General features: G+C 42.4%; 1 pseudogene; it reads right to left on the bottom strand.

Annotated features, from left to right (window-relative positions):
* Positions 1 to 16121: 16121 nt before the first annotated feature.
* LOC136147888 (large ribosomal subunit protein uL1-like) lies at positions 16122 to 64109 on the bottom strand (annotated as a pseudogene).
* Positions 64110 to 72089: the final 7980 nt, after the last annotated feature.

Below are 72089 nucleotides of genomic sequence, written 5' to 3'. Positions count from 1 at the left end.
AGAATAAAGTTGCAAGACTAGATTATCTCTAAGGATTACCTTCCAAGTTTAATAGTCTAAGAGTGAATTTAACATCTTTTAAGGATTAAAATGGATCTCAGTGTGCTCCAAAGCCATAGGAAGCTCCCTGCAAATCTCTGTCTACCAGTGAAGATAACAGCAAGTTGAAATCCTGTTGAATTCCCAACAATTATAAGGATCAAACCTGAACTCAAGCTACTCCTCTAAATTAAGCATCAGAGTTCTTTACCTTGGTGCCTGGGTAAACTTAGCCCAGAACAGAGAATATTCTACTCAGAAACGTGCAGAAAACCTGAGAGTCTATTTTGGAAGCATATAGTTCAGAATTATATTTAGCTGTGTTACTTTAGCAACTAGACAGAGTCATGACCTCAAAGCATTTAAGGTGAAACAGGCCTCTGCTGCTGTCAGGTGCCTTGGTATCTCAAGATTGTGGAAGGAACAGAGGAGCACACCCCTCGAGAACAATCACTTCTTTGGAAGAATTGTAAGTAAAAAAAAATAATGATAATAAGGGTTGGAGGAAGCATGATCCCAATTCTAAAACTAGCTTGCTTTACTTTAATAGCCTTATCATAAAATGGGCAGACGACATACTTCTCAGGGTCATGTGAAGAGAGACTCGTTCCTTTTATTAAAGTTGTGTATGTGTATGTGTAGTCTTATATTCATCCATCCTTATATCTTATACATGTGGATTTATATATGAATGGATTTATTTTATAAATCCATCCTTATGCTTTACATATAATGTGTATATTTATACATAAAATATCTATATACTGTATGTAATATATATAATACATATACATACCTACAATGTTGCTGTCACGTTCTTAGATATAAAAAGCATTTCAAATGTCACACATGTTACACACATCTAGAGGAACATGTTATGAAATAATCTCAGAAGCATTCTCTCCAGCTCCTTCAAGTCCTCTCAGATCTTGCTTTTGGCTAACCCAGCACAGTCACCCAGATTAAAGTAGGAAGTAAGTTGTCAACGCTCTCTGTCTCGGAGCAGCATTTATCCTTAAATTTTTGTGGACAAAAGATAATATGAGAATACCTCTTAATCCATAGAGTGTTGTGCTTTAATCTCAAGAGTCCCCTTGTCTGAGGATGCCTTCTCCACCTGGAACAAATGCCCACCCCAGTCCCTGCTTGAGAGCAGCCAGGAGCTGAGAATTCAGCTGCTCTGAAAACAGTGCTTTTGGCCTTAATGCATTTAATCCCTGGCTTGGGAAGATGCCCTGGAGGAGGAAATGGCAACCCACTCCAATATTCTTGCTGGAAAATACCATGCCCTAGGGAGACTGGCAGGCTTGCAGTCCATGGGGTCACAACACTGAGCAACTGAGCACCCAGGAGCACAATGCATCTTCACAGAGTCAGCTCCTGTTGATTCCCCGGATTGCATCCTTTGTGATTCCCGAAGTTAGTAAGGAGCTAACCCTCTTCTCTCTTACTGTTTCCACATACACACACAGTAGGCACTCAATAAATGACAGTGAGGGTCCTTCCCCCCGTTTTTAAAATGTACTGATTTATTTGGGGCCGTGCTGGGTCTTTGTTGCTGCCTGGGTTTTCCCTTAGTTGCAGGGCGCAGGGGCTACTCTTTGCTGAGGCGGGCAGCTTCCTCATTGCAGTGGCTTCTCTAGTTGCGGAGCATGGGGGCTCTAGCGCACCGTGGGCTCAGTCGTAGCAGCTCCCCAGCTCTAGAGCACAGGCTCAGTAATTGTGATACACCGACCTAGTTCCTCCCCAACATGTGGGATCTTCCCCCACCGGGGATGGAACCCTGTCTCCAGCATTGGCAGACAAATCTTTACCGCTGCTGGGGAAGCCCCCACCCGCTTCCTCCCTTGCACTTTTCTCTACCCTATGTAATTGCCAACTCAAGTTAGGTCCTGGGTAGCATGCTTTAAGAAACAGTTTTCCCGATGTCCCTGAAGGCGTGCTCTAGACTGACGATGGCCAGGAAGTTCCTCTGGGGATTACCAGAGAAAATTCAGGAGGAAGACAAGTGGGTGAAGCCGCCGCAGGTTGGCGCAGGGATGTGAATTCTATTTGCAACCCAAAGAGGCTCTCTCGCCGTTAGATGGGCAAATGGTCCAAGAACTGCTGAGATTCCCGCCCGGTAGTGAAAGCCTATTGCTCTCCCAGTTCTTACACCGGTGGCACCAAAATGCTGTCCTGAGTTTGATTTAACTTCCTTGCCGATACACGGAAACAAGTTGTTGGAAAACAATTATCTCAGGACCTCCCTCAAAACTGCGCTGTTTTTCAACCCCATTAGGGTTGAGATAGCAGCGCACAATTTCAGGATGATTTATCTCTCAATACTGATCTGCTGCTACATTACTGGACATTTCCTCCACCGCCGATTCCATCAATCAAGCAGTCATCTGAGCGCTTCTGCAGCCCGCGCTCCTCTGACAGGGCCGCGCTTTGCTATTTATCTTAGAGGCCGTCTCCCACTCTTGTCAGTTTTAATTCCGCTCCATCCTCATTCTCTTCTCCTGTCCCCTGAGGGCTCTCTGTCTGGGATATATTATTATTCAGTATTTACAGGGATGTCACTTGAAAAATGTCACCATTGCGAATGACAAAAATTCGGGAATTTGCACAGAATTGTCTGTACCCCAGTCACCATTTTGAAATTTTATACCAGGATGTGAATTCTGCAGCTACCCATGAATCTTTCAAACCACTGACCTGGTTCAAAAGAAGCCTTAGGGCAAGAGTATGACACTTGCTAAAAATCCTTCTAATTTAATTGTAAAGTTTCCATTTTTGAGAAGGACTTATTCAGTTCCCTATATTTAGAAAAAATATAATTTAGAAACTCTTCCACCATTATTGACATCGTCAGGCAAGTCAAGGTGCAAGGTTTATCCTTAAGCCTCTATAATGTATAATTATGGGTTGTCCACACCTTATTATCAAATGTCTATCTCTTTTCATGATGAAATTGAAATGCTTATTTTAGCTAACACCCAAGTAGCATTTCTGATGTTTCACAATCTGTTTTAAGCATATATGTTCACATATGTTAATCCTTAAATCAAACCTACGTTCTTCATTACTGTCAAAGAGGATATTTGGGCAAACTTTTTAAATAGAAGGGGAAATCAGATTTATTCAACACAGATGAGAAAGCTGAAGTGTCCAAAGGTTTGCAGACTCAATGAGGTCAGTAAGTCAGCATTTTAACCCATATCTATCTGATTCCAAGTCAATAGCTGCCTCTGCTTTTAGAAAGAGATCTGAGGCTATTCTAGGTTACTGTCAAAAATTCTTCTTTGAAACTTGTAACATCAGTCATAGGTCAGTCATCTTTTTATATCAGCCTTGGTGGTGATTCACTTGTCCAGATTCATTATGAGAGGCAGAATGTGCTTGCCTTTTCCCCAGACTGGACTAGAATGATCTAAAATTCCAGAGTGACCCGCAAATTGGGCTTGCATTGGTGCCAGGCTACATGAGGTGATCCAGTTTAAGAATAAAGGTAGCCTTCTCGTGGTCCCTGATAGCTCAGTTGGTAAAGAATCCACCTGCAATGCAGGAGACTCCAGTTCAATTCCTGGGTTGGGAATATCCACTGGAGAAGGGATAGTCTTCCCACTCCAGTATTCTTGGGCTTCCCTTGTGGCTCAACTGATAAAGAATCTGCCTGCAGTGTGGGAGACCTGGGTTCAATTCCTGGGTTGGGAAGATCACCTGGAGAAGGGAAAGGCTACCCACTCTGGTATTAAGGCCTGGAAAATTCCATGGCCTGAATAGTCCACAGGGTCACAAAGAGTCAGACACGACTGAGTGGCTTTCACTTTCACTTTCTCATGGTCCAACCAGAGTCACTGGGAGTTGTTCACCTGGATCTGGGACCCAGGGTCCAGCCAGGGAAATAAACTCACTTAACTCGCTTATTCAGTACAACTGTTTCTCCTATAGGGCTTACATGGGGCAGTGACTGGTCGATGAGAGATAACAAGTATTTCTTGGTCTTCCAGCCAATCTAGCATACCACAGATGATCCGGAGGAAGTTCAGGGGCCAGCAGAGCGAGGAATTCAGGGCATGAATTGGCAGATCATAAAGGCAATCCACACGGACGATTCAGCAGCAGGGAGGTCAAGCAAAAAGGATCCGTTGGCTAAAGGAAGACTGGAGGTCAGTGTAAAAGGAAGGTGAAGATCACAGGAGAAATGTGGGCATGCTTACAGGAAGTCCAGGTGTGGTCTACAAAAGCTAATCCCTGGTCTCCTGGATGACTCAAGGGAGATCGCTGGAGCCCTAATCTCTAACAATTCAATCTTCTGGACAAGTTATCAAGACATACTACTACTAATAAGGGCTTACTCAGTGGCAAGCACTTTTGTTTTAGGTGTCATTAACTCTCTTGGTCTTCTCAACAATCATATAAATCAACTGCTATTCCTCTCCCCAATGGTATATAAATTTGTTCAGTATCTTTAGGCCCATATCTGTATGAACCAGACATTCCACAGCTGGTCACATGAACTCTAGAATTTACACTCTCAACCACTCTCTACTCACCACCACCTCTTGGGGTTGAAATGAGGACTAAAGAGCAAGCACTTATTATGGACTGTGATCTGCAATGGAAAGCCCAAGTCCAGGCAGTTATTTTAACCCATAAAACTTTCACAACAATCCTATGAGACAGTGTGATAGCATTTGGTCAGGAAAACAGAAGCTACCTTGAATGTTCCAAGTATCAGTAATTCCAATGCAGGAAATTTCAGGGCCTCCCTTACACGGTCTTTTGGAAAGTCTGGGCGATGGATTTTAGGGAAGCCACCCAGATCTGATGTGTCTATGCAAATGGGCTCAGCACCCATCCTGAGATTAATGCACAACCTCCGAGCCTCTGGGACACTCTCACAGCCTATCTTGGGGGTAGCTCTGAGGCAGAAAATTCTCAATAGGCTCACCTGAAAGTCACTTTGAACCTCTCATCTTCCCACCCACACATCTGCCTGTAACTATCTCCTTTGGGGACATAATGTCCCCTTCTCTTTTGCCAGGAAAATCTCACACCAGTGTCTCTCTTCGTCAGATGACAGCCAAAGCCATATGTGAAAGGATATCCTGGGAAGAGGCTTCTTCACAGTGCACAGGAGATTCAGAAGGTGGTACAGATGCAGCAAGTTAACAACAGATAATCTGGTAGAGTTGGGTATAATTGTTATTCCCATCTGACAGTAGATGCAGCTGGGGCACAGAGAGATTAATCAATGTGTCCCAAATCACAACAGTCAGTGATAGAGTCAAGATTCACATCCAGAGTCTGGCTCTAGAACCCACTCTCGCCAATGCATGAGATTGTGTTCATGACAGACTTAGCCCAGTAAAGCTCAGCACAGATTATACACAGTACATTAAGCAGTGGTTGTTGTTATTGGGCTTCCCAGGTGGCGCAGTGGTAAAGAATTCTCCTGCCACTGCAGGAGATGTGGGTTGGATCCCTGGGTTGGGAAGATCCCCTGGAGTAGGAAACAGCAACCCACTCCAGTGTTCTTACCAGAAGAATCCCATGGACAGAGGAGCCTGGTGTTGCAATGCATGGTGTCACAGAGTCGGACAAGACTGAGCCCTGAGCACTGTTGTTATTATTGCTGTTGTTATTGTTATCTTGTCTTACTATGTCTGCTTTTCTCATAATTATCATAACTGGGGTTGCTCAGCTACTAGCTAAAATATGTTGACTATGCCCATCAACATTCTGTCCCATATTAGCCACCTTCCAAGGCCACCTAGGTGGATTTTCTTGCCCTAATGATTATACCATTATAATTCAGTCCCAGATTTCTAAATAACCTTTTAAAAAACAATATCCTGAGTATCCACAGGTATATATGTATGAATATGACCACACAGGCACACACATGTGCATACATGCATGAATACACACACACACACACACACACACACATGTTTTGTGAACAACAGAAAGGTAACTATTTCAATTGATGCAATTGATGTTGGTGAGCTTCTGAGAGTGGGCAATCCCAGCTGTCCAATTATTGCAGGCAACCTGCCCTCACATATTCACTGCACAAAAATCATGTCAGATGCACTTGGAAACAATCCTAGGCTGCAGCACCCTGAGAAAGAGAAGCTGGGCGTTGGACTTGCTGGCTTTGGGCTGCCCAGCACAGCCTGTAACGCCTGTGTGTGGTCTCTGATTCCACCTCTAGATACTGCAGGGAAGACTCTGTAATTGAAAAAGCCTGCCCAAGCAGAAAGTCTGCCTTGTTTAATAAACAGTGTACTCTGAAGAAGTTCAAAATTTACCAGAGGAAACATACAGTCCATCAGTGTTTTAGAACTAGCTGAAACAGATCTAGGTTCCAGCTGCGTTCTTTCCCTTACAGCTCATTTACCCATGCAATTTGGCAGCTAAGTAGATGCTAAATATCTAGAATTAAACATGCCTGCCATCAATCCAATGGTCAGAACTTTTTTGGCTTCAAGGTAAATGATCGATGTGCTCTTTCTGTATCCCTTTTTCTTCATCACTACCATCTCTAATCATGCTTAGGGGAAAAAAAGGAAGAAAGAAACAGAGGTGCTTATCTTCACTCAGCAATTTCGTGATTTCTATCAGATGGTATAGAAGCAAAAATAATAAGTTGGAAGATTTCAAATGAAAAAGTTATAGAGCAGAGCAAAGGCAAGATCACGTGGTTGCTAATGCTTTTGGTAAATGTTAGGGTGTGGGAATTATGCATGAATACCAAATTTCCATGATAGGAAGGTGAAGAGCTCGTTTAAGGACTGCAGATTCAATGCTGGAAATCACATCACTCTGAACAGGTATACAGTATTATATTCCAATTGAAAAAGGAATAGCATGTGAAAGCACTGGGCAAAAAAGGTAGCAGAAGACTATTGCATCTTTAATAGGATTTTTGATTCAAATGTGCTGAGCCAAACCATTTAAAATTGCATTTGAATAGTAAACAGATAACATCATCATTTAAAAAAAAAAAAACCTGCCTACTTGTGCCAGATCAACAGAGGGCCTACAAAATAAAAAGGGGGAGAAGGAGGTATCAGCTCTGGATAGAAAATAAAATTAGATGTGACTTCTCAGCCATGAGGCTTTCTTCAGGCCTCAAAAAGATAAATCAATGTGAACACCATCCTTTGTTAGCACAACTCCAAGAAGATTTCAGAGCCTGGAGGTCCTTCCTCTTCAAAGTATCATTATCAAAGGTGGACTTAATTTTGGTGATGATTTATCTTACTTCCTCCACAAAATTGTTTTAGTCTTATTCATCAATTTGCATTTTTGGTATTGAATATGTGAAATCAGGAAAAGGGAAGGAGAACATATGATCAGGGGTGGAGAACAATGCAACCAGGGGCAGACCCTCTAGCATTAAAATGCCCATGATTCAAGTGTAGAAGGTGTCTGAGGAAGCCCAATAAACCATAGGAACCACTGCCCCTGCTTGCAAACCCTCTGTTTCCTCCCAAATGAATCCTTCTGTCTGGCCAAGTTGCTGCCTAACTGAAGGCTAGGCAGCTGGTTTAGGTGTGCTGACTTCCCTACAGTCTGTGTTTTCCTAAAGTCATTTTTGAAACAGTATTTCCCCATGTAGAGCATACAGATCCAGTGCTCTGGGACCTTTGTCTACTTTAATTAGCATTCTTCAGGAGGAATTCATACAGAAGAGAAAGAATTCCTTGAGTAAGTGAAAGCATAAATGGCTGTCAACTGAGAAATTCCTCAGATTTTTAGTGGAATTTCTGAGTCTAGGATTTTCTGATCTGCTCATTAGGCAACGTCATTTTTCTCTTCTCTGCTTAGAGTATCTCACTGGCTTGCAGTCAAGGCTTATGTCCTTGAGAAAAGCATCACTATTGAGGGTTGGAAATTTACACCTGGAAAGACTGACATGGAGGTCTCTGGTGTATCTCAGGCAGAAGACACACAGTCAGAAGCTTTGGGAAAACTATAGCTTGCCCATGAAACAGACAGAAGCATGATCAGAATCAGCACAGCAGAGACATGTTTTTCTTACATGATTGTAAGAAAAACAGCAGGTCATGTTTTTCTTACATGATTGTAACAGGGAAGACTAAATCTGACTCCATATTGGAGTTACATGCTTCTTATGCACACTAAGCGTCAAAATATGCTGGTACCAGCTACTGGGTGGTACCAGGTATCCACCTAGTTTAGAAACCTGATGAATTTCCTGCTGGATTAATCTTTCAGGTCCTACAATATATTCTTCAGAGGCTGATACTTGAAATCACAAGAGTTCATCCGGTCCAGTGACTTCTATTCCAATAGATTCTGGATTCACTTGACCCCAGAAACACCTACAAAAGCAGCAAACAAGAATCAGTATTGTTGACAAAAGCCCCTTAGTGGGCATTAGGCATACAACTTGCACTAGTCCTCTGATCTAACCTGTCACCTAATTACCAAATAAACCCAACAATTGAACCCTGCACTTGCTTTCATGAAGTCTAAAGATACTACTTCCTAATGATGGCTCAGTCAGCAAAGAACCCACATGAAATGCAAGAGACCTGGTTTCTATCCCTAGGTCAGGAAGATCCCATGGAGAAGGAAATGGCAACTCCCTCCAGTATTCTTGCCTGCAGAATCCCATGGACAGAGGAGCCTGGCAGGCTACAGTCCATGGGGTCACAGAGTCAGACATGACTTAGCAACTAAACAACAGAAGAGGTATAAAGAGTATTGTATTCCAATTTTGTCATATATATTTTATTTTCAGCCCCACAAAACACATTCAGGCTCTTTGTTGAAGAGCTATAGGGTTTAGATCAGCATGTGTGTTCCATAGAATATCATTCCCAAGGGGGCAAAATTTGATTCTTGAGAACGCAAAATCCTTATATATTACATTGGTTTGTGGTCCTCTAAAGGGCCACAGTACATAAACAGATACATAGCATATCCATGGTATTAAAATTTTATGGAAATGGGGAAGTAATTAGAAGGGGAAAAAAATGTCTCCAAAGGTTTCTTAGAACAAAACAATTAAAATGGTTAGAAATGTCAGGAAGTTGAAGAACTTGGGTATGGAAAAATGCAACCATTTGTAGCTATAACCAAGTTGTGCCTGTGTTAAAATATAGTATGGCCATAATGTTTCAAGACAAAGCATAAATCTAGGTATTTAGAAACAATTTCCCCATTTTTAAATGTTAGTTTGTTTTGAAAGAAAATCAACAAGAGGCCTTTGTACTTTGTAAGCCAAAGAAAATATATCTCCAGGGCCATGTGGCCCACCAGATGTCGGTGTACAGTCCATATCCACAGGGGAAATTTGAAGGAATGGTTATGTCCTTAGAGCATTTGGTGGTTACTAATCAGTTAAATTAGACAAAGAGCAAAAGCATTATTCATGTTGTACTCTTTTAAGAAAAATGTTCAACGTTTACTCCATAAGTGAAACCATTTGTCCACTGGCAAATTTTAAGAAACATTTTTCTGGCTTCTCAATATTTACCAAGGTGTCAATAATCTTTGCAAAGGGGCCTTAGTCATTCCAAAGCTATTTTAAAATGAACAGAACAATTCTCCCATGAGAAGCATGCCGTGATCCATTCAAGCTTTAAAAGTTCTGCTTTTCAAACTAGCAAACCCAGCTCCTGCATAAGAAGAGATTTGTTTATTCTGCTTATCTCAAGCCACAGAGAATACTGTCCCTGTCTTTAAATGGTCAGATTTTTGCATACCATATCTTAATTCTGCATTAGAAAGATAACTCCAAAAAGTTAGAGACTGTTTACTGAAGTTGTTATAGTCACACAAAAGGATGTTAAATATTTGATGATAATCTTCCCACTCTTTGAATTAATATGAGTGCCAATCTAAACAGCACATGTTGAACAAAAATTTTATTTTAATTGCATTTCCCATGTTCCCTTCCCTTCACATATATTCTAAGAAGAAAATTAAAGTCTGCTCTAAAAAGTATGTCTTCCTGCCTCTAAATGACATGAAGACATTAGTTTTGCTTTAATCACTCTTCATTTGAGCAGCTTAGGAAGGCTCAGCATGAATTTTTTATGTATCAGATCTCTTCCTCCACCTCCTCAATCCTTTCCTGCTGTTTTCTGCGTTTCTCCCCCCATTTATCCAAGTCATCCTTGACTTTGGATAATCTATTTCCTCCAAGATATTTGATGGGTTTGTAAAGTATTTTTACTCCCAGTTAGCTGGAACACAATGCTGAGTATATAGGAATATTGGTAAACTCAGCAATTCAACAGGCAAAAATAGAAAGTGTTAAAGTCCTGGAGGATTTCGGAAACTCCCCTGATGCATTCCCACTGGGCTCCAAGAGGCCCCGACGAGTCCAAGGAGCACTTTCATATCCAAGATGAACAAGAACTTTGTTATTTCCGTTGTGTGCTCACCTAGAGGAATTGAATTTGGGAATTAAAATTTAATAAAGAATGAAGTTTGAAATTCTGTACCTTGTCGAATACTTATAAATACACCGCACAGATATTATCTGGGTATTATAAATAATACATGTAATGTTGATTAAAATTTTGATGTAAATTTCTAAAAACTTTATTAAAGTTGTAAAATAACTGACATGGGCTGTTTGCAGTTGGGTGACAACTTAATTAATCAGTTGCTGTCTCCCCTGCAATAAAGATGAGCAGTGCACATTCTCGACTTTATATTTATCCCCGAAGAACGTGCCAGAAAACACAAAATTATCTCCCTTTCAAAACACCAAATTACCTTCCTTTCAAAACAATGTGAGTATTAACTGTGAAGCATGATGGTACATAATCTTTGCCTAGACCAATAATTAGTCTGGAAAATACAACTCTCTGACATTCGACTGGTGAAGAGCTAAGGGGCTAAACAGGGAACACTCATGCACACTCAGTCCAGAAATGATCCTTTATGTCCTGATACAGAGAAAATTTTCAATTTTCAGGTCGCTAAACGATTTAATTCTGTGTTAGAGATAAAAATTAAGAGCACAAAGCATTAACACAGAGGGAAAAAAACTATGTATACAGATACATTGCACACTGCTAGTTGCAAGATTCTTGCTTAATGAGACTTTTGCCTTTTTAAATGAGAAATTCTAGAGCAACACTGAAAATATGATGATGTTAAAACTAATATAGATCGTTGTTTGTTACTTTATTATTGCCTTTTTCCAAGAGTTTTGATACAAATAAAATGCTGTTGACTTAGGAATTATAAAATACTAGTTCTTAAGGGAAAGTGTCATCATTGAAGCAGGATCCATCCATTCATTCATTCATTTATTCAATAAGCTTACTACAATAGTAGGCATCAGGAGAGTTATGAGGGTCAACCAGATGCAATTCCACTGAAAGGAGTTTACAAAGTAACAGGCAAGATGCATCATGGACACAGAAAACTTTGTAGCACAGAGACTGAACCAAACACACCTGAATTGAAATGCCCCCTCCATTTGACCTCTCTGATGCTCAATTTCCTCATCTATAAAGTATGAATAGCAATATAACTTACACTGAAATTTTGTTATGTGGTTTCAGTGAGATAACTCATGATAAATATGGAGCTCAATATCAAATATATATTAAGTTCTCTACAAAAAGTTAATTCTTCTTCATCCTGAAACTGTAGTGCTATTGAGAATGTGGTTGTTGTCCAAAGAAGTAATTGCCACGTCCTGAGTTCTTAGCATATCACAAGGAAAACCTGCTTAATCAATACCCAGATCTACATCCTTTCAAAGCACCATGATTATCCTGGCTTTCCCTCTGGGCTCAGCCATGTATAATAACTATCTCCTTAAACCTTCAAATCTGATTCATGTTGCTGTCTACCAGCATTAAACAAGAGACGTGAATTCACCATTAAACAAAATAAATATGTGCTTAGGGTACAAAGGGAAGGGAAGGGAGGCACCTCGGAGTTTTTCTCCCTAGCTGACGTGTCCTTAACTCTTTCACAGTCAATCTCAGCTTTACTGGGTTTTTTCTTTATCATTGTCTTTGTCATGTTTAACTTTATATTGCTTTAAAAAAAGTTTTGGGGGACATGGTGAGTAAGTAAAGTTTAAAATTTCGGTTTGAAGGTGTGCTTAGACATAGCATTGTTTCCATTTCATGAAATGAGAGTTATCACTCCCCTTTGTTTGTAAACACAGCTGGCTGGGTCTGGCTAGCATTTAACTCATCAGCTGATTGTGTAACTGGTACTTAAGCTTCTTATTGTAAATGAAGGATAAAGGAGAACCCTTGCTGATCTGGTCCTGGGGCATCACTTGACCTTCCTCCAGCTGTGTTGTCAAACATGGGGCTATACAGCCTATCTTGTCTTGACCAGAGATCATTGAAAATCTTGATAAAGATTTTCCCATATACATGTGAGTCTGACTCTTCTTGCCCAGAGGGAGGACTGCATTCACTGTTTTCATGAAGTTCAAATTTTCAAGGACCACTCAACACTATCCAATCCAACCGCCTGTTGGAGGTCTAAATCCCCTTTCTCTTTTTGGTTGCCTTAAAAACTCTCAGCTAATCCTGCTGTGTTCTGCTCTTTACTGTTACTACAGCATTTTGAAGTGCCTTTGAAGTCCCTCTATTGTAGCCCTAAACAGTTTATCTTGTCACTATCGGTTTATGTCTTTATCCCTTCAAGATTACACCACACTCACCTTTCTGTCTTTAACAATTGACTCACACATACATAGTGAAGTGACTCAGTCATGTCCGACTCTTTGCGACCCCATGGACTGTAGCCTACCAGGTTCCTTCATCCATGGGATTTTCCAGGCAAAAATACTGGAGTGGGTTGCCATTTCTGCTTAATAAATATTTTGAACAAGTGAATTAATAATTTAATTCAAAAATCAATCAAAGTAGCTGAAAGCATATTTAATGCTTTTTATCAAGGTTCTAATTAGATTGAGCCCTAAGAGTCTAGTCAATCACAGAGATATTCTCTTAGCAAAATCCCTTCATCACTGAAGTTTCAAGACCTGAAAGTCCAAGTTTGATGACTGATAAATCTCAGAAGATTCATAGTGTCCAAGATATCCATCCTCTCAGACAACATGAAAAGCAGTTAGAATATCCTGGGTCACTCAGATTGCCACCTTCTCTTGCAGTTGATTCTGATGACATTAGTTAAATATCAATTTACCTTAGATTCTCATCTTCAACTATCCCACCTTCTGCATTTCTTTCCAGCAAAACAGGTCAATGCAACTGTCTATTGTTGCAGATTTTTACCAGTTCTCCACATTTTCATGTCCAAGGGACAGCTCTCAGTTCCTCATATGTATCTAAGTGCAGGATGTGGCATAGTTTATTACTTTCTGCTCCTTGAAACATTTTCTTCATTTAATCACTTCTTTTTAGGCTGATTTCTCTTTATTCCCCCTACCCTCCAAACACAGGAAACTCTTCCCTATCATCATTCACTTTAGACATCTCATTTATTCTCACGGTCTTAAATACCAACTATATATGGAAACTGGAGGAGGAAATGGTAACCCACTGCAGTATTCTTGCCTGAAAAATCCCATGAACAGAGGAGTCTGGTAGGCTACAATCCATGGGGTTGCAAGAGTCGGACACAACTCAGCAATTAAACCACCACATGTAGGTAAAATATCTCCACCTAGACACCTAACAGGCATCTCTAATCCATCATGTCTAAAACTAAACCTAATTCTTCCTGCCTCATCATAGCAACTCTTTCCTTTTTTGTGATTACTCAGTTCAAACTCCTTGGAATCACCCCCTTACTCCTGTCTTCCCCTCATCTACTCTCCTCATCATGTCTATTCTAACTGTAAATCCTATTGATTCTACCTCCAAAATACATCCAGGATTGACCACTTCTCCCTACTTCCACCCTGGTCCAAAAAGCACCACCTCTGGCTTAGATTATTATGATAGTTCCCTAGCTAGGCTTCCTGCATCTGTCTGTCCTCCCTCTAGAGTCTATTCTCAACATATTAACAAACAAAGTGATACAGGGAACTAGATGATGTCACCTTGCTGTTCAAACCTTCTGACAGCCCCACAACTCATCAGAACAAAAGGTGATATTTTTACAACGGCCTGTAAGACCCTGCAAGATCTTGTTCACTGTCACCTCTCCACCTCTATAGCCTCATCTCCTACCATCACCTCCTTACTCTGTCCCAGCCACACTGACATTCTGTTCTTCCCGAAACACACCTGTGTCTAGAGCAAGATTTGCCGACTGTGGGTATTTGATAACTATTTGTGGAAGGAAGGAAATAAGAAAGGGAGGGAGGAAGGAAGGAAGAAAAGAAGTCAAGAAGGAAGGAAGGGGAGAAACGGAAAATTGTTCAAACATAAACACAAAATGCACTCAAAAGCAAAGTGGCTGTTTTTAAAATAATACGCTCCGTTATTTTAATAGTCAATAGAAATGCTCTTTAGAATATGTATTAGCAGAATTTGGATTTTGATACTAGCTTTAAGACTAAATTGTGGGTTTGTAACCATCCTTACTATTCAGGGTTTTCAGAAAATTATCTAAGTGTCCAAAGGCAAATGGAAGGTTCACATTATAGGTCCTCAGAATGATTTCAGAAATAATCAAGGCATTTTATACAACAGGAAAAAATATTCTGAAGGATTATGTAGAGGAGCACAGACCTTTATTTCCTGGACAAATCAAAACTGCAGTGCTGAAGAAATTGATGTATGTCAGGAAGAAGTATACAACTTAAGGGAAAAAAAGAGGTTAAGAGAAGACAAGTGAACAAATTCTGATATCAGATAAAGAATTCAGAATAAGTATCTAGAAATTTGTTGACATAGACTGTGTCAAACCTCGCAGACGAACTTTAAAGGCATTCTCATTGTGCTACAGAAAACTTGTATCTAGATCTGTGAAACTTCAGTTACTGAAATTTTAACAACCTTGATACTATTTTTAAAAAAGCATCATGACCTCAAATTTCATAAACTGGGGAAATAAAGTAAACATGGGGTCTGAACAAGGAACTGAGAGATTCTACAAAGATCCAAGACACTGTGAATAGATCTCTACTGAGAATGAGAAGCAAAAGGCTAATGTCACCTCTTGAGGGACAAAATTAAAAGTGACTTTTCAATATTTGATGTAATTGCTTAGAGTGCACCTAATATGACACAGCATCACAGTGGCTCCTTGTTTCTGTCTGTCTAGTCCACTTAAGCGGTTTATCCAGATAACTAAAGCTTACATGATTAGGTGTCAGCTTTTTGCTTAAATATGCCTAAAGTATATTAGTTCCTTGCCTACATTTTCAAGCAGAATTCACTGAACATAATTTAACTTATTTCTGATGGCTTAGCTGTTGTCAAGGAGACATTTTGATGTGTGTGTACTCACATGCACGCGTGCTCAGTTGCTAAGTCATGTCTGACTCTTTGCGACCCCATGGACTGAGCCTGCCAGCCTCCTCGATCCATGGAATTTCCCAGGCAAGAATACTGCAGTGGGTTGTCATTTCCTTCTCCGGGGGATCTTCCCTACCCAGGGATTGCATCTGCATCTCCTGCATTAGCAGGCAGCTTCTTCACCACTGAGTCACCAGGAAAACCCACAGTTTGACATAGCAATAAAGAATTGGACTTTTTCCAGCTTTATTAACATGTAATTGACAATTAAAACAGTAAGATATTTAAAATATACACCATGGTGACATGATATACATATATGTGATATAAATACACATTGTGAAAGGATTCTACCATCTAATTAATTAACATACGCATGTTGGGGAGGGTGGTTTTGGTGAGAACATCCAAGTTCTACTCTCTTAGAAAGCTTTGATTATATAATACAACTTATATATAACAAAATATCATGTAATAAGTTATATATAGTATGTAACACAAGATATACAATGTTAGATAGATATATAATGTTACCAACTGTAGTCACCATGTAATACGTTAAATCCGCCTCATTATAAGCCAAAAAGTTTGTACCCATTTACCAGTCTTTCTCTATTTCCTCTACTTCTGATGAACCCCAGCCCCTAAGCTTCTGGCAACCGCTTTCTACTCTCTTCTTAAGAGTTAGACTTTTTTTTTCTTTTTTTTCTTTTTTTTTTGGTTTAGTATGGTTTATTAAGCTGTGCCTTAGTACAGACGCTGGGGCTTGCCCATGGTGCTCTTAATGTACAAGGCCCTGACGTTCTGCCAATTTTTCTTGAGCAATGACACCAGGAAGTTGACAGCTAAGTGGATGCTGTACACAAGCTCATCATCTGTCATCTTCACGTGGCCAACAACCACTGCCAGATACAGCACCTTCTTCATCTGGAACTTGATCGTGGACTTCATCAACTTTGGCCACCATGTTCTCGTTGTGGGTCAGGAAGGAAGGGAACTTGCCAGCCTCGTTCAGGCCTGGGCCCAGGATTCAGGGGATCTGCTTGATCAGAGCCTCTGAAGCCAAAAAGGCATCGTATTTCTTGGCCAGCTTCTTGACCAGTTTCTTATTCTTGTTGAGTTTCTTCAGTGCCTCAACGTCCATGTGGGTGATATCCACAGCCTTGGTCTCATCACAATGCTGCTGGTCCCCCAAGACACACATGGAGAACTTGAGGCGGGGAGTAGACTTAATCCTGACGGTGCCCGAGAAGCGTTTGTCCTTCTGAGGGTCAAAAGTTCTTCAGACTGATCTGAAGCTCCAGAGTCTCCAAAAACTTCCTGCGCTTGCGCTGGTTCCCGTGCAGGACTTCCCGCGCCGCCTCGTAGAGGGTGTCGCGGGAGACTTTGCTGCTCGTGGTTCCCTACACTGCGATAACCGGAAAAGAGCTTTTTTTCTTTCTTTTTTCTTTTAAGAGCCCACATATGGGGATTTCCCTGGTGGTCCAGTGGATAAAACTCCATACTTCCAATGCAGGGGGCTGGGTTTCAAACCCTGGTCAGGGAACTAGGTCCCAAAGGCCCCAACTGAGAATTCACATTCCACAGCTAAAATCTGGTGCAGCCAAATAAATAAATAACCTTTTTTTAAAGTCCACGTATGAGTGATATCATGCAGTATTCATCTCTCTCTGTTTAGTTTCTCTTAGCATAATGCCCTCAAGTTTCATCCATGTTGTCATAAATGACAGCATTTCTTTTTTTATGGCTATATAAATTCCACTGTATATATATATATATATATATATATATATATATATATATATATATATACATACATATATCTCTTATCCATTCATCCACTGATAGGTCCTTAGGTTTCCTTATCTTGACTACTGAGAAGATACACATGAAGTAAGGTGGCTCAAGTTGCCAGGATCTGAAAGGATACTTTGCAACAAGTAACAAAACAAAAGTTTCCACTAAAAATAATGTCTCCAGTTATAGAAGGTCCCTGATGGTTTATTGATTCACAGGACATCCAGTCAGAGGCTGGAGATGCCACAAGCAGGTCCCTCAGAGGGAGTGAGGAAGGACGGGCTCATCCTTGATGCTTACGATTCTGTGACCAAAAAATGTCCAGATGCCACCAGGCAGAGAAACTCAAGTTGCTGATACATTTCCAGCCCAGGTCTGAATGAGCTCAGAAATTGACCGAAACTGAGGGTGGAGGAGGGAGACCAACGAATCAACCTAGTCAACTCTCAGGAAGGCACAGGTGAACATAATACTTCTTCCCATGGTCCAGCATCTTGAAAACTGTGGCCCTGCTGATAAAAGGTGGTATCTCCCTGAAAAGGAAATCAATTAGTACATGCAAACAGGGTCTACGCCCCTTCTCAGCCCACTGGAGTGGGCATTTCTCCACTACATGAAGAACGGGAGCATAGCATCCACCTCTCTTTCTACTAAACAAAACCCAACATGTAGTTTGCTTAAAGTCCCTTCAAGACTAGAATCCTCTGGGACTTAATTGGTGGTCCAGTGGTTAAGACACCATCATTCTACTGAAGAGGGTGCAAGTTCCATCCCTGGTCCTGAGGACTAAGGTCCCACATGCCCTGTGGCTTGGCAAAAAGAAAAAAATAAATAAATAAGGGAGAACGAAAGTTTAAAACAGAAAAAGACTGGAGCCTTGTCATGCAGGCACCCTCTTCTCCATCACAGCACTTTCCACTGCCTCTAATTCACATTAATCCATCTTGGCTCCAATGTAAGTCATGAGTCTTAAATCACAGAGCTTTTCACCATACTTTCAGTCTGGCAATCACCCTGTCTCTGTGGATAATTCTACTTTTTGAATTCTGCAGACTTCATCTGTGCAGTCTTTTGCAGGAACCCACACCTCATTTGGTCCTCATTACTGGCAAATATCAAACTGGGAAGATGTGTTGGCAACTCTCGCTGGATTTCTGGCTCCACGCAAAACCACTCATTCCCATAGTGCCTGGATATCGTCCCCAGGTGCCAATCACATTATCACAATGGAACCCATCGTAGACTCGAAGTCTAGTGGGGGAAAGCCCAAGAACTAAGGCAACATTTTGCAGTCTGATGTTTATCTAGCCCATTCTAAGGTATCATCTACCTGCTATTTCCTCCTATCCTGGGTCTCCCCTGGTGGCTCAGTGGTAAAGAATCTGCCTGCCAATGCAGGAGATGTGGGTTCAACCCCTGAGATAGGAAGATTCCCTGGAGAAGGAAATGGCAACCCACGCCAGTGTTCTTGCCTGGGAAATCCTACAGAGAGAGGAGTCTGTCCACAGAATCACCAAAGAGTCGGCATGACTTATTGGCTAAAAAACAACAAAGGTATTACTTGCCAGCTATTCTTCCTATCCCAGGTCTTGGTTTATTTTTAAAAGAAGCATCTCGTCCTCTGAAGTTCTTTATTAATAGCTGAGAATGTCACTCATAAAACTTTTTCCCCACCCCTGCTTTGACCAAATAATGCATCCTCCCAACATCCTCCCTTGGCATTCAATACCATATCAAATTCAAATAAATCACAGTTGACTTTAAAGCCCTCCAGCAATTCATGTCTGCCTATATAACTCCTACACTCCTCAGCTGCTCTTGTCACATAAACCATCTCACAGCCTCTTTCCTCTACTACTTGCAATTCTTTCCTTTCTCCCTTGCTCTCTCACCCACCTGAATCAACCTCCCATCACCAACTACCGAATTACTTATTTTAGAGGAAGCAGGAAAGGTTGAATAAGGTATCTTGGTTCATAGCCTCATCCTGCTAATTCCTACCTGTGTGACTTTGTCAAACTGCAATAATAGTGAAGAGAACAACACAAGTCTTTAACCAACACTTTTAGCTGTTCATCCAATTAACCCTATGAGGGAAAGCCTAGCATTATCCCGATTTTGAGGATGCAGAAAATCACCCAATTTTATTAAATACATGTTTTCTTATGTGAAAACTAGAAATACTAACATTTACTTCTCATGGATAAAAGTAAAGCATGACATGCACAGCACATAATTTATGTTAATTTCCTTTCCCATCACCAAACCCACCTTATTCACCATTTCTGCTCTTTATAAAAGAAATAATAGAGCTCTTCTCCAGCAATTCAAGACGTCCCTTTCTTCTTATCTTCACAAGGCATAAGAGCTAAGTACCGGAAAACAAATGGTATAATCTGCTGTGAACCAGAAAAGTAATGACCTTCAACTCAGCACACTGCTCCATGACCATTGGTTGGAAACAGAAATTGGACTTTACCTTCAGGAAGGGCAGGTAATTCCTACTAAATGTGAATTGAGGCTTTTTACCCTCTGCTTCTCTCTCTGGAGAGAAAAGTTCTTTCCCACCTGTTTTGCTGAAATTCTTCCCTCAGAGGGACAAAGATTTCATTCCACAAAGCCAGGCTTAAAATGCAGATACCATTGGATGAGCTAACACTTTGACGTGCTTCCAAGTTACCAGTTTCAAATCTCTTCTTGCCAACAGGACTTGGCAGATATGATGAGAATCAGAAATGGAAAGAGGGCACCAAGATGACTATGTCCACTTAGCTATTTGACCCAGAATAACAACATTTGTCACCATGCCTAGTATAGGAAAAGGCTATGGTAGTAATCAAGCTAAAAGATACGAGTTTTGATTGACTTCAGAACAAACAGAAGATCGATAAACTGTGATTACAAGCTATCTGTAGCCAACCAAGGAGACTTAACTCAGTTTATAAGGTGGCACATCTGTGCTTCTCCTCCACATCCTTAACATCAAATGATAATTAATTTTCATATATTGACAGTCCTCTAAAGTCACCGCAATTGCCAGTATTTCACATGTTTCAAGGTAGGGCTGGAATTTAACTTCCTTAAGTAAATAGCATCTTGTTGTAAAGATAACTGTTTTCCTCTAGTTAGAGACACAGAAAAATCACTTTCTATATCCTAATTCACTGTCCTGAACTAAACAAACTAGAGGAACATTTGATGTTGTGGGAGACAGCCTCTAAGGTGACCCCAGTGACCCCCATCTTCTGGTTTAACAGCCTTACATAATCCTCTCCCCTTAAGGGCAAATTGAAATTATTGACGTGCTTCTAATTAATGTAGAAGAGTAATGGGATGTCCCTCATGAGATCAGATTATAGGAAAACTGTAGCTGCTGTCCTGGATGTTCATTTTCCTTCATTCACTCACTCACCTTGAGGAATTCAGCTGCCATGTTTTGAACTGCCCTATGAAGCCCTCAAAACGAAGAACTGAGAGAAGAGATTTCTAATCAACAGCCAGCAGGAAACTGAAGCTCTCACTCCAACAGGCTGCAAAGTAGGAAATCTTTCTTACAATCACTTAAGAGGTTCTGGACGTGAACTCTCCCTTAGTTAACTTTCAGATGGGACTGCGACATCATGGCTACAACCACACAACCTTGAACCAGAGACACTCAGATAAGCCTCATTCAGACTCCTGACCCACCCTGGTGGTGGTGATTTAGTTGCTAAGTCATGTCTGACTCTTGAGACCCTATGTACTGTAGCCCATCAGGCTCCTCTGTGCTTGGGATTCTCCAGGCAAGAATACTGGAGTAGGTTGTATTTCCACCTGTAGGGGATCTTCCCGACCACCCCAACTGTGAAATAATCAGTGTTTCTATTTTAGGAATCGAATTCACTTCTCCGGCATCTCCTGCGTTGGCAGGCAGATTCTTTGCCAATGAGCTGCCTAGAAAGTCCCCTGTATCTCAACAGGAGATAGCTCACTGATTGGCCAGTTTGCCAACAGTCCTGATTTCTCAAGATTTCATGGGGCAAGAGTGCTCCTTGGGGTTAACTTGCTCTTCGCCTAGATTAATTTAAATAGCAGTTGAAAATTTAACTTGAAAGGATAATTATAATATTTCACCTTCTTTTATCTCAGGTCATGTAAATGAGGCTTTTGTCTTCTCACAGTTCATATGATATTAATACAGGGAATAAAAAGGTCTCAGTATATTGTGTGCTGTCAATCACTTTAGAAGAATATTCTCCAATAATCATAGTGGGTACAAACTGGACAAATTTCCATCATCATGAGCTGTGTCTATTATCAACAAGGAAACACATAAACTTATAGCTTGGCAGAGTTCTCACCTGAGCAGTGAAAGGTGTCAATTTTATCAGATTGCAAAGTTGGAGGGGCTTTTTTTGACATTTATCAAGTATTAAGAACATTTACTGTGTAGCTAGGAATAGCCCTGAAGAAGTAAATTCAACTTCTACCCCCTTTTAAACTATGATTTTCATATCCTGCTAAAGGCGGTGAAAGCACTAACCCTGAGTGACGGGTCCTGGACCGTAGCTTTATCCTCTGCTTTGCACCACAGCTCTTCTGGGAGACACTGTCATTCACAGTATTCAACAGTGAAATGTGATGGTTGGACAAATGCAGCATCGTCAAGTTTAATAAACATCAGGAGGAAGCTGGCAGATAAGTTTCAACCCCAGGGCATTTTTAAAAAATCAAAATACTGTTCTTTGTCCTCCTAGTGTTAACACAATACCATGTGTTTAAACTAGAGTTTAGAAAGAAAAGAAAAAAAAAAAACTAAAGTTTTTCTATTATACCTAAGGCCAGGCTCAAGGTCTTATTCCTCCAGGAAACCTTCCATGATTATCTCAACTCTAAATAATTACTCCTTCAAGTGTGGGATGAGAGGATATTTCTCATCCCAGTGAAAGGCGGTGTACAATAGTGGTTACAAGAGTAAGTTCCATGAGTAGACCATTTGGCTTCAAATTTCAATGAGCAGGGGCTCACTAGCAATGGATGTTGGAGCGAACAACTTAACCACCATAAGTCGGTTTCATCAATAAAATGGGGAGAGTATCTGTGCCCTAGATTGCCTTAGGTAATCATGCAGAGAGACTGGCGCTGCATGGGCCCTCTAAAAACATTTGCTCTCGAGCAATTACTGTGCGCCAGACAGAAACACTGACCTATTGTATCTCCGTGCCTCTACTGTATGGTAAAACCCCTTGTGGACGGACCTAGGGTCTGTCATACAGAGTGATGTAAGTCATAAAGAGAAAAACAAATATCGTATATTAATGAATGTATGTGGAATCTAGAAAAATGGTACAGATGAACCTGTTTCTGAGGCAAGAATGGAGACACAGACATAGGGAACAGACATGTGGACAAAGGAAGGGAAAGGAAGGATCAAACAAATTGGGAGATTAAGGTTGACATATACACTATGATGTATAAAACAGATAGCTAGCAAGAAGCTGCTGGATAGCACAGGAGTTTCAGTTTGGTGCTCAGTGATGACCTAGAAAGGTGGGAGAAGGAGGTAGATCCAAGAAGGAAGGAATATGTGTATACATAGGACTGATTCACTTCATCATACAGCAGAAACTAACATAGCATTGTAAAGCAACTATGTTTCAATTGAAAAAAAAAAAAAACCCTGAGTTAAATCTGATTACCTCCACTTTGCAAATGGGAAAGTAAGGCTCATAGAGGTACACAGCTGTAGAGGTAATATGTGAAACATGGCATCTGGGGTCCAAAGTCCACCATCACTAAATATCACAACTCTTGCACTTCTGGAAAGTACCATCTTCAGTTTTCAATAATTTATTACACCTGAATACATACATATCTATCTCCCTTACTGCACTGTTGAGTTACCCTGGGGCAAGCATTGTTTCTCATTCTTCTTGGGATTCCCAATGCCTAGCATAAAACACTTAGCCCATAATAGATGCTCATTACATTTTCTTGAAACAAAATAAGTTGGTAAAGTTGCAGCTGCCCCAGAAGAACTGTAACCCTTCTTTAAAGAAAAAGTTTTACCAAAAAGGAAAGGCCACAAATTTCCCTCAGCAAAGAAAATTGTTGAAAAATGAATAAACACAGTTGTGGGCCCTGAGCTGTCAAAATCAAAATGGGACTTAGATTCTACCAGGGGCATCTCCCCTCAAGCCCATCAATCAGTGTATATATACTGATTATCTTCTGGGTGCTAAATAACCTCATGATATCAGTGACTTCCAAACAGCCAGATCAACCTTATTTCTGACATCCGAAGGAAGAGTACAGGTGACTATCTAACCCTAGAGGACCTTGGAAAACCTCTATTTCCAGTTATCCATAAAAGTTTATAGTTCCATAACAAGCTGCTTGTCACATGTTATCCCCTCAGAAAATCAAGTTGCTATTTTCGGGTCCTACTGAGAAAAAGCGGTCCATGGATGCTGCTCCTCTCTAAACGATAAATGTCAAAAATGGAGTTAACTCTTAAAATGTGAAGCAATGAGAAGAGTAATTTTGTCCTATTCTTCTGTGATAGTTGAGATGAATTCTTAAAGTTCTAAAGATATTGACAAGAAAGAAAAACAATATTTGTCAGAGAAGTAAAGAATCAGTGATAGGGATGATCAGATTTCCAAAACGCAAAAGAATTACGTTGAACCCCTACCCAACATCACAGCCTTTTATCCCAACCTATTCAAGTAACATTTAAAGAGAGGAGTTTTTGCTAGTTATTTTATAAACTAAGTCCTAAAGCTATGTTTGAATATATTATTATTTTAACTCCCATCATAATTGAGGTATTCTGTTTATAACAGTTAATTGATGTGTCACTTTCTCAATAAAAAATTTAATCTCATAAAATGACATATCCTTTCTTCTTTCTGTAACTCTCACCAGAAAGAACTTAGCTGTGCCCCAAAGCACACTGGTCCCAGCCAATCACAGGGTGGCTGCTGCCTGAATGCAGGTAACCTTCTTCAGAGAAATGACTCTGAAATTTCAGAGCCTTTTTAATCATCAATATTTCAAAGAACTGAGGCCATTTTCGAAGATACAGACTTGGGTTCAATCACTAGTCAAGGAACTAAGAAGATCCCACAAGCCACACAGGCACCCGGAGAGGGGGAAAAAAAAAAATCACTCCAGGAAAGACTTCTAGAGCTCCAGAAACTGACCACAAACCTGAAGTGGCTTTCGGAAATAGAAGACTTGTGTTGAGTTCTATGGGTTTCCCTGGTGGCTCAGACTGTCAAGAACCTGCCTGCAACGAGAAGACCTGGGTTTGATCCCTGGTTTGGGAAGATTCCTGGAGAAGGGAAGGGCTACCCACTCCAGTATTCTTGCCTGGAGAATTCCATGAACAGAAGAGTCTAGCGGGTTACAGTCCACGGGGTCACAAAGAGTCAGACATAACTGAGTTTTATGGAGCTTTGGGCTTTCAAAATGTCAATCCCTTTGTTTCTATCACTTTCCTTCCAAACGTTAAGGGTTTCATCAGGCCAACATCCATATCCTGCCATGCTTGTAACCTAGACAGGTTCACAGCAAAGCGCATGAGGAAGACTGGTTCTCCATAACATGATTTGGTGTAATTCACAAGAATAAGATGTAAACCAAATTAAATCACAGCACGAGAAAATAAAGATGTAGCAGGAAGATAAGACCAGGAGATAAATTAAATAAAGCCATGAAAGTGATAAGTTCTTAGAGGAAGTAATACTGAGCCAAAAATAGAGTTGTGAAGTTCTGGTGACCAAGAATTTACCTTTTTAGATAAACAAATTTGATTATAATATCCAGGTTTTTTTTGAGAAAAGAAAAAATATATACAATTTCCATCCAAGAAGCAAAGCTTTTTCCTGAAACTTTAATACGTATCAGTGCTGTCCAACAGAAATATAATGTCACAGATGCAATTTTAAATTTTCTAACAAATACATTTAAAATGTAAAGAAAATTACATTAATTTTCATAAAATCTTAATATATTCAAAGTATTATCATTTCAGTATATAATCAACATACAAATCAACCATGCAGGGTTTTTTTTTTTGCATGCTAAGTCTTTAAAATATAATGTACATTTTACACTCACAGCATTTCTCAGAGGCACTAAATTTTCATTGGAAATACTTGATCTATTATGTTGGTGCAAAATTCATTGTGGTTTCAGACCGTGAATTTTATTACAGCTAGGCTCAAACACACCCTTATTAATCAAAATAGGAACCATGATAATCAACACATTTTTGCCAAAGAAAAATAAGTTTGCTTATCTTGTAGCATAAAAATTCATACTTCAGGATTTGAGGAACTCTTGCCTCCTGCTCATTGTGGAAGCATTTTCCCTGCAAAAAATTGTTAAGATGTTGAAGTGGTAGTCAGCTGGCGAGAGGTGAGGTGAATCAGGCAGGTTAAGCAAAACTTTATAGCCCTATTCATTCAACTTTTGAAGCAGTTGTGCCACATGCTGTTGGGCATCGTGGAGAAAAATTGGGCCCTTTCTGTTGACCAATGTCGACTGTAGGCATTGCCGTTTTTGGTGCATTTCACTGACTTGCTGAGTATACTTCTCAGATGTAATGGTTTCACCAGGATTCAGAGAACTGTAGTGGATCAGACCAGCAGCAGACCACCGAAGAGTGACCATGACCCTTTTATTGTGCATATTTGGATTTGCGAAGTGCTTTGGCGCTTCTTCTTGGTCCAACCACTGAGCCAGTCATCAGCAGATGTCCCATAAAATCCACTTTTCATCACACGTCACAATCTAATAAACGATTCATTGTTGTTGCATAGAAAAAGAGACAACATTTCAGACTTTTTTTTATTTTTGGTCAGCTCATGAGGCACCCACTTATTGAGCTTTTTCACATTTCCAATTTACTTTACCTGCTGAATGACCATAGAATGGTCTATGTTGAGTTCTTCGGCAACTTCTCGTGTAGCTGTAAGAGCATCAGCTTCCGTGATTGCTCTCAGTTGGTCATCATCAACTCCTGATGGCTGGCCACTGTGTTGCTTATCTTCAAGTCACTCATCTCCTTTGCAAAAGTTCTGGAACCACCACTGCACTGTATGTTCACTAACAGTTCCTGGGCCAGATTCGTTGTCGATGTTGAGAGTTGTCTGTGCTGCTTTATGACCCATTTTGAACTTGAATAAGAAAATCACTCAAATTTGCTTTTTGTCTAACATCATTTCCTAGTTTAAAATAAATATTAAATGAATAGCAAGTAATAACTCATTAGCAAAAAACATAAAGTGAGAAATGAGTATTAAAATGTTCTATAAAATAACCACACTTAAGAATGTATTCTGATATTAAACAGCAAATTTCAATAATGCAAAAACAGCAATTATGTTTGCACCAACCTAATATATCTCAATTTCACAAACTGTACAGTGGGTTCCCTGGGTTCAGACAGTAAAGAATTTGCCTGCAATGCAGGAGACCAGGGTTCGATCCCTGGGTTAGGAAGATCACCTGGAGGAGGGCATGGCAACCCACTCCATGGACAGAGGAGCCTGGAGAATCCCTATGAACAAAGGAGCCTGGGCTACGATTCATGGGGTCACAAAGAGTTGGACACAACTGAGCAACTAAGCCCAGCACAGTGCAGTGGAAAAAGTAGATTCACATAACCAAATTATTCCAACATATGTAAAACTTTCCAATCGCTGAATATTCATCTTTAAACTTAAATTAATTAAAAATTAAATAAAATTTATTTTCTGAATTGCATGAGCCATATTTCACATGTGGACAGCACAGTTCTAAATGAAAAAGTTGTCTAGGTCTACCTAGAGGATACAGAGTAACACAGAATACAATGTCTTCAGCAATACCCCTACAAAACTTTGATTACATCTGTCAGTGTAAGCTGGGGGCACAAAATCCAACTCAGTGTCAAGCAGAAAGTCAAGGCTTTGAGTTCCACTCACCCCAAACTCTGATGATTTGGAACAAAAGAACCTCTCAGATGCCCCTCACTCTATTTTCTGTCTGCATTACCTCCCTTGAGTGAACTTCTGATTCACAGACTAAAGAAGATAAAATTCTTAGGCAAGAGTCTAAAGTTCAAGTAATGTTTTTCTTTTTTTTTAAGTATCTATTTTTATTTATTTTAATTTTAATTTTTGGTCACTCCCATAGTTTGCAGGACCTTAGTTCCCTGACCAGAGATTGAACTCAGGGCCATGGCAGTGAAAGCATCAAGTCCTAACCATTAGACCACTAGGGAAGTCCCAAGTAATGTTTTTCTTGATTAAGAATAAACCATGTTTTTTTAAATAAATAAATACAATTTTTTAGAAAAGAAAAATCCATATATTTTGAAAGTACTACGGTAGGAAATTGATAAGTACATCCAAGAACAAAATATACAAAGTTCTTTTGAGAATTAAAAAATTACTTTTTAAAAGCTCATGAGTCAAATAGAAATACCTAAATCTAATACTGTTTAAGTACTGTTTAAACAAAAAAATATATATAGAAAGCATCCTTGTTTATTTTTATCAAACCACCAGAACCCTGGGGCTTCCCTGATAGCTCAGTTGGTAAAAAATCCGCCTGCAATGCAGGAAACCCCTGTTTGATTCCTGACTCAGGAAGATCTGCTGGAGAAGGGATAAGCTACCCACTCCAGTACTCTTGGGCTTCCCTTGTGGCTCAGGTGGTAAAGAATCCGCCTGCAATGTGGGAGACCTGGGTTTGATCCCTGGGTTGGGAAGATCCCCTGGAGAAGGGAAAGGCTACCCACTCTAGTATTCTGGTCTAGAGAATTCCATGGACTACAGTCCATGGGGTCGCAAAGAGTCAGACACAACTGGGTGAATTTCACTCACTCACCATAACCCTTATAACAAATCCTTAAAAAATATTTCTTAAATTAAAAAACTACACATACTGAATTAAATTTATAATGCCAATTTCTTTCGAGAATAGGTCCAGGAATTCACTAATGAAATTTGAAAATCCTTTATACTGGTTTACTCTTCTCAATTTCCTCATCTTTCTAATTCAGTTATGGAAATAGATAAATTCAAGTATATTTATGTCAAGGATTAACAATAGAGAAATTACCAAAACATAAGCATAATAGTAAACAAACAAACAAAAAAAGGAGCCTTAATCAGAATTTCCTAAGAGAAAACATAAAGAAAATGTCCCCCATATTTTTCATTTGCCATAAGTTTTTAAATGCCTGTCCTGTGTTAAAATTAGTTTTGTGAGAAACTTTCCGTTTAAATCGACACATCCATCTCTTGAAAAGAATCCCATTGGAAAAGGGTACTCAGGTTCCATATTGACTCTAGCAGGTCTCCTCCTCTGGCAGCCAGAGATGATTATCTACACCACAGGGTGCACAGAATAAATAAAGATTAAATGATTATCAAAATGTGACCAACATCTGAGCAAGCAGCATGCACCTTGGCAGGAGGGATACCAGCATTAAGGCAAATCACATCCAACTGTGGAAATAAACTTGTCAGATACAGGCTCCGGCTGCATCCCAAGCTGCAGACCTTCGAGGACGATTCCAAGATGGTTCAACAGCACCGGGCCACCTCCCACAGCCGCCTTTGGCTTTCCTCCACAGGCTGCCTCTGCCCCCTGTCGGTCAGCTTCACTGCTGTATGTGTCATAGACAGCCTGACGTTTGAACTCACAAGTCCTAATTGGAAGGGATTGGGAAGGACAAACGGCAGTATTTGTGTATCTCAAGTGTGAGGTCTAGGGAAGAAAGAATCTTTGCTCTGCTGGACTCCACAGTCAGGCAGGGTGAGAGCTATTTGGGGCAGGCAACCCTGAAAGGAATGAGATCTGTCTCAAGAGGAGTTCGAGGGGCAGGTTTACTGGGTGCCAAGGCCTGTGTGAAGAGCATCGTCTCATCTAATCCATGTCCCTGTGTGTGATGTGATGTGAAAGTCGTGCCCAACTCTCTGCGACCCCATACTGCAGTGGGTAGCCTTTCCCTTCTCCAGAGGATCTTCCCAAACCAGGAATCAACCCGGGGTCTCCTGCATTGCAGGCGGATTCGCTTGCAATGCAGGAGACAGAGGAGACCCAGGTTGCATCTCTGGGTGGGGAAGAGGGGGAGGAAATGGCCACCCACTCCAGTATTCCTGCTTGGAAAATTCCATGGACAGAGGAGCCTGGTGGGCTACAGTCCATGGGGTCGCAAAGAGTGGGACATGACTGAGCGCAGCACCGCAGCGTAGCCCTATGGAGTAGGTTCTATTATTATCCACGTTTCAAATAAAGAAACTGAGATACAGAGAAAGTAAGGAACTTTCCCAAGGTCACACAGCTAGGAAATGAGGGAGCTGAAATGTTAACCCCAGGTGGTGACTCTAGAAACTTCCCTCTTAATAGCAAGGCCACACTGCCACCCCATGGCCTGCTGGAAAAATCCACTTGCCAAGGGAATCCAGTTAAGTGAGAGTTTCAGCAAATGTTAATCTCAGGGATGGCAGAGGGCCAGCAAGACAGGACTGATGGTGGGTAGGGACTCCTTTTAAAAACAAGCCAAAAAAAACCAAACAAACAAACCAAAAAAACCACTGGACAATTGTTTGAATTACAGGTAATAAAGAAAAAGTAAGCTATGAACACTATAAGAGAAATAACTTTAAAAATCGGGAAAGAGGGAATATGAGAACACTAATCTTTTATGGCAGAAACTCAACTCCAAATGTAATTTTTTCAAGAAATGATAGTAGTCCAACTTGTCAATATCTTGCATAATCTCTATAGTGGAATATTTTAGGAAATAACATCTCTTACAGTAAAAAAAAAAAATCTGTTTAAAATTTCACTTTTTATCTTCATTTTTTTCTTCTGTTCAGTCAAATGAAATTAAACTTAAAACACTCTTAAAAGAGCACTGATAGTTGTATCCTATTTTAATAGAAATATGCATAGATGATTCATTGGAAAAGACCCTGATCCTGGGAAAGATTGAAGGCAAAAGGAGAAGAGCGTGGCAGAGGGTGGTTGGATGGTTGGATGGCATCACTGACTGAATGGACATGTGTTTGAGCAGATTCAGAGAGATAGTGAAGGTCAGGGAAACCTGGAGTGCTTCTGTCCGTGGGGTTGAAAAGAATCAAACACGAATTAGCGACTGAACAACAGCCGAACAGCAGCAAGAGGGCTTCCTTCCCTGGGGCCTCAGATGTGGCTCAAAAAATCTGCCTACAAGGCTGGAGACATGAGTTCGATCCCTGGGTTGGGAAGATCCCCTGGAAAAGGAAATGGCAACCCACTCCAATAATCTTGCCTGGAGAATCCGAAGGACAGAGGAGACTGGCGGGAAAGAGTTGGACACATCTGAGCAACTAACTCTTCCACTTTCATAACAGCAACAATATAGAACAGTATCTGAAATGGGATGGAGCCCTCATATTAATGGTGTTTATTTTCTGGATGAGAGTACTTGGAAAGTTTTTCTTATAATTAATACTGTTTCTTTCGTTAATATTTCATTGATTCAATTGTTGTTTATTTATTGAGCAGTTACAGTATACCAAGAATTGTTCCTGGCTCTGGGGGTATGGCTGTGAACAGAACAAGTCTGGTCCTTCTCCCGCTCCACAGGGAAGACAGATGTTAAACATGTAAACACCTGCTCGAGTGTCAGTACTTTAAAAAGAGATGATAGAGTGATGACAGGTCGAACTATTTTTAACAAGGTGAGGAAAGAATCTCCCCATGGTAGGAACACTGAAATCAAGAATCAAAAAAAGTCCAAGAGGGAATCACTGCAAATACCTAAAGAAAAACATCGATGTAGAAAGAAAAGCAGATATAAGTGTACTGGGGCAGGATATAACAAGGCAAAAAAGGATGTCCGTAAATCACAATGCTGAAGCTTTCCAATTTGAACCAAGTATTTGGTAAATCAGATGGCATGCTTAATTTCATGCTAGGTAATACATGACTAATGTTCAACTTCAGTCTAGCTCTTATTTATTTTCATTTTCCTATATCCTCTCCCAATTTCCCCAGACTCATCGAGCAACCTCTTTACACTTGGATCCAAGTTCTTGTCCCCACGGAACCCTGAATTTAGCAGATAGCCTGCTTCGGTCTTTTCCCAGAGCAGTGAGGGCCCAAGTGGAGTTGTTAAATGCTTACTTAACTAAACTAACAGCTACATTGAAATTTTATTGACATTAAATTCTTTCAAAGGTATCTGACAACCTGGCTAAAAGCAAATATACTGTGTGAATCTCCCTCATTAATGAGGCAATTAATCCTGAGAATTAGCCAACTTCACTGAGGACTAAGTTAGCTGCTATAAAAATGGAATTCTGGCTTCTCCCAAAATGCCCAGTCACTCAGGAAAGGCAGCCCCTCGCAGTTGAGGAAGCCTGGGAAGATTGATAGCTCAGCTTATTGATTTCGGATGTCGAGAACAACTCCCAGGGGGCTGGTATCAGCCAGTCAGAAGCAGAATTTGATGAGGCAGATGGGACCCTGAGGGAAAACATCGCAAGGCGGAACAGCTAAGTGCCCCTTCCCTGACCCTCTCAGGCACGATAAGAGATGGCCTGGTTCTCATTTTTACAGGATTCATTCCCACCAGGCTGCATGTGAAGAAGATGTCACCCCAGAAGAGTCTTGCTCTTTGGAAAAAAAATTAAGCTTCTTAAGTACAAAGTTTTAAACTGCCACCAACTGGCGTGTGCTTCAAGGAAGAAGGTAGGAGCAAAACGTCTCGTGCCCAGAGCCACCCTGCCTCCAGTTTGGATTGTGCTATTTGTATTAAAGCATGTGTGTGTGTGTGTGCATGCGTGTACACACGTGTCTGCCTTCTCCAACCTGAGAACAGATTCTAGCAGCGTTTCTCAGGATACATCCTTGTAAGGGAGGCCCCTCACCTCGCACCCCACGACACCTGCCATCAGAGGCAGGTGGTGGGATTATTCTAAGCAAATGAAACAGCAGGTTGTTCCCGTCTCCTAAACAAACAATTCTCAGACACACTCGGGTGGAGGAGAGTCTGGGAGCTGTCGGGGTTCTGCCATGCGAAATAATGATGTGCTTCATTCCAGCTTACAAGAGAGAAAACGCTTCCTCTGGCAGGACACATAACTGCATGACGTGTATTTGGAGTGAAATCTCAACCAGAAACACATAGGCCCCTGAAATAAAATGTGAACTGTGAGGGTTGTGTGTGGCTAGGAGAGCTTTTCCCATCAGAGCATCCTCTCAATGTGTCAAGTGTTCATTTACTTTCTCATCTCTTCACTTTATTTGCATTTGTTGTTGTTTAGTCATTAAGTTGTGTCCATTTGCAACCCCGTGGACTGAAGCACACCAGTCCTCTGCCCACAGGATTTCCCAGGCAAGAATATTGCAGTGGGTTGCCATTTCCTTTTCCAGGGGATCTTCCTGACCTTAAGCCTTAGCAGATGCCAAAGTTTTCATGCAAAATTACCAGAAGACAATTTTAAGTCATCAGCATTCTAATCTCACTGCTAACTTTGTTGTCTCTACAAATTAAGAAAAATTTCTTTTGATCGTTTGATTCTAGAACAGCTCTGTTCAAGGCGGTCAGCAGGAACATAGTGTAAGCTTCACACCACAGCTCTTGATTCTGTGAAAGATTTTTCCTCTTCTCACTGCTGCACACTTCTCCCTGCTCCCAGCGAGCCCACTGTCACTCGCAGTAAAGTTTCAAACGAGGGAAGGAAGGGTCTTGCCTGGCAGTCCAGTGGTTAATTCACCTTCCAATTCAGGGGGTACCAGATCAGTCCCTGGTCAGAGAGCTAATATCCCACATGTCTCACTGCCAAAAAGCCAAAACATAAAAGAGAAGCAATGGTGTAACAATAAAAACTTTTTTTAAAAGGAATGAAGGAAATCATTGGGATGGCTATAAGGCTGCAGGTTACCCCACATCCACTCTCTCAACCTGCCAAGTTGAATGAAATGGAATCAAGGAAGCATTTGGCAGTCTAGCTAGACTGCACAACCAGCCTCTTTTTGTCCCTTTGACCTAGTTGTGGGGCATGGAATGTGCCTCCTCTGTGTTCCCCATTCCCCTTTCCGATGGCTGGAACCTGAATGTGGCATCAAACCAGCTTCATACATGCAGAAAATGGCAGCGCTCCAGACAACAGTAGACCAGCCCACCTGGACTGTTTACAATAGGACTGTTTCATAAGAGAGAAAAAAAGTAAATCCCTTATTCATTAAGCCACTGTATTGTCAGATCTCTGTTATAGCAGCTTGTGTGGGCTCAGTCACTCAGTCAACCCCATGGATTGTAGCCCACCAGGCTCCTCTGTCCATGGGATTCTCCCAGCAAGAACCTTGCAGTGGGTTGCCATTTCATTCTCCAGGGGATCTTCCCAATCCAGGGGTTGAACCTGTGACTCTTGTATATCCTGCATTGGCAGGCAGATTCTTTACCACTGAGCCGCCTGTTATAGCAGAGTAGTCTTACTCTAATCTATTATAGGAATTAATCACAAGACCTATGCTGTAAATGAGCTTCCCTGATAGCTCAGCTGGCAAAGAATCTGCCTGCAATGCAGGAGACCCTGATTCAATTCCTAGGTCAGGAAGATACCCTGGAGAAGGGAGTGGCTACCCACTCCAGTGTTCTAATCTGGAGAATTCCATAGACTATATTGTACATGGAGTTGCAAAGAGGCAGACATGACTGATCGACTTTAAAAAAAAAAAAAGAAAAAGTGCTGTAAATACACAAGACATGCAATCATTAAGGCTACCTGGTCTTAAGTCCTTGTTTAATATTTCTCTTGGTTTGTTAATCCCTCTTTTCACCTATTTAAATCCCCGTCCTTCCAGGTTAATCTCCAACATCACCTTCTCCAGGATGGGAACCAATCACTCCAGCAATCTGTTCCACTGAATCTCATTATCTCGCCTCGTACAGAGCCTGGCCTGTAGGAAGTATACAGTTGGTTCCCTTTCTGGTAATTGTTTAATATCATCCAATGCAAGACATCAAGTTCTTCTTGTGAATTTGGATATACCTTTGAGAATTTTGGCTTGAATGATCACCTGGCTAGTGTACCAGTTAACTAAGATGAAGAACAAAACTACAGAGAGAAAAAGAAGGTGGGCTGGAGTGGGAAGTTTGGTCACCTAAGCAGTCCTCCAGGAAACTAGCCAATTATAGGAGAGAAATTGAAAGATGCTCTAAAAGAAAAAAACAAAAAGGAAAAAAAAATGTTAAGCCATGTTTCAAAAATAGTAACCAAGACTAGTTGGATCAAACAGCCCAGAACTGGAAAGGAGTGGGAAAGAGAGAGAGGCTACCAACCCCATTGCCCATAATGTAATGAAGCAATTTGCAGACAATTGTTATTGACTCCGAACAAAAGATTTAATTCCAAATATAGTCTCTCTCCCTTGGCCTGAGATCCCCAGTTGATCACCTTTATCTCTATGTATTTGCTTTTTCATCTGAAAAATGGGAATAATTTGTATCTTAAAAAAATAGGAACAATGAGACAACTAAACAGAATAATACACATGAAAGTAACATATAAGAAAGAAAGAGGCATATGTGTGTGAGTTTTTATGCTTTACATTGTATTCAAAATGAGTGGGAATGTGGATAGTATCTCTAGAGATAGGATGGTGCAGGCTGGGGAATGGAATAAAAATAAGTTTAGAATGTTGAATAGGACAGTGTGAGGTGATGAAATAGGAACCTAGAAAAATAGAACAGTAGTGAAAGCAGGTATTTTTTTTACCAAGCACAGCCCTTACTTCTTTTATCCCCCACTGCTGTCCTCCCAGCTCTACCACACACACACACACACACACACACACATACACTTATGTGCATAATCCATTCTCACCTGATGAGTGATGGAGCTTAGAGAGGGACCCCACAAGAAGTAGAAGTCAAGCTGGCAAAGCACACACTTCAAATAGAAGTTGAGCAGAGATGGTTTATGGGATCATACAACTTAGCAGGTGCTATCGATCAAGAATAGATTTTCACAAATGGAGGATATAGACTTTGGAAAAATGAATTGTTCACTGGACATAAGATTTCAGTTACGCTAGATGAATAAGTTCTAGAGATCTGCTCTACAATACCGTGCACTCAAAAAGTAAAGAGAGTAGATCTTGTCTTAAGTATGATTGCAGCAACAATGGGGGGAAAGGACACAGAAAGCTTGGGAGGTGTTAGACTTGTCTATCACTTTGATTGCAGTAATGTGGTTGCCGTTGTTCAGTCGCTCAGTCATGTCTGACTCTCTGCAACCCCATGAACTGCAGCACACCATGTTTCCCTGACTTCACTATCTCCCAGAGTTTGCTCAAACTCATGTCCGTTGAGTCAATGATGCCATCCAACCATCTCACCCTCTGTCGTCCCCTTCTCCTTCTGCCTTCAATCCTTCCAAGCATCAGGGTCTTTTCCAATGAGTCAGCCCTTTGCATCAGGTTGCCAAAGTATTGGAGCTTCATGGCCCCTATAATTACTTACAAATGCTTGCTCTATCTTAATTTCTTTACCGTCTGTTCTCCCACTAGCTTTTTTAAGCTTTCAGGTATTTTATTAATAGCGTGGGCATTTTCTTGGCCAAAGGTGGCTATTCTCTTATCCCCTTTGGTTCCTGGTTCCCTTTAAAATTCCTAAGAAAGAGAAATTATGTAATTTAAGGTAACCAGTATCTAAATAGTTCATTACTTTCTCAAACCATATACAAAATTAAACTCAGAATAGATTAAAGACCTCACTGTAAGACATGAAACCATAAAACATCCAGAAGAAAACATAGGCAATATGCTCTTTGACATTTGTCTTAGTAATATTTTTTTTGAATATGTCTTCTTAGGAAAAGAACACAAAAGCAAGGGAAAAAAAGGACTACACCAAACTAAAAAGCTTTTGCACAGCAAACAGAACTACCACCAAAATGAAAAGGTAACCTACTGAATGGGAGAAGGTATTTGCCAATGATATATTCTGTAAAGAGATAATATCAAAATGTACAAATAACTCTAGGATGCGGACAAAAGGGAATCCTTATGCAGTGTTGGTGGGATTGTAGATTGGTGCAGCCACTATGAAAAATAGAACTACCATATGAATCAACAATTGCACTTCTTAATATTTACCCAAAGAAAATAAAAACACTAGTTCAAAATATATATGCTCTCCAATGTTCATTGCAGCATTACATACAACATGTAAGAAATGGAAGCAATCTAAGTGTGTGTGTGTGTGTGTGTATCCATACATAAAAAATGGAATATTACTCACCTTATAAAAAGGTATCTTGCCGTTTGCAACAATATGAATGGATCTAGAGGATATTATGCTAAGCGAATCAAGTCAGACAGAAAAAGACAAATTCCACATGGTCTCACTTATATATGGAATCTAAAAAACAAAGTAAAGTGAAAACAAACTCAGATACAGAGGAAAACTGGGTGGCTGCCAGAAGGGAAGGATGTAGGGAGTGGACAAAATAGTTAAGTGGGATTAAGAAGGACAAGCCTCCAGTTCTGTAATAAGGAAGGCATGAGCATGGAATACACAGTGTAAGAAATATGATCAGTAATATTGTAATACCTGTGAATGAAGACAGATGGCTATTAGACATGTGGTGGTCATTTCATAATGTATGCAAATATCAAATCATCGTGCAGTATATCTGAAACTAACCTAATATCAGACATCAACTACACTTCAATAAAAGAATAAACAGTAAAAGTTACATCTAGCTGAGTTTTAAAAAAAGAACAACACAAAGAAAAACCATTAAGTCACAAGTCACCAGCAGTACTAATAGGGTATCATAGATTTACTTGAATACAGACCATTTGAAATTTTTACTTAACTTAATCATTTTATTTATTTGCAGAAATGCTATTAACATCTTGCTAAACAGTGCTCCCAAGAGCACCATTTGCAAAATGGAGCTCCAAATAGTGTTTCGTGACCACAGCTATGAACTGTGACGTCAACGGTGGCTCAGGACTTCTGGCAGAGCACAGAAAACCTGAGGGCTGTGAGCTCTTCCCTGTGTGGTCCCCAGACCCCGCTCCCCTCCTGCTCTGTTCCTGGAGGAATCTGTAACTCCTGTGCCCATTCCGTGCAGTCACTTGCTTAGCACAGTGAGCATTATAAAACAAAGCAAGAACTTTTTTCTCTTGCTCCCACGGTGCTTACAGTCCAGCGAGGTCGTGCAAATGCACTCACAACCCCAGTGAAGGGCATGATGGGGTAGTAAACACACAAGGTGCTCTGAAGGCCAGAGGAAGGGTGAAAAGTGAGCTCTTGTATATTCTGTGTGTGCATACACACACACACACACATACCTACACTTCACCTGGGGTGTCTCCATGGTGCTCAGGATAACATTTGAGACACCACTCCACTGCAAGTCAGCAGAATTATGTGATTCTGTTACCAGCATCAGTATTGATTTACTTCCCGCCCTGAGAGAAGCTCTATAACCTCCCAGGGACATAATCCCCCATTTTCTCTGAAGGAAAGGCTCCTCTTGACAGAGGCCTGGGGAGAGTCTATTAGCTCTCTGTCACAAGCCAGGGCTTCAGACCAAACACAGACGGCTTAGTTTTCAGCCTTTAGTTCCCAACTAATGAGTCTGCAGCCTCAACCTCAGGCTTAAGTTCTTCATCCCTGGTTTAACAGGACCCAGATGGCTGAGCCCCTACCCCAGTGCTCAGAGATGACATGCAGTTCGGGCTCTGCAGCTTAGTTAAAGCTAACCCCTGTGAGTTTCTGTACTGTCCTTTTATTGAGTCAGCAAAGTATAGTCATCTGTTATGTATCCCTTTTCTTGTTCCAGAAGGAAACTACTTTGGATCAAGAGACACACCCAGTCTTGAACATCATCTGTTGTGTGTGTGCTCAGGTGCTCTGTCATGTCCAACTCTCTGCAACCCCACGGACAGTAGCCCACCAGGCTCCTCTGTCCATGGGATTTCCCAAGCAAGAATGCTGGATTGGGTTGCCATTTCCTTCTCCAGGGGATCTTCCCACCCCAGGGATCAAACTCGCGTCTCCTCTGTCTCCTGCAGGTGGATTCTTTACCTGCTGAGCCATCAGGGAAGCCAGAGACGCTGATTATCTACTACAATAGTCAAAAATGTTGTCCACTCTCTCTTCTCTCACAGCACTTATATCTAATCTAGAGTTCTCCCTGTCCATGCTCTGCTTTTGACTGAGGCTGTTTGGGAATTCGCTGCCTCCACCACCAGACTATTATTCCTATATTGGTCCAGTGAAGAGTCCTGAATTTCAGGTGGCAATGGGGACCAGGGGGCAGTAATCTGATTAGTGAGGCTCTTTCTAGGGATTACCTAGAAGTTCCATTTGTGTAGCAAGCACACTAGTTCTCCTGCAATTCTATATATTTCTTTGGAGTCGTATGGAGCTGATTACATTTCAAGCTCCCAGTGTTTACTACCACTCTCTGATGGTATTTTTATGTGTCAATTTGGCTGGCCATCAGATGCCCATATAACACATTACTTCTGAATGTGCCTATGAGGGTGTTTCCGGATGAAATTAGCATCGGAATCTGAACTCAATAGACAGCCCTCTCCTATGCAGGTGGGCATCATCCATTTCACTGAGGTCCTGAATAGAATGAAAAGTACAGGATGGAGGAAATTGCCCTTTTTGCTTCCTCCCTGCCTGCTTAGGCTGAAACATCTTGTCTCATCTTCTCAGCCCACAGACTGGGATTTAAAACATTGGCTCCTTCAGTTCTCAGGCCTCTGGACTCAGACTGAATTACACCACTGGCTTTCCTGGATCACCAGCTGGTAGATAGCAAATCATGGGAATTCTTAGCCTCCATAATCTCATCATCCAATGTCTCCTAATACATATATACATATAGTTAGATAAAAAGATTTTTATTCTACCAGTTCTGTTTCTCTAAAGAATTTTGGCTAATACATACCCTATGTTGAGTTTGGATGGATTTGTGAGAATGGTAAGGATGAGGTGGACAATAAAGCGCTTTCCCAAGGTCACCCTTGGAGTTGCCCATGGCCGGAACTAAATCCCATTCATTGTAGTATCCAAAGAATACCTAACAAAGTAGAGGCAGGAGTTGCAACATTTGGCTTCAAAATGACACCTGAGATGAGCTATGATCCAGAGAACCACACAGCAGAACCAAGCTGGAGAAGGCACAGGCCCCCAGAGCTGGGCCTGAGCAGGTGGAGTCCAGCCAATTACAATAAGGCAGTAGCCAAGGCAGCCACGTGGCAGCCTGCAGAAATATCAAACAGTAAAAGAAACTCAGCCCAGCATCAACAACAGTCCCACTGATCCCCAGGAAACACGTGGGTCACCTCAAGGCAAGTGTTCTAAAAATTAAGAGAGAAATGTCAGTGCTACCAAGTGGCGGTCAGACATTAGAGCAAATTTAAGTTCTTTGGCTCCTGAGTGCCAAGCTCTCTCCAAAGGCATCTTGCCCATTAGCCTGCTGGTGTCTTGATCTAATACCCTTGAGGTCTCTAAGTAGCAGTTTTACAAGGATAATTGAAAGGGTATTACTGGTTGTCTATTTATCATCTCTTGATCACCTAATACCATGGTACCTATTCAGATGAACTAAAGGCTCCTCAGCTAGAAGCTTATGCAGCTTCTCCAACAGGAGACAAAACAAGATTGTCCTCAAATCCTCTCATTTTGGACCAATCCTGTGTGCTAATTAATCATGATTACTCTATACAGTAAGCATATTTGAGGAGATTAATCTGCACTAGCCTCGGGTAGTGTCCTAATTAACAATATGCTGAAGCAGCATTCTCCTTGTGAGTGTAAATACAGCTTTAAAACCATTTGCAAAACAACATGACTTTAAAAAACTTTCTGTCTTCTGACTTTTCTGCCTTGTCATCTTGGCTGGATAATCCTATACCACCCAGAGGCAGCAGAATATGTGGCTCAGCATCTTAGAAGATCTTAATCAAAGAAAGAAAGAAAGAAAAGAGTGCAGGCAGGAAAATATCAGAGTGAGGAAATCTTAAAGAGCAACACGGAGCAGAAAACGGCAACCCACTCCAATATTCTTTCCTGGGAAACATGGACAGAGGAGGCTGGCGGCCTACAATCCATGAGGTCACAAAAGAGTCAGACACGACTTAACAACTAAACAAGGCAACGACAAAGCAAAGAGCAACTATTCACCCTTTTCTATCAGGTTGTAAGAGCTGAAATATCTGGAGTTGAATTAGATATGATAGATAATGCAGACAATACATTTCTTCATCCATGTTTAAGAGGAAATGAAGCAGAGGCATTTGTAGGAATAGGTTGACCCCCATCCCATTCATCCAAGCTGCATGGGGCTCTTGGCCTTCCTTTAGAGCCCTCGCAGCTCCCAAGCCTCCCTCTGCATTTCACTTTCCCTGTGCGGTGCTTAGCCACTCAGTCGTGTCCGACTCTTCAGGACCCCATGGGCTATAGCCTGCAGGCTCCTCTGTCCATGGGGATTCTCCAGGCAAGAATACTGGAGTGGGTTGCCATTTCCTTCTTCACACTTTCTCTGTACCCCAGCTGTTTAAGTTGATCTCAGACTCCCATATCATGGAGAAACACCCGGTTACTTTAATAACTCGCTGAGGCTCCATAATATGGATGCCCCATAATCCATTCATCAGCTCCCTTACTGATGAGTATTTAGATGCTTTCAAGCTTTTCCATTGCAAAAATATTGCAATTAACATCTTTGTACACATATGCTTAGCTAGTTTGCTTTTCTTTTTGTAGGATGAATTACCAGGAGATTGGAAGAGATTTCTGGGTCAAAGGATATGTTCATTTTTAAAATACTTTTTCAACAGTATATAAAAATTCATAATCCTATTAGCGATGTATAAGATGTCCTATTTCCCCACATCCTCACCAACACTGATGGCTACCAACTTTATAAATTTCTGCCAATCTTCTGGCCTCTCACTCTTTTTCAGTTGCATATTCTCGATAAACTAGAGACGCTAGGCAGCTTATCATGGTTACTGTCCACATATCATTTCTTTTCTGAGTTGCTCATTCAAGACTTTTACCTAGTTTTCAGTTGAGTGATATGTCATTTCCTTATCAGCTTGTAAATTATGACTATTAACCCTTGCCATTCATATGTGCTGCAAATATTCTCTCAGTCCATTGTTCGACTTTTTATTCTGTTCATGTTGCATTTTTCTGTGCGGAAATTTGAAGTTTTTTAAAGCCTTTTTGTGTATTTATTTATATTACTGGCTATGCTGGATCTTCGTTACTGCATGCAGGTTTTCTCTAGTTTCGGAGAGCAGGGCCTATTCCCTAGTTGTGGTGCGTGGGCTTCTCATTGCAGTGGCTTCTATTATGGAGCATGGGTTCTGGGCGCCCGGGCTTCAGTAATTGAGGCACATGAGCACAGTAGTTGTGGTAGACAGGCTTAATTGCTCCGTGGCCTGGGAACTCCTCCTGAACAAAGGATCAAAGCTGTTTCCCTCTCATTGGAAAATAGGTTCTTATCCACTGCGCCACTAGGGAAGTTTGTAGTTTTAAGTGATCAAGTTCATCAATATTTCTTTTAAAAACTCACAAGGTGAAATTTAGGGGTGGTAAATATAACTATTGTCATCCCTTTATCAACCTCCAAATTGAAGCTCAGCAAATCCTTATTGCCAGAGATTTTGAGGTTGGGAAATTAAGATAATATAACAGAAATCAAGAAACTGAAATCAGAACTGAACCTATGAAAGCTCCTTTAAATATATCTTGCATTTATGAAAATAAAAGAATAATTATATTATTACTAGATTAGTAATATGGATATTATGACATTAATTTCCATTTAACTTTCTTGAAATTTTGAGTTTCTTAAAATTTCAGTGAAGCACTTGTAAATTCTATTTCTTTTTTTTTTTTGCCTGGTTCTCCATTCAAATGATCAATGCCTTCCTGATTACATGACTCAGAAGCTGCTTTCTCCCCCCTCCCTGGATCACATGCCTGTCAAATATTCTCTCTCACATCTCAGCTCTCAGTTCCTCACCTCCTCCTCACAGATGTCACCTGAATATCCTGAGTCTGCTGTGCTTCATTTTCCTTTGTCTTCCCCAAGGATTCACTGCAAAACTCTCCATCCTTCCTCCACCATCTGCTCTACCTCCCCTATCTATTCCAACTCCCAGTTTCCTCTCTTTCTGATTATCCTCAGCAGAAGTGACTCACAATCCATGCAATTCTGTTTTTCTGGAACCAAAATTCCAACAGTTACCAAACAGGTGTACAGAAGTAGATTTCATTCCAATTTAGCATTTTTTGAAGTTGGAGAAAGATTATCGCACTTGAATTAAGTTCGAAAAAATCATAGGCACTAGTGTGGAAGAAGTAATCTAGTTTAATAACTGTTCATGTGAAAATTATCTAGGGGTATTAGTTTTATACAGGTTTGAGCTGACAAAATTACAATAGCAACAGAGATGGAAAAATTAGTATACCTCAAGAGAAATATATGTCCAGATGAGTATTCAGTCCTCAGTGATTACAGTGGAGGGTAGGGAATTATCTTCATCAATCTTCATCTTCATAATCCAAACATAGCCAACTGGAATAGCATTAACAAGATGGGCCCAGACCAAACTGGTTCTTTACAGTGAGTGAGGATTAGGGCTGAGACAGCATTTCCTGAAGTAGCTGGTCATGGAGACTGAAAATCCAAAGTACTGTTTGAAAATATAAAGAATATTTGTTTCCCACTCCTCATGTTTCCCTCCATGTTGTAGGGAGCCCCTTTAATATGAATCTTCTGGGCCTTCTCTACCGCAAGTTCATTCAGTTCAAAACGATGGGAAGAGGAGTGGGATGATATATCTGACTGGTAAGTTTGGAAGGATCAGCTGGCCAGTAGATTTCCATACCACTCCCCTCAAGCCCTTCTTGTTATCTGAGAGGCGTGCAATCTCCTCTGCGCCTTCTGACTCTTCATCTGACAACAGCAGTACTCCACACAGGAAATAATATATTTTGGTGAGGGGTTATGCCTGGTGGCTCAGATGGTAAAGGATCTGTCAATGCAGGACACACAGATTCAGTCCCTGGGTTGAGCAGATCCCCTGGAGAAGGAAATGGCAACTCAACTCCAATATTTTTGTCTGGAGAATCCCATGAACAGAGGAGCCTGGTGGTCTAGAGTCCTTGGGGTCACAAAGAGTCAGATGCATCTGAGCAACTAACATTTATGTTTAATTCAGGTGAGCTTCTGGTGCATGAGTCAGGAACCCTGGGAAATAGAAAAGGTGTAAGATGTGGGGCAGCAAAGTCTTCATGAACCTGTTGAAGCTTATGATGTACAAGGGCTCCCAGTGTGGGGCTGTGGATGTGAACATGTGTTATGGTCTTGTTGGTTCCTAAGTGTTTCCTTTGATCCATCCATACAAGTCTTTTTTACAGATGTGCAGTAGGCATTAACCATCAGGTCAGACCAGAAGCAATAAACATCTGGGCAGTAGTGCAGATTACTTTGCTCAGAGCAGCCTCTTTGTTGTGGCAGTTTCTACACAGAAGTCTTGAGCAAAATCTTCTGAGTCTCATCAAAGACAGGAAGCCAAGGGCCTCAGCAAACACAGAGGCCATCGGTCTCCATCGAGGAGAGGGACCTCAACCAGCACCGACCATTCGGGGTTTAGGAAAAGAGAAGCCCACCCTTCACCCCTGAGCAAATGCCTGCATCATCATCAGGCATAGAGACTGCCTTGGATACAAGTTACTTGCTCTTGACCTTGAACCTTGTCTCAGCTTTTCCTCAGCAGGCATTATCTTAGGTCAGGTTCCCCAAAAGCAAACTCTTAACACAAGGATTCACATGCAAGCAATTTATTAAGAAAGTGCTTCTAGAAGAAACTGATAAGGGCTTAGGAGATTGGAGAAGCCCGGCAAAGATGCTGTTTCAGGTCAAGCCCTAGCCTCAATCTGAACTCTCAGTGTTGTCTGGACTACAAAGTATCCTGCAGAATTTGTCCTGGCTTAAGGTAAGGATGCTGGGCAAGCATACTCTCTAGCACAAGTATGAAAGACAGCACTCTTATAGTCTGTGAGGATGAGATGTCTTATTGAGGATCTGATCTTGATTCTGTGTAACTTCTGAGACCTGAGTTGAAACTCTGCTCTACTCAGTCATTGAAAAATCTTCTAGGTAAAACTGAGCTGAATAACAAGCTGACAATATGAGACAGCATACAGCTGTATCCATACTAGCAGCATCTCCAGCAGCCCTCTGATAACCTTGACAATGAAAGCCACACGCTAAGGATGGCTTGGACAGAAAAAGAGAAAAGGTTTGGGTGCCTGACAACTTCATAATGCTGCTCCAGCTGGTATGAATCCCCTAACTTTGGGTTTTGTTTACAGGAGAAAGCAAACTCCTAATTCATTTAAGCCCCTACAATCGGTCCTCAGTTCCTATCAAACAAAATTCCTACCTTGTACAGTTGATGAACTACTCCAGGAATTATTAAATCCAAAGTTACAAGAATGTTAGAAATAAAGCATTTCTTTTGCATTTTGGTTTTGGTGTTTCGGATGTTCAGAGATTGTCATATTTTTAATTCCCAGAATTATGTTCAATCTTTTATGTGCTTCCCTGGTGGTTCAGATGATAAAGAATTTGTCTGTGATGCAGGAGACCTGAGTTCGATCCCTGGGTCTGGAAGATTCCCTGGAGAAGGGAATGGCAAGCCACTCCATTATTCTTACCTAGAGAATTCCATGGACAAAGAAGCCAGGCAAGCTGTAGTCCACGGGGTTGCACAGAGTCAGACACAACTGAGTGACTATTTTTTTGTTGTTATATGCATGTTAATTATTTTATTCATACACTTATTTACTCATTCCCTCAGCAAATATTTATTGAGCATCTGTAGCCTGCCAAGAACTGTGCTCGGCTCTGGGGATGCTTCACAAACAAGACAGAGTCCCTTCCTCTAAAAAGTGCAGATTTAGTAGGAGAGGCAAAGCAGGGGGAACGATAATACAGTGCAAAGTGCCAAACACTATGATAAATATCTGAACAAAGAGGCTGTGGTGTCCCAGAGGAGATGGTTTGTTTCTCCGGTAGCTGGAGGGAAATGTGCAAATAGCAGCACACTTGGCAAAAAAACCAGCAAGGAAAAGCTTATGTCTGCCCTCACTCAGCTCTGAGGGCCTCCGAGTCATCAGCTGGGTATTGCATCTGCCCCTTCTGTTAGGAAAGAAACTCCTGGAGCCACCACATCTGTAGGCATAAGAACGAATAAACCAGGGGCGGGAGGTGGGTCTGTGGTGTGATAAAGCCACCTGCCACCAGCCACACACATGATCGTTTCTCTTAGCCTCAGCTTCTAGTTCATTAAAGGAACTGCAGACAAAAGTTGTCCTTGAGAAACCTTTGGAGTCTCCTTTTTTCTCAGTCTTGTTTTATGGCATCCTTGTGGTTTGGGCTTTTTATTTTTCCCCATGAAGATGTCCTTGTGAAATTTAGCCCCCAAGATTAAATCTTACCTTCTAGTCACATTTAATGTTTTCAAACCCACAGTGAGTTTATATTTAAATGACAGTACAGTTATGCCCTAAGAAGAAGATTTTTTTCTGAATCACTTAAAGAAGGTTATTTTCTTGCAAGCTTTTCTCTTGAAGTTCTCTGTTACAAGAACCAGTTACAGATGGTAAGGTTGGAGGAATAGACTCTTGGAATAGACTTTCCCAGGACTCAAGGAGGGAAGGGGAGGGAATGAGTCATATGATCTTTCCAACCAGATATTTTCCCCAAGTGGGTCTGTGTGTGTGCATGTATCACTTCAGTCACGTCTGACTCTCTGTGACCCTATGCACAGTAGCCCACCAGTAGCCCTATGTCCATGGAATTTTCCAGGCAAGAATACTGGAGTGGGTTGCCATTTCCTTCTCCAGGGTATCTTCCCAACCCAGGGGTTGAACCCAGGTCTCCCGCATTGTAGGCAGATCATCCACCATGTGACCCACCACAGAAGCCCAAGAATACTGGAGTGGGTAGCCTATCTCTTCTCCAGGGGACCTTCCTGACTCAGAAATCAAACCAGGGTCTCCTGCACTGCAGGCATATTCTTTAACAGCTGAGCTACTGGGAAAGCCCGAGATAGTATGGCAAATATGGTCTAAACACAGTCTCAGAAAGAAGACAAAATGAGTTTGATGGACAGCTAGACAGTTTCTTCCATATGCCTCTTTTAAAAAAGTTACTAGCTTCCCATCCAGGTAACCAAGAAACCAGGAAATCAAAAGAGAGAGATTTATAAATTGAAATTACAAATCTTTCTCCTAGTCAATCCTCTTCCAAAGTGAGATTTCTCATTTAAGGAATTGCAATCAATCAAGAAAAGATCAATGGCTATATTTTGAAACTCTGTCACTATAGCTTACCAAATTGAGGCTAAGAGTGAGAAAGAGAAATGAAAGCCCAAGAAAAACATACACACACACACACACACACACACACACACACACACACACACACACAACATTATCAGATTATCAGCCAGAGAGACAGCAGTTGTGTACCAGAACCTAGGCAAATCCACTCTTGCAAATTAAAATGCTAATAGGTCCTTAACTCTTGATAAAATATTAGCAGTGCTGTAAGTACACTCACTCATCTCCAGGAGATCACGCTTAATGGGCATAACTCCCTGACCTTTAAGGTTTCACATGTATTTTTCAAGATGCCCCTGAGAGTCCTTATTCTGTTGCCATTTAGCCATTGGTCACGGGATAACAATGCTCTTAGATATAAGTAATTGCTTAGAACAGTCAGTGCTCTCCAGGGTTTCTTTCTTCTCTAGAAAGACAGTGTCTCCAGGTTTGGAAGGACTTAGAGAGGTCATTTAGTCTCTTCTGACCGTCAGGCTGAGACGTACTTAAAAGCTGTCCCAAAAAATTAGAAATCTGACCTTCACTCAGTAATCCTTTCAATTTTCATCCACTCTCCCTAGGAAGAATTCTGCTTTCGTTTATGGAAGGATGTCTCACTGCAGTTAATTTACTTTCCTCTTATTTTGTCATCAGGGAGACAAGAGATATTTAGATGCCAGTATTCTGAGTTCAAGAGCCTTTTGAAAACGTGAAGATCCAACATGTAAATTCACTTTATTCAGCACCACTTATATGACTGACACTCAACTTAGACTGGAATCATAAAGGCAGACAAGTCTATTGACTGGAAAGTAGAAAATTACTTGTTAGCAATAATAAAATACCAAAGTTTCCAAATAATATTTCTTGAAAAGAAATACATTCTATAGGTCTTTTTTAATTGATGTATAGTTGATTTTGGCTTCCCTGCTGGCTCAGATGGTAAAGAACCCACCTGCAATGCGGGAGACCTGGGTTCAATCCCTGAGTTGGGAAGATTCCCCCGGAGGAGGGCATGGCAACCCACTCCAGTATTCTTGCCTGGAGAATCCCCATGGGCAGAGGGACTTGATGGGCTACAATATAGTCCATGGGGTCACAAAGAGTCAGACATGACTGAGCAACTAAGCTCAGTTGATTTGCAATGTTATGTCAATCTTTGCTGCACGGCAAAGTGACTCAGTTATATGTATCTTTTTTAAAAACTATTTAAAAAGCTATTCTTTTCCATTATAGTATCACAGAACAGTGTACATAGTTCCCTGTGTGATGCAGTAGGACTTTGCCATTTATCCATCCTACATATGACAGATAGATTACCATCATTCCTTTTTAACAAGGAACCTCAGAATGGTATAGACACAAGGTGCTAACATGAAGCTCTTCCTACTAGCAGTCAACCAAAATGGAACCTCAGGATCTGGAAGGACAGCCTCACAGTTGCCTGTGAACTGGCTGTGCTTGGCCACCTTGGCAATTAGGAAGCCATCCTCAGCCTTCTCCCACCCAGTGCTGTTCCCAACAAATCACTGAGCAACACCTCGGGTTCAGAACTAAGCTAAGTGCTATTGCAAATACAAATAAGGGCAAGACTTGATTTCTGCCTTCTGGAAACTGAAAGAGAGGCCGTCTATTTCAGAAATGGCAATTACATTTCCCTGGCACGTCAAGTCTTATTGACTGATGATGGTTGGGCTAAGTGCTATGTTGAAAATTATAAAGCTTGATCTAAAGTCAATGAGAAAGCACCAAGTCTAATTAGCAATATGTGCCAGAACATGGACTGGCATGCTCTCATGGGGGTGAGAGCATGTTTTCTAGGTGTTTTCTTTCCCCATTTAGTATAATAGACTCAGACTTTTACCCAGATGTAGGAAAATTACTTCCCCAACCTACCACTTGCCATTATCAAAGTTTCCTTCAGGTCCTGCAGACAAAGATAAGATCCCAAAAGGAGGACCCTGAGGCCTCAAGAACTTGGCAGTTGGTCCTTATATTCCTCCTATCACCCACAAGAGGGGCGCAAGTGTTTCTGTTACTTTTCCTTCCTCTCCCAAAAGAACATTTGTATCACATAGAATCTAATCTTCCCTCATATATGTTTGGTGCGATAATGCCTGAAAGCAAAAGCAGGTGCAAGTTGGAATTACAGAAACAAACATTCTCAATAGCCAAAACTGCATTTATTTTCCTTCCAGTTTTCTCACTCTGACTCACCTCCCATAGAAGAGGCCCCCGTGGCCCTCTCTTTAAAATGGTGACCTGAAAATGTACACACATATCATTCCTGAGACGGCCTGACGTTTTCATCAAGAGCTTTATTAAAATCTAACAGAGAAAAAAGAAATAATTACAAAAATGCTAATGTGTTAAGAATAGTTGGGTCTCCAAAGCACGGATCTATGATCCTAAGCATACCAGCAAATCACAACTAAGAAAAAACAATCTTCAAAATTGCTCACCCTCCAGTAATTGCCCCCAGTCCTGTTGCTGTTGTTAAGTCACTAAGTCGTGTCTGACTCTTTGCAACCCCATGGACTGTAGCACGCCAGGCTACCCTATCCTTCACTATCTCCTGGAGTTTGTTCAAATTCCTGTTCATTGAGTTGGTGATGCTATCCAACCATCTCATCCTGTGTGGACTGGCAAAGCCAATAAGGGCCTTTGCTGACTCCCTCCTCAACTCCTAGAAGGTGACTCTAAGTGACTTTTGATATCCTGATCCTACAATTTTGCCCAAGTGCAAATTCCCACTCTTTTCCTAGTTCTGCACTCCCCACTCCTAGGGCCCTCATCCTCAATTTCAAATCTTAGTCACATAGGCTTTTGTTCCTAACTCTGTCTCTGTGAAGTCGTATGAAGTAGGAGAAAACTGTAGTCTTGGTATATTTTAATGCCAGACACAACTACATCAGAAAGACTGTAAAAAAAAAAAAAAAAGGCAAAAGTTATCTCACATGTTGTTAAACACCTTCAGGTAGAAACAGAAACTATGAAAAGTGAATAAAAAAATATGTTTTTCAGTGCATGTAGCATGTATCAATACCTTATTAAGAATCTCAAGGTTTTTAGTATGTAAAAATAAATGCCTATTAAACTACATAGTGGAGGACAGACTAGGAACAGAGTGATGAAGGAAGCAGCTACAAGGTTGAAGAAGTTTCCCTCACTATTGAGGCAGATTCTTGATATATTTAGTATATGAGGTTCTGGTGAGAAATTATCAAGAAATTAGAAATAAGAAAAATAAGATTGGAATTATAACTTTAAGACTAATAAAAAGGGGATCAGAGAAGAGATAAGCAAAGTCAACCTAAAAAAACAGAATAACTCATGCAACTAATTCCCTTTATTCAGGGTCCATGTTGAACAAACAACATTTTGACTGTCATTTGATTTCCCATGTAGTCTCTAGTGTATTGAGTTTTATCTCATAAAAAGTTACTGACATATACACACTACTATATATAAAATAAATAATAACTAGAGTATCTAATAAGGACCTACCAAATAGCACAGGGAACTCTACTCAAAACTCTGTAAAGGCGTCTATGGGAAAAGAAGCTAAAAAAGAGGGAATATAAGTATATATATAACTGATTCATTCTGATGTATACCTTAAATTAACACAACATTGTAAAGCAACTATACTCCAATAATTTTTTTTTTTAAAAAGGTATTTCCAAGTCCTAACAGGGACACTTAACATTAACTGTGACCTTATTTGGAAATAGGAATTTTTGCAGATATAATTCAATTAGAAATCTTGAGATAGAATCATCTTGGATTTAGAGTCATTGGATTTAATGTCTAGAATCCTAGATTCTAGTGACTAATGTCATTGGATTTATAATGAAAAAGAGAAATTTGAGACACTGAAACACACACAAAAAAAGAAGGCTATATAAAGATGGGGACAAAGATTTGAAGTTATGTTGCCATGAACCAAGAGTACCAGAAGTCACCAGAAGCTGAAATAAACAAGTGAAGATCCCCCACAGAGCCTTCAGGGGCAATGGGGTTCAGCCAGGACTTTGCTTTTGGACTTCTGGTCTCCAGAACTGTAAGAGAAGAAATTTCTGCCATTTTAAGCCATCAGTTTTGTGCTAATTTGTTGCAGCAGCCCTAGGAAATGAACACCTGATCTTCTTTAAGGAAATAAACACTGACCTGAGGTCTCAAATGTGCAGCCCTTTAACACTGACATTTATCTTTCCTAACTTTAAAATCTGCAGATATATATATATATATCTGTGTATATATATATATATATATGTATCTGCAGAAAAGCTTCCCTGATGACTCAGACACTGAAGAATCCACCTGGAATACAGGAGACCCAGGTTCAATCCCTGGATCGGGAAGGTCCCCTGGAAGAGGGCATGACTACAGCTCCAGTATTCTTGCCTGGAGAATCCCATGGACAGAGGAGCCTGGCAGGCTACAGTTCATAGGGTCAGAAAGAGTCAGACATGCCTGAAGTTGCTTAGCACATACACACATCTGGAGAAAAACATGGTCTGAAAGGATACACGCACCCCAGTGCTCATTGCAGCCCTCTACAATAGCCAAGACGTGGAAGTAACCTAAATGTCCACTGACTGAGGGATGGATGAAGAAGATGTGGTACACACAATACGGTATTACTCAGCCCTTGAAAAGAAAGAAATAATGCCATTTGCTGCAACATGGATGGACCTAGAGAATGTCACACTGAGTGAAGAAAGTCAGACGGAGGAGAAGCATCCTATGATCATCCACATCCTTGCATGTGGAATCTAAAAAGAAATGATACAAGTGAACTTCCAAAACATAAAGAGACTCACAGACTTAGAGAATGAACTTCTGGCTGCTGGGGGCAAGGACAGTTAGGGAGTTTGGGATGGACATGTACACACTGCTATATTTTAAATGGATAACCAACAAAGACCCCTTGTACCGAACATAGAACTGGGCTCAGTGTTCTGTGGCAGCCTGGATGGGAGGGATTTAAGGGGAGAAGGGATACATGTATACGTAAGGCCGAGTCCCTTCACCGTTCACCTGAAACTATCATTACATTGTTAATCGGCCATGCCCCGATACAAAACAAAAGGTTTTTTTTTAACGAATCAGCACTTGATTTCTATACAACAATCTCATACAGTTAATATATTAGGTGGAATTCTGCTGCAGTGATAAACAAACCCAAAATCTAAGTGCCTTAACTTGCTACAAGTTCACAAGGCAAGGGGTGGGGGGAGGTGGGATGGGGATAGCGCTCTTACTTATTAACTCAAAAGTTGAAAATCCACCCAGTTGAACTGTAGAACACAAGGCCTCCTGTGTGACAACAGCAAAAAAGAGAATGCACAGGAATTTCACACCTACTCGTCTATTGTCAGGAAGCATTTAACAAGAGGCTTTCTGTGTGCTGTTTGGGATCTGTCAGGAACCCTCTAGCCCTTATTAATTCCTGAATATTGAGGAATTAAGAGGAGAGGCATGCCTTCCTTTCCCCGGGGCTGAGGAATCCAGGCATTTCTCATTATGGTGATAAGTACCCTCTTCCTTTTCATGAACCATAAGGTAAAAGGTGATTGTTTGCAACTCTCTCTTTGATAGGGACCGTCTTATGTTTTGTAAGTCTGGAATTTTAATCTTTATCTTTGCTGAGAACAACTACCTTGTAAGACAGTATATATGCACACGCCATGTTGATTAAAACACCTTTGCTCTATCAGACCTTGGGTCCCCATGTCCTTCTTTCTTTCTTTCTCTTCCTCTCTTTCTCTTTATCTCTCTATTTCTGGCTGATTCCCTGGAACGTGAAAGCCAGCTGCGTAACCCAGGGAATATTAGCCTCTTTTCTTCTTTCACTTTCTCATCGTGGACTCCAGACCATCAGGTTCCGGTCCATTAAAGGACCAACAGTCTATGTCTTAAACCAGAAGAGGAAAATACAGAGCCCACCAACAAAAACTGATCCCTCGGCCTTGCCTTCCTGCAAGACCAATGGAAAATGTGGCTGACTACATGAAATATTTTGCGTACATTACTTTTACTGCCGTACTCTTTAAATGTGAATGTTGTTGTTGAGTCACTAAATCGTGTCCAGCTCTTTGCAACCCCGTGGACTGTAGCCCACCAGGCACCTCTGTCCTTGGGATTTTCCAGGCAAGAATATTGGAGTGGGTTACCATGCCTTCAACAGGGTAATCTCCCCAACCCAGGCATCAAACCCACATCTCTTATGTCTCTAGCATTGGCTGGCAGGTTTTTACTACTAGTGCTGCCTGGGAAGCCCTAAAATGTAAATACACATGGGTTAAAAAAAAAAAAAAAAAACTTTTAGTAGATTCAGAAAAGGAAACTACTATGTTTACAAGATTGAAGGTTAGTTATTAAACTGCAGAAAATTTCTCTTATGCTGCTTACGGTGGCTTTCTCTGACCACATGCCATCCACTATTTTAGCACTATGTGCAAAGAAAATATCTTTTTTTAATATTTTTAATTTCATATTACAAAAATACTAAAGGAGATCCTCAAGATTCATCCCAAATCTGATACTCTGAGGCTTTAATTTCTGACATCCTACCACTTCTGGCACCCTGGTACATATGTGCAAGCCATTCCAGCCACCACCACCCCACCAGATACTATACAGCTTGGATTCCCTGGGATCATCAAGAAAGAAGATATGCCGGGATGCTGAAACTCTTGTCAATTGCAGGACCAAGACCAACAAAATTTTTATGCCAAACTTTTACTACAAATTATCTAAGAAGTCTCCATTGACCATTATGACTTGCAACTTACTAAATGGAGTCAACTAAGTACAAAAGAATCTTTGATGTTCTGACTCATATAATACCTAAGGGTCATTCTTAAGATATCCCTCCCAAAGACTTTATTTTGAGGGGCCCAAACTACAGGAACTCTTTCGGATCTGTTCTCTCCTTCCAGAAATCATTTGGAATCACACCTTTCCTATTTCATCAGACCTCCAGAGTCTGAACCCAATCCAAGTTTACTTCCCACCACTTTCAGACAAGAACAACAAAATCCGGATCCCAATAATTACCACTGAGTGTGATTTAGAAGGAAAAAATTAAACATTCTTCAAATTGCGATCTGCTGCAAATTCCAGCTGAGGTAAACAAGCTCCACAAACACAAACGTTTGCAGAAAATTCTTCCTGTGCTGGTAAAAACTCTTTTTAAATTGATGCAGGTGGTCCTGGTGTGAATCCAGTATAGCATTTGGGTATTCCCTTAAGGGCAAACTTCCTTCTTGCTACTTAACTGTTATTTTTGTCTACAAATTAATAGGCACAGTTAACCTGGATTTGGGATTTAACTGGTGAATGGGGAATTAGGACCTCAGAGACTGCTACACAAAGGAGATAAACTAGGTCTTCCCCAGAAGGCACTGTCAGTTCCCTGTAATGACGCCTTAAGGTCAGAAATAAATGTCTTGCCTTGCAAGGGAATTGGCCTAAAGGAAGAGCAAAGGAGATCTCATTTAACTTACAAAAACCATCCCAAAGTGATGGAACATATTAGAAGAAGTGTCAAGTCCTGTCACCAGCCTTGCAGTGTTCTGTTACCTATTTGAAAATGAAGACTCTAGAGACCTCTACATAACTACCCTCATTCAATAGCATTGTTCAACACCACCATGATCCAAGTTCCCAATACAATTGCATAAAGCAAAGGAAACCAGTTTCTGTCCCTCAAAGTTTGGTTAAACAGGTGACACTGGTCTAGATAATTGATTAACTGCACGCATCAGTGAGTAACATTCTTAAGATTAATTTAGACTTGAAAACAAGACTGTTAATACAAAAGTTTTTGAACAATCCTCCATTAGCAGTCATTCTTAGGAATATTGACTTAATGAAAATAAATATGTTGCTTTGTCCTCTTAGCAGTTTCTGATGAGGGTTTGAGAAATCCAAATGACAGTCCAAATTTAAATGATTCAGATTCATCTGTCAGTAAATGATTGCCAACTATCTCTTTTGATAGACTAGCCAGCATCCCTCACTCATATACAGAAATAATAGCCCAATTTTGTTCAGTGAAATACTCCTTTCACTCTCATCTGATGATGCTTAGATTATATCAATAATAATGCCATACCTGGCCTGGCTAATGAGAATATTACATCCTCAGCTACCATGATGGGTCAGGGATGGATAAGCAATTAAAACTAATAACTGTTGCTTGAAACACAGAGAGAGACAGAGACAGAGAAATGTGGAGGAAAGCTCTCTTATCCTCTCATCTTCTGGCCTGGATTAGTTGGAGCCAGGTTGCCACCAAGAGGAGAAGGCTGAGCTGACAACCATAAAAACAAAATGGGAAGTAGAATGAAGGATGGAGAGACCCCAGGACCTGACAATCATTTGTGACATCACTTTGAGCCTGGAACCAGCCACGCACAAAGGAGACAACCCCTTAGCTTTTTGGGTACTTAAGTCAATGAATTCCCTTTTTTATGTTTGTTTAAATATTTTGCTAGGGATTCTTTTACTCAATATTGAAATAATAAGACTTAGACATGGTTCTAACATAGTGAAAGTATTTTTAAAATACAAAACACATAGGCTATTCCCCCAAGAAATTTACATGGCAGATAAAATAGTACATATGGTACCCAGGGGTAGACATTCATTGTTATGAATTAAACAACCTGCCACTCTGATAAGTTTTCATGAAAATGAAGAATATAGAGCCTGACAAGTTCTCATTGTTTCATAGGAAAAAGAACTGGGATTACCCAAGTTCCCACCTTTAATCCTGGCTACTGAGTACAAAAAGGACCCATTTCAATGATGATGTGAGAACCTTGTTAGAGCAGATTTAGAGACACCTTGAAACCTCCACCCACCACCATCATTTCTGGCTTCATTGTTCACAGTGCATGGAACTTTAGATTCTGAATTCTAAATTCTTCAGAGTAAAGACCTAACACTGGAATCTCAGCTACACAAAGCGCAAAGACTGTCAGAGATGCTACATAAATTATACACAGCAGCAGTGATGAGAGGAAGGCATTACAAAGAAATTGTGCTCCTCGGAGTTTTATGAACATAATATTTCAAATCAAAACTAGACAATCTGGGAAACAATTTGTACTACATAAGAATGGTAAAACTGGGGAGTTAAAGTCTGTGTTTCTAATATGTTATGATTAACCTAGGAATGGAAATAGAAATTTTATGATCTGTATCACTGTCCCTCGGTGGAATAATGCCTCGTACTTATTTTTGTAAACTATATGGAAACTAATCTTCAGATTAAAAGCCCAAATCTTTCCATGGAGCCATTTCTTCTATGTTCTATATATTTAGAAAATTGGCATGTAAACTAATAAGATAAAAACTTTACAACATTTTTAAAGGTATTCAGTTTTGATGTTCTAGTTTGGAGAAAAATTGAAATTACAAAGATATGCTATTTTTCAAAGTTAGGCAGAAAACAGTACAAGCAAAACTGGAAGATCATAAAAGATATGTATAAAAGATGAACAAATGGAAGGTATAGACATAAATCAAATGACTTTGCTATCCTCTAAAACAATGGTCCCCAACATTTTTGGCATCAGAGACCGGTTTTGTGGAAGATAATTTTCCACAGATCAGAGGTGGGGAGTATGGTTTTGGGATGATTCAAGTACATTACATTTATTGTGCACTTTATTTCTAATATTATTATACCAGCTCCACCTCAGATCATCAGGCATTAGACCCCAGAGTTTGGGGACCCTACTCGAAAGCTTTCTTCATTTTCTCCCTCTACCTCCCCCTGGCCAAAAAGAAAAAAGAAAAAAACATTGAAATGGCCGATAATTCTTCCCATATGGTCCCATCACTTCATGGCAAATAGATGGGGAGACAATGGAAACAGTGACAGACTGTGGGGGGCTCCAAAATCACTGCAGATGGTGACTACAGCCATGAAATTAAAAGACGCTTGCTTCTTGGATGAAAAGCTATGACCAACCTAGACAGTGTATTAAAAAGCAGAGACATCACTTTGCGACAAAGGTCCATCGAGTCAAAGTTATGGTTTTTCCAGTAGTCATGTACGGATGTGAGAGCTGGACCAGAGAGAAGGCTGAGCACCAAAGAATTGGTGCTGTCAAATTATGGTGCTGGAGAAGACTCTTGAGAGTCCCTTAGACAGCCAGGAGATCAAACCGGTCAATCCTAAAGGAAATCAACCCTGAATATTCACTGGAAGGACTGGTGCTGAAGCTGATGCTCCAATACTTTGGCCACCAGATGTGAGGAGCCAACTCATTGGAAAAATCCCTGATGCTGGGAAGATTGAGGGCAGGAGGGGAAGGGGACGACAGAGGATGAGATGGTTGGATGGCACCATTGACTCAATGGACATGAGTCTGAGCAAGCTCCAGGAGATGATGCTAAAGGACAGGGAAGCCTGGCGAGCTGCAGTCCATGAGGTCTCAAAGAGTGGGACACGACTGAGTGAACAACAAGAACAACAAAGGGCGGTTACTTTTACCCTGTAAATTGTCCAAGTGACACTCACTTTTTGTGGCATTTAATAAAGTGAGATAAAGAGAAAAGACACTCAGAAACAAAGGGGGCAAAGCATGTCAGCAACTTTCCTATCCATTGTCTCATCATAAAGTTTAGCCCATCACAAGCATTAACACTGGTTTGACAAAATTATTTATGTATTAAAATTTTTCAATGACATCCTCCTGAGAAAAGAAGGAGAAATATTATTTTTTATTTCAGTGTGGGGATAAAAAGAACATGATAAGATGACTGCCTATTTGAGGTCAGATAATGCAAATGACTTAAGATGAGTTATCCCCCATCTCCCATTGACAACCTGCACCTTCTCCTGGGTTTGATACCTCCTCTTAATATCACACCCACATGGCCCCTCTTGCTGAAATTGTCAGAGTTAAGCACAATCCCCTCTGCTCCTTCCCATCTGATACAAGTTATCACTAATTGCTACTGATTTGGCCCTTCTCTGACCCCACATCCATAACTGTGGTCCATCCTTATCTCTCAGCAGGACATCGGAAAGTCAGTCAGTTACCAACCCATCATACTTCTGAGCATTGCATTGTGCCAGATTCTGAGCAAAGGGCAAGTAGTTCTAGAAAAGAAATTACAGGATTTCCTGCTCCAAAAAAAAGATGAAAAAAACTTAGTCTCAAGGGGAAGATAGAAATATACGAAAGTGCTACAATAGAAGTAAAAAGAGGTTGCTGTGACTGCACAGAGTTCAGGCTTCCATTAATTTTTTCACTGACAAATATTTCCATGTTGAACAAACTATGCCAGGCATTAGGCTAGCACAACTGGAGAACAATTGTGATCAAGACCATTAAGTTTATATTCTACCCATGAAGCTTATACTTTCATGGAGGTTACAGACCAAAATTTGCATAGACAATGAGATAGATGACAGGTAAGTAGGTAGGTAGGGGTGTGTATGTATGTGTGAGAGAATCAAGTAATATTAATGTCTCTAAAGAAAAATGCATCAAGGAGAGAGATCAGTGCAGGTGTTAGTATAGGCAGTGATCAGAGAATACATCTCTGAGACGGTCCAATTGGAACTGAGACCTGGAAGAAGGGAGGGAACATGCCAGACAGATACCTCTGCAAAAACTTCCGGGCAGAGAGCACAATAAGTACACAAACCTGGGATGGAAATGTGCATTTCCCTCCAACTAGGACCCAGGGACCATCTCAGGAAGACGAAGCACATGCTAACTTGAAGAATGAGTGAGTTGCCAGATGGAAATGGAGATGGAGTGCATCATAGCCAAGGGCAGATGCGGGCAGAACTCAGCCAGGAAAAAAGGAACATTTTATTCTGCTGCTCCAAGTGCTTAGAATTACCTAGGTACCAGATAATCTTGGTTCTGAGCCACCAGCTTCCTACCCCTACGAACTCTCCAGGGTTTATGCCTCATCTTTGCTTGATTTAAACTGTCTTTCTACGCCAGCACATCACCCATAAAAGCTGTGATCAGATGCTTCTTATTAAAAGTTGACTCAGTTAGGCTCCACGGTTAAGGCTTTGGCTCTTTTCTATGTGTTTGATTGGCCTGAAGTTCTTGATGAAGGTGATGGGCTAGACAAACCTCAGACCTGGCCCACATTCCCCCCAACAATGCGCTGGGCACCTCCTTGAGAATGGCCACCCTCCTTTCTGAGCAATAAGTCAAGGCAAGGGGTCAGGCCTTGCTTTGCTTCACTGATTCTTTACAAGAATAAACACAGCCTCAGTTTCTCCTTCTGTTATATAAGCACCAATGGTTTGTGCCCTCCTCCAGCTTTCCAGCACCTGAGGAGGGTAATTACACATAGTCTGGAAAGCCTGGTGATGTCCTGCCAGCGAGGCTTCCTGTAAACACCACACTAAAGCTTCAGCAGTGGGCAGAGGGTCCATTTAAACGTCAGTGCTCTTTATTTTTTGCTACAGAAGCAATTCAATTGCACCAGAATTCATGACTGGAGGAAAAAAATCATTCCTGATTTTGCTTCCGTGTAATCAAGAAACAGACAGCCCACAGATCTATCCCAGAAGAAGCCAGAAGGGGCCAGGGGAAGCATCACTAGGCAGAAGGAGCCAGATGGGGAGGTGGGGGTGCTGCTGAAACAGCATGAAAAGGAAGATGAGGTTCAGTCAGGCCACAAGAGGGGAAAGGAAAAAGGGATCACAGCGTGATTAGGCAAACACCCCTCATTACACCCACATTCCCAGGAACAGGAGGCCTGGAGAAGCATCCATAATACCCTGAGCAACTCATCCTCATATGCCTTAAACCAATGACTTCTTCTCATGATCCCCTTTAGTCAACAGAATCACCCACATCACTGTCACCTTGCTAAGAGCTTGAGTGGCATCCTTGATTCCCGCTGTCCCTCAAAATCAATCAGCCACTGAGTAAGGAACTGGTGATACATGAGGCAGGGCTTTAAAGACAACTTGCAACTGGGCAAATGGGACTGTTCTGCCCAGAAAGTGGCTGAGCCAGACAGCACCAGACTCCTGGAAGGCACCTGCCTGCCCAGAGTTCGCTCCAGTCTCTGACCACCTCACCTGTTCTCCAGATCCTGCTCTAGGCTCCCATTTTCCCGTCTGAGGTGGATGCCTGCTTACGAAACCCCGGGCTTCTCACGCAGGGGCCAAGCCCCCTGGATGCATTTCAGGCACTGAGCCGCTTTCAGTTTTCTGTCTCACATTGAGGAAGCACACCAGCTCCTCCTCCGCGGTTTGAGTGAGTCCTTAATTCATCTCATCATCTGCAGGCAACAGCTAGGTACAGGCACTGCTAGGGATTCCCTGGTAGCTCAACTGGTGAAGAATCCACCTGCAATGCAGGAGACCCTGGTTTGATTCATGGTCCGGAAGATCCCCTGGAGAAGGGCTAGGCTGCCCACTCCAGTATTCTTGGGCTTCCCTGGTGGCTCTGTTATAGCCAAGCTTTCCGGGAAACAGACTCACTCAGAAGGACAATGCAGATAGTGGAGTGCAGTTTATTACACCGGCGGGCCCAAGGCAGAGTCACCTCTTAGCCAAGGACCCCGTCCAGCATTTGTGAAAATCTTTTATACCCCATGTGTACGTGTCCAAACCCACCACCTACCCCATGTGTACGTGTCCAAACCCACCACCTCAATTCCCTTGAGACTTACATAAACAAAAGTAGGGTAAATACAACTACAATAACCCCATCATTCAGGTGTTATGTGTTCAAACAGTCAAGAATCAATAAGCCCATAGTTACATTCCAACCAGTTAATAATCGATAAGCCTGTGATTACATCCTGATAGATACAGAAAAAGTTTATGACCTGTCCGGAGACAGGGGTGATTACCGTATGCTTCCTCTTAGGTAATGAGCAAGCTGGATGTGATCTCCAAGATTCCCCTGTCTGGAGGGGGTCTTATCCTTCCATTGTCGTTCCCACAGGCACTAAGCAGAGAGTTCAGAGACCACTGGAGAGGCAGCCGAGCACGATCAGCACGGACAGGCCTGAGATGGAGTCCAGGCCCTATGAATTCCTTCTTCAGCTCAGGTGGTAAAGAATCTGCCTGCAATGTGGGAGACCTGGGTTCGACCCCTGGGTTGGGAAGATCCCCCGGAGGGCATGGCAACCCACTCCAGTATTCTTGGCTGGAGAATCCCATGGACAGAGAAGCCTGGTGGGCTACAGTCCATGGGGTCGCAGAGTCAGACACAACTGAGTGACTAAGCACAGCACAGCAGCTCAGCACTCCCATGTGTGCCCCACGCCGATCTGAGCACCAGGGACACGGGTGCATGAGGTGGAGATTTCCACTCCCAGGAAGCACATGTGTTATAGACAGTAGAAGCATCCATAGAAAAGTAGTGGTGATGGTGTGTCTGATGACTTTAGATAGGTAGTCAAGGAAGACCTCTTAGGAACAGCATCGAAACATGGATATTATCAAGGGTGAAACAGATCGCCAGTCCAGGTTGGATGCATGAGACAAGTGCTCGGGGCTGGTGCACTGGGAAGACCCAGAGGGATGGGATGGGGAGGGAGGTGGGAGTGGGGATCGGGATGGGGAACACATGTAAATCCATGGCTGATTCATGTCAGTGTATGGCTAAAACCACTACAATATTGTAAAGTAATTAGCCTCCAACTAATAAAAATAAATGAAAGAAAAAGGAAGGCCTCTCAGAAGAGGTGGCGTTTGTAAGATGAGAAGGAACCAGTGGGGCAGCAATGTGGAGGAAGGAAGTGCAGGAGGCAGAGGTGGGGAGAAGAGTTCAAATGCCCTGGGGCCAGATCAAGTGTATGTGAAAAGCAGAGGGAGCTTGTGTGGCTGGAGCAGAAGGAAAAGCGGACTGGTAGGGGGCAAGGTGAGAAGTTCCTCAGGCACCAGATGTGCTAGGGTCTCCTCAGCTATGGTAAGGATTTAGGGTTTGCACGTGAAATGGGAAGGGACTCAAGTGTCTTGCCACTCACACTGTTCATTGATCCCAGGGTAGATAAGGCGCAATCAGGGAAGCTGGAAGAAGACTTGAGGAGCTTCGAGGACTGCAGACATGTTTATTCTCTCCAGACAGCAGCAGCGAGTCTTCAAAGACAGCTAAAACAGACAAAAGTGGCCGAAGGCCAAGTGAGCATGCAAGCCCAGTGCTTCCAAGGTCAGCAATATTGTTTACAGAACATAAGGTATGAGGCCGTGAGAGAGTGGGACAGGAGATCCTGACCGAGCCCGTGTTGTCTGTTAATTTCTCCATAATCCATCCCTCAGGGTCTTCTGTCCGACTGCTTACACAGACCCGGCCCCCTGTGGCTTTTTCCTGGTGCACCTTGCTGCTTGCACCCACATTCCACAACAACAGTAAGGGCTAAAACAACAAACCACTAGAGTGCCGGCTACACAGCTACTACAGAGCAAAACCCAGCGCCAGGCACCGGACAGGCTGGCCCACCTCTCCTGCAGCGTGTCTCCAATTAGGTGTTGCACGTCATGGATTTCTTACTTCCTGTGGCTCCACATGGAGCATAATAGGGAAATTCATGACAGGCCACAGGGAGAGTACAAATGCACCTTTCAACACTGAGGCAGCTCCCTGTGGTCCTGGCCAGGTGACATGCACACGAGGGGACCAGGGGCTTGTCACCCAGGGTACAACCTGAAAGTCATGTTGCAGCCTCTGCCCCCATGGGGCTAGGAGAGCTACCCAACGCATGGGGCGGGCCTTTATCTTCCATGGCCAAGTCCAATACACCATCTGTCCTTGTGCAATCTCCGTTGGGGCTGGCAACAAGATATTACCTTGGGTTCCATAGCCAAGTTTTAGTTGGCTATGTTTTAGGAGAATATCTGCTGTTGCCATCTGCAGCAGCACGATGCAGAAGAGCGTCCACCAGGGCGATTCCACCCCTGCATGGTTTTTCATTGAGGACCTGTAAAAGCCCCCATAGGCATCAGGTCCACCCCTTTAAGGAGAGGGGGAATCAATAGACAGCCACAAGCCTTGTTTTAACAAACCATTGTATCGCTCAATCATGCCTGATGCCTGGTCGATGATGGGACATGAAATACCCATTGAATTCCCAGCCTCTGTGCCGAGTCCCGCACTTCCTTTCTGGTGAAATGAGTACCCTAGTCACTCTCTGTAATCAGAGGATGGTCATACATGGCTATCAGTCAGTCAAGCACCTTAGGTGTACAGCTTTGATCAGCAGCCTTGCATGGCCAAACAGCAAACCTGTAGCCGTATTTACAGTTGCTAAAGTGAAGCTGGCATTCTCTGATAGTGGCAAACGCCCTACAAAGTCCACTTGCCACCAAGTCAAACGAACTCTCCCCCTCACCACCTGTCCGTCAGTGGCTGCCAGCCTGCAAGGATGAAGAGCTTCCTGGGCATGTGTGGAACAATCATGGCAGGCATCTGCTGTTTCTCTCTGAGAAATAGAAAGATCCCACCCTCTGGCAATTGCCTACTTGGTTTTTGTCCCTGCTTGATGCTAGGTGCTGGTGTAGCAAAGGCGTCACCTCATTAGGAGGGGCTTGTTTCACCCACATGATTATATTTTTTTTAATCTGAGCATACAACCTTTACAGTACACTGTGTACATCATAGGATACAGCTTTACAGTACATTGTTTTACATCTGCGAAAGAATCAGAGATTAGTAGCACATCATCAGTATAATGAAACAGTTTCATTGATGCAGGGCAGTTCCATTCTTCCAAATTTCTTGCAACCATGATATATTGTTGGGCTATGCAAATATCCTTGGAGGAGGATTTGGCACGTACACTGATACCCTTCCCAAGTGAATGCAAACTGATCTTGACTCTCAGCAGCTATAACTATGGAGAAGCAAGCATTAGTAAGTCCACCACATAGTGATGAGTGCCCAGCGCTGTGGTTAACTGGTCCATCAAGCCATGGATCAATGGCATAGCAGCATGCACTGGTGGCACCATTTTATTCAGTTCCTGTAGTCCACAGTCATCCGCCAAGAGCCATCAGGCTTCCAGACAGGCCACACAGGGGAATTAAATGGGCTCTGTGTAGATCATACAATGTCCACTTTTGTTAGCTTGGCAATGGTGCCATCTATTTCTTTGTGGCCACCTAGTAGACAATATTGTCTCATGGTCACTGCCCTCCAGGGTGTGTCGACAACACCTGTGGGGGATGCTTGGCATATCCCCTCATCACTGCCTTCACAACATGTACTTGGAGACAGAATTCCCCAACAGAGGTCCACAGCACAAGACCGTGCAAGACTTCTATCTCCAAAATATATTCCGGAACTGGGGACACGTACACCGTGCACAAAAAGTCGCCCAATTTCCAACGTCAAGGACACAAGCTTTACTTCAATGTTTTGGCCACCGTAGCCATCAACATGTGCACTGTGGCCAGGAAACTGTTCTGGTTTGCCATGTACCAGGCTGCATTCAGCACCGGTGTCAACCAGGGCCATTACTCTTTGTACATTGGGTGGTGACCAGGGAATTGCAAGTTCCACATGGGGCCTCCAGTCCCCACTTGGGTTCTCTAGGCAGGCACCTTGGTTTGAGCCCTATTCAGAATGAAACAGGGCATCAGCAGAGACATCTCCAGTTGGCATAAAGCCCTCTATCTGAACCGCCTGTTCCTCATGCTGTGGGTGCTTGCCACATTTACTAAACTGCTGCTCTGGTCTCAATTGCTTCCACAGCTCTAGGAGGACAGCATTAGGTTGCTTGTCAATTTTACTTCTGTCAAGTCCTGCCGCTAGCGTTATCAGCCCACATTTGCACCTGTGTCAGCCGGGCAGGGCATTTGCCAGCTTGGCTGTCCTTCAGGGTTTTCACAGCCCTAACCCCTTTAGCCTGACACGGCCCCTTTGTGTTTCTCAAGCTAGCCAGATGGGGTGCTCCAAATGGGGTGTCAGCACAGCAGGCAAGGATCCAAAAGAAGTGGGCGCAGCATTGGTTAAAATGGCATCTCAAATACAACCAGTAAAATGTTCATCATTTGGGCCCTGGGCATTTAGATTAAACATTCCCTGTCTCATGCCCAGTTCTCTCACCACTTGGGTTTACTCAGCATAAGTGTGCCATTTACTCACGGAATCCAGGAACTCTCCTGCTTTCATCCACATGATGTGGATGGCAGCAGCAATCCATTTCATCAGGCTGAGTGTTTAATTAGGTGCACCCTGAAGGAGTGGCCTGGCATTCTGTAATCTCAGTCCGAGACACCTTAGTCCCCAAGGCCATGCAGCTCTTGTTCTAGCAACTGCACCTGTTTCTCTAATTCCTCTGCCCATCTTTGCAGTTTGCACACTCACGTGGCATCATGGAGAGCATTCTCCATGTTCAACAAAATCCACCCCATAGTGTTGGCAGCAGTATACGCTGCTTTATCTCGCAAGCGAGAGCTCGCCACAAAAAGTACAAAAGTGTACTTTTTGTACACTCACGCAGCATCAGGGAGCGCATTCTCCATGTTTGCCTTCAAGGCAGTCAATAGAACCCACCTCACGGTGTTAGCAGCAGTATGTACGTGCTGCTTTGGCCGGCAAGCGAGAGCTCGCGGCCTATAATGTCTTTTCAATATTATCCGGTGACCCGTTCACCGCCTCCCAGTCTTCCACTGGGACCCAGGCCGAGAGGACAGTGGCCGCTGGGTACCACATGCTCTGTGGCGGCCACTGGCTTCCTCCTTCCATTGGAGCCTCAGGCTCCCCTACCTGCTGGATATCCTGCCCACTGAGCCAGTTGTCTTGCCACTCAAATTGTTCCCTGATCCCAGAGTAGATCAGGCATGACCAGGGAAGAGAGAAAAGACTCGAGGAGCTGTGGGGACTGCAGACATGTTTATTCTCTCTGGGCAGCAGCAGCAGCAAGTCTTCGAAGACTACTGATACACTAAGACAGACACAAGTGGCCCATGGCCAAGCGGGCACGCAGGCCCAGTGCTACCAAGTTCAGCAATATCGCTGTTTACAGAGCATGAGGTATGAGGCCGTGAGAGAGTGGGACAGGAGAGCCTGACTGAGCCCGTGTTGTCAGTTAATTTCCCCACAGAGAGTCACTTCTCCTGGTTTGGATGTATGTATTTTCTAAAGATCATTACGGCTGCTGTGTAGAAGGCACAAACAGAAGCAGAGATGTACCCGGAGGCAATCACAGGGTCCACATGAGGGCAGCTGGGGGCTTGGGGGTGTCACCATGAAGATGGGGATCCTTCCTATAGCTGGCCTGTGTGACCTTCACCCATCCACAAGGACATCTTCCTCACTTTTGCCCAGACTATCAGAGCAGCCTCTGAATTCTGCCTTTGCACTCCCCAATCACTCCCACATCGGATCAACTCAGAACACCACCTGGCAATACATCCTGAATTACAGCTGTGAAGACTCTGTTCCATATCTATCCCACCCCAGGCTCACTTCACCCTTATTCACACATCCCCATGACCCAATTTGGGTTAATGAGAATCACGGGGTATGGCTTCCCAGAAAGCCATTGCTTTTCTGAAACAAACAGTAACAGACTTAGCTGGCACCAGATCTTTGCCCGGTTTTGCCTGTGGTACACACCCCATGCCAGGGGGTGCCTGGGGATGGACCCACATGTTAAGGATGATGGTACACGGAGCTGGAAGGGGCCTGGTTTCTGGTAGCATCGCTGAGCCCCCAGAGCATCCCTGGATAGCCCCCCTTTGAACACACTGTCAGCAAAGGAATATAAACCTCGATCTGATTATGCCAGTATCACTGGATTTCTATCAAAAGCAGCGGAACACATCCTCACCAAAGCAAGGAACCTGGGGAATTCATTCACCTGCAGTGACAGGAGGCTTTAGTTCCAAGTGTATGGCCCAAAAACAAAGATAGAATCAGGCTCTGGGGGACAGGTAAGTCACTCTCTCGTGAGAGGTTTCAGGGCTACCGTCTCGTGACTTCTGGAGGGTGACTGCTAGGCTATTGCACAAACAGACAGACATGCTAGAGAAGACCATTGGGCCAAAGCCCAAGGATGCAGGAGACCAGATGGGTTCAATCTGGATGCCTGGATTCCCTCCCTTAAATTCAGCGCATCCAGGAAGCATCTAGAGATGACTCCGAGTGAGTTGAAGGTCCAGAGCAGTCTCCTAAAGACAAACCACTTTCTTCACCTGCGCTGCATCAGAGACCAGAGAGTCTGGAACACAGACACAAGACTCCCCTCCAGGGTCCAGAAGACCTTCAGAGGGGGAACCACAAGCAGGATGGAGGTTATTGGGCACACCAGAACATAACAGACCCTGGGTATTGGCCCAGATGCAAGGCAAGCAGCATCCAAAGAGCCTTTGATGGCTGGAAAAGGCAAGGTTTCCCAGCAGGAGGAGAGCAGCACATATGAAAGAGTAGAGGTCACGTTCAGATAGATTCCAAGTCAATTGGCCTGGGGTATAGCCTAGGACTCTGCATTTCTAACAAGTTTGGGGTCTACTGGGCCCTTGACCACACTTTAAATAGCAGGAGGTGAAGCCCAGGATTTGGAAGCAGAGCTCTGTGAGGGTAACGAAAGGTGCAGATGTCTTGTGTGTATCTGTGTCTGTGTGTCTGCATGTGTTTGTATGTATGTCTATGTGTGTGGTATGCACATAGGCAGGCTCATATTTTGATGGAAGGGATCAGTGGTCAGAATCAGACAAGTGAGAAATAAAGAAGCTGTAGTTTTAGTGGTCATTCTAATAGTGGGCAGGTTACTTTCATTGAATCTCAAGAACTCCCTGAGGAAAGACACACCCTTAGGAGACCTACTGGCTGACATCACCGCAGTGACTAAGGAGAATGCTCTGGTTTCCGCCTTGGTCTGGGGGCCACAATCCACAGACTCGACTAGAGGCTCTACCCATACCTCCCCACGACAGGCAGCTGTAACCAGGACTGACAGCTTGGACCAAGTCAGTTTCTGGATTCTTGGCCTTGACACAGGAGAGAAACAAATGGGCCCCAGGAAAGTCGATGCATTTCTGCAATAGCAAGCTGGTGCCAAGCCATTTTACCTAAATATAAAAAGAAACTTGACCTCAGTCTGAATTCTAAGCCAGCAAACCACACAGATTGCTTACCTCTCCAATCAGTGAAAACAATAAAGCTATTTTCATTTGAAAGAAAGTAAAACTGCAGAAAGGGCCTGGCATTCTGAAAATTGTTTCAGATTGACTACGATACTGAGCATGCCCACACTTCTCTAAAATTTAACCTGTACCAGCCGTTCCAATACTCAGTCACAAGAATGCTTTTTTTGTTGTTGTTGTTCTTAAATGTGGAGAGGAGAAAAAAAATGAGTAAGAGGAGAGGAAATGGAGAGCTGGATTGGGTTTGTCCTCTGCTTTTGCAAGCCTGTCTGAGACTCTGAAGAAAACACCCTGGTGTCTTCCATCTGCCCTTCTGCTTTTTTAAAGCTGCACCGAAACAGTATTTGAATCAACAGAGATAAACAGGACAGAGAGGTGCTTTGGGATGGGTCATGTCTGCTGGATGGAGCACACGGAGCCCAAAGCTGGGACACCTTGAGGTTCAGGATTAAACCTGAATGTCCTGTGAAGCCTATATTGCCTTTTTTTATTTTGTTTTTCTTCTTTTCCCAAATTCTGGCATCCTCACAATCCCGGGAGTTAGCCCGGGATTGAGGCCCAGGAAGGAGCTCACAGGTTCCCTGACTCCGTCCTGACTGTGGCCAGGGAGCCAAGTCCGGACAGGAAGACGCACCTGTTTTCTCCTCCAGCCTCGTCCAAGGTGCCCCTGGCCACAGACTCTGTACTGGGATAGCAGAGGTCTCGGCTGGTTCTCAGGGGGCACTGATTTCTTCACAAGCCAAAGAAAGTCCCTTCTGTTCTTACCTCTTATTACAGGCATAAATCCATCTACCATGCTGTCAGCAGAGAGCTTGTGCCCATCCATCTTTGTGAAGGAGGGAAGAAATTAAACTTTGGTACAATACAGATAAGAAAATGTCGGAAAGTTAGGGGGGGGTTCAATGCAAATGTACCGAAAAGTGAAATGAGATGTTTTCAAATACTGTTTCTTATCACACTTGTGAATATGGAACTGCTCTGAATCAAAGACATGTTGGGAAAGGAGAGATTCAGGAACCAGGGACTTGCCAAGTTTTCAATCCATTTGTTCTGAAGTTGTCTTCACAGAGCAGCCAAGCCTTGCGCATTGCTTCTTGGGGTTCTGGGGCCTCAAATGAAGGTTTTGTTAAAGGCACTTCCTGCTCAACTCCAGCCTGAAGAACCTTGAGGATGGACAGCAGGGTCTGCAGGGTAAGTCTGATAAGAACCAAAGGAAAAGATTCATTCTCACATTGCCAGTAAATGTAGAAAGGCATTTTCTGTTCAAACCTTCTGACAAGAAAACATTCAGGAGCTCACCTGAAGATGTGCCCCAAAATGCTATGTTGAAAGGATAAGTTAAAAGTGAGGAAGTAATAGATGAAACTAGGAAAAAGGACAGAGAGAAGGCACACGGAACAAGATAAGATCAAGAAGTCCCATGGAAGGGACTTCCCTGGCGGTCCAATGGTTAAGATTTTATACTTCCAATGCAAGGGGCACGAGTTCAATCCCTGGCTGGGGACTAAGACCCCAAGTGCCACTTGGCACAGCCAAAAGAAAAAGAAAAAACAAGAAGGCTGGAAGAGAATGGGCCTGATGGAAGTGGGCAGAAGGTTCAGGAGAGAGATGTTTGGGGAGGTGCCCTGAGTCCAGCTCACGGTACACACGACTTCTCCAGATTCCTTCCAGAGAGGCTGGCAGGGGCTATGGGAGCATCAGTGCTGGGCTGTAGTGAAAAGGAGACTAGGAGGTTACTGGAGGCCAGCATCCAGTCCTGGGTGGTGCTGGAACCGCTCTCACAGTACCCATTCTAGAAATGCTGACTGCGTGTCTGCTCTGTGCCGAGGACAATGGTGTGCATTAGGGTTCATGCAGGCGTGCTGAGTCGCTTCAGCTGTGTCTGACTCTTTGGGACCCTATGGACAGCAGTCCTCCAGACTCCTCAGTCCATGGGGTTCTCCAGGCAAGGATACTGGAATGGGTGCCATGCCTTCCTCCAGGGCATCTGCCTGACCCAGGGACCAAGCCCGCATCTCCTATGGCTCCTGCATTGGAGGCGGATTCTTTACAACTGAGCCACCAGGGAAGTCCAGGCATTAGGGTGCAGTGACGAATAGGAGACCCAGACTTTGCACTTGCAGAGTTTATGATCTATAATAAAGCCTTAAATGCATATATATATATATTTAAATGTATAAATAGATATGTATATCTATTTAAATATGCAAACACACTTGCAAAAAGATTTTACAAAATAGGAAGGACAGCACTACTGAAAAGCTTCTCAGGGACACCTGACCTTATCTAGGGTTTAAGAAAGGTCTCCCTGAGGAAATGAAGAAGGAAAATGGAAGAAAGAGAAGAGATGACAAAAAGAGAGTTATTGAATATTTGCTGTGTACACAGCACTGTCGTAAGCCTTCAGCACGTATTAACTCATTTCATCCCTACATCTCTGTGAAACATGTATTGTTATTACCCCCATTTGATCAACAGGAAAATTGGGGCACAGAGATGTTAAGTAGCTGGACCCAAGGTCACTCTCCCTGGTATTGCTCATGTTTTTAATGTCACTGGCACTGTCTTTTTCAAGTAACTTTTAAAAGGAGGATGTGGAAGACAAAAGCAAATACCGTCTTGAGTTTTCAGTCTCTCCAAGCTCCAAATCACTCGGTCCCACAGGAGAGGCATCAGCCAGGCCCATAAGGGCTGCACCGGCAGCAGCAAGTGCTGTGGTCAGAGGCTCCCCTTTGCCCTGCAGTGTCTGCTGAGAGTGGACTCTGGGGCCAGCCTGCCTGGGCTCCAGTGCCAACACCAGCCCCCACAAGAGGAGAGGTCTGGGGCAGGAACTCCCCTCTCTGCTTCCATTTCATTATCTGTAAAGTGGGGATGAGTTGAGCGCTTCTATCACAGAGTGGTCTTGAGGATTAGATGAGCCACTCTACGTAAAACACAGGGGACCACCTCGGGTATACACTTAGAGTCGTATAATAGCTCAGAAATTTGCCTGGCAGACATGGCCTTGAGAGTTCAACACCCTCAAAGGTTCCCTGCTGCGCAGAAATCCGAAGTGAAGAACAAGAATTCTCAGGAAAGAGTACAGACGGAGCAGAAGCCCCACAGCGGAGAGGAAACCAAGCATCTGCCACCTCTGCCCCTCCCTTCACTCATTCCATCACCCAGCACACACCTGTGAAGAACCTTCACTGTGCCAGCCCCTCTCAGGCAAGTGCAAAGTGTGTAACTGAGGTTAAAAGGAAGTCCAGGAATCTTGAACCCCAAGGGAACTTCCACATTTTACCCCATCCATCAATCACCAAGGTCAGGTAGACAGAGAATAGCTCAGTGGTTAAGGCAGGAGCTTGAGAATCAGACAAGAGCTACCGCCAGCCAGCTGTGTGACCTTAAACAAGCTGCTTAACCTCTCTGGGCCCCCATCTCAATATCTGCCAGTGGAGACAGTAATATCCACCTCTTAAGAGTTAGGGCTTCCCAGGTGGCACAATCCACCTGCCAATTCTGGAGACATAAGAGATGCTGGTTTGGTTCCTGGGTCATCCCCTGGAGGGGGGCATAGCAACCCACTCCAGTGTTCTTGTCTGGAGAATCCCCATGGACAGAGGAGCCTGGCAGGCTACAGTCCATAGGGTTGCAAAGAGATGAATATGACTGAAGCGACAGAGCGCACACACACACACCTCTTGGAGTTACTATAAGGAATAGATGAGTTAAACTATGTTTTCAACTGGGTCTGGCACATAGATGTGCTCAATGTTGTCATTATTTTCTCACTGAAGTCTATGGTGTTTAAAGGAAACATGTGTTTAGCACTGTGCCCTGTGCATATAGCAAATGCTCAATAAATAGTAACTCCTCGCCCCCAGGCAAGGTGGTGTGAGAGTCCTAGGGAAGCCTCTCAGGAAGCCTTCCATTCTAATAGGGAAAGAGCTGCTGGGCAAGGACTGGAGGATGCTTCATGGGAAGGCAGAGTGCTATTCATCATTCGATCATGCAACAAAGATTTATTGAACAGCTGCTAAACTGCTGGAAAGTCAATATCGTAACAGCAGCTAGTGAACACTTGGAAAATAACTGTTATGCAAGGTCCCAGACAAGTGTTCCTGCCGCTCCTGCTCTGGGGCTTCTGCAGAATCCTCGGTCCCCAGGACCCCTTCCAAGGCTTCCATTCCGAAGGGATGGTACGTCTGCACTGCTGATTGCTAGTGTTTGAAAACTCCCTCATGCTCCCCCTCCACAGGCTAATGGAGAAGAAAGTGAAAGTGTTAGTCGCTCAGTTGTGTCCAACTCTTTGCAACCCCATGGACTGTAGCCTGCCAGGCTCCGCTGTCCATGGGAGTCTCCA

This window comes from Muntiacus reevesi, chromosome 16 (genome assembly GCF_963930625.1).
Source record: "Muntiacus reevesi chromosome 16, mMunRee1.1, whole genome shotgun sequence".
Lineage (NCBI taxonomy): Eukaryota > Metazoa > Chordata > Mammalia > Artiodactyla > Cervidae > Muntiacus > Muntiacus reevesi.
This window is presented reverse-complemented; position numbering and strand designations above follow the sequence as displayed.